Raw genomic sequence first — 72,089 nt, 5'->3', positions numbered from 1 at the left:
TAGGATGGTGGCTCACATCTAGAAGGACAATGTGGTGCGAGACACTTCCGACCTGGATGTTGAGGACAACGGAATGAAGAGGCGCTTGCGTAGACGGTGACGATCTTTAGAAGCAGCAAGAAAAATACTCAAGTATTCAAAGCCCTAACAGGGCAAAGCTGCAGGTCTTCATTGTCATGCGGCCCAAGGATCGTAGACAACGGTGGGATGGTAAAAGTACGATCGGGTTGTGCCGGCAACTGATTCTTCACTACCAAATCCCAACGGAGACCGAGGAAGACTTTGCCATGCTTCTTCCGTTCGAACTGGACTCTGTTAACGTCCAAAGCATGGAGTTCAGAAATCCGAGCAGCTGTAGCCAAGGCCACAAGGAAAAAGGTCTTGAAGAAGATCTTCTCAAAGTCCTTCTGAGCTAAGGGCACATAGTTCGCCAAGGCCACACGACGCAGCACCACAGATAAATCCCATGCAGGGGTCTAACTTCTTAGACTGATCGGTTAACTTGAAAGACCGGAGTAAATACTGAAGCTCAGGAACCGTCGAAACCTTAGAGCCTGTGGTGGTAGCCAGCAAGGTAAGGTATGTGGCCACAGTGGAACCCTTGAGTATGGAATACTGTTAGGGACATTCTCGCGATCTCGCATTCCTGCGATCTCGCATTCTCGCGATCTCGTCCTTTGGAAACAAGCTAAAAATGCCAAAAGTGCGAGAATGCGAGATCGCGAGAACGCGAGATTTGGACAAAATTCGCGATCTCGCATTCTCGAGATCGTCAAGAATGAGACATGAGACATTTGTACATGCTGTCAAATCTCGTATTCACGCTATCTCGATTTGTCAAATATGGCCACAAAAACAGGAAATCGCGAGAATGCGACATTTCATTTTCTCGCGTTCTCGCGATCTCGCGTTTTAGACGCTGTCGTTGCACATGCGTAATATCATAAGGTCAAGGCGCATGCGCATCTTAGTAGTGCTGTGGTCATGCTTTTCATTTCCCAAGTAGCATTTAGCAAAATTATGACATAGCTTGAAAATGCTATGTAATTTACATACACGATGTGTAGGGTAGTGCATATAAGTACGCTCCGTTGTTACAATTTCCTATGTACTTAAAAATATTCAACGTGTTAAATATAATTTAACAAACGAAATTGTGAATATGAATGTCCAATAAAAGTCAAAACATGAAAGTGTCCGGAAGCTGGAAAATAAATTAACGTCAGTGAGTGATAAAAAAGTGCTTAAAGCCGCATCAATTCGCAGCTACACCGTCAGTTATACAAATAATCTGAGCTGAGCTGAGAAATTTATTCAGTAGTATTTGGGCCATAAGGCCTATGATACAGTTGACAAATACAATTTACATTACACGTGATCATAAACATTTGAGTTTCATATTGATCTTATTTTGAATATCTCATTGAGATATATAGCTGTTAGATGATGTACGTTACTATTTTGTGACATGAAAATTGCCTGAATGGTTAGTGGGCCTCTGTAGACTGATTGTAGCTTCTGTAGATATAGAGTTCTGGCTTGATTATACTTGTCACAAACAAAAATACATGGTTCTCATCTTCATTAAGGATATGATTACAAAGTTCACAGATGGGGTTGATTGCCGTTGTATCTTTATTGGTTCTTAGCTTGTTTATCTTGAAGTTTGTTAGCAAAGCTCTAAATTTGAAGTAGACTCTTATTAGTTGTTTGTTCCTGATGTTCGTGGTATATGATTCTCTTTCCAGTGAAAACTTGAATGAAGCGTAGTGGGTAAGGAAACTTGAACTGTTTATCTCATGATGCCAGTTTTGCTGTGATATATCTTTGAGGCGCTGTTTTAAACATGATAAGAAATTATTTACATCTCCGACATCCTGTGTGATCCATACATGTGAAAATCCCATCTTGAACAATGTTTCTCTAATATCAGAAGTCCAGTTTCTTTTTCCTACATCATCGAGTGATTTAAGCATTCGGTAACATTGGTGTGCGAATAATCACAGACAAGTGAGTTTCTCCATGATGCAATATCATATACGGCTAGCATATTCATTAAAACAAAATTCTAACAGGCCAATTTGTAGCAGTCGGCTAAAATGAGCATGTCTGATGTTTTACTCGACACCATATTCGCTACTTTAATAGATTTTCTTCCGCTCCCGCCTCACTACAAAACATCCTGCTTTATAGTTTTCTTTTGTCTTCAAGTTCCAAGAAATAGAAATATGTTTATATCGCTAATAGTTGTGTTCCTGTGGCAGCCATGATATGGTGGAGTTCCAATGTGTTATTAACCACAGACTACGGGTCATGAGTGAGATATCTGTTTAGTTCCATATCGTGGTGGAAGAAGACACCCTGTAATAACAATAATATTTTTTATACACGACATACATAACATAAAATCACATCTGATGAACATGTCTTCATAATAAATATAGTGCATAAATGTGCCTATCAACAATCATATACAGGTATTACGCGATGCAATATAACACAGGTGACTTACGTGATCATGTGTTTACAGTGATATACCAAATGAGTGTTGACATAAAGACTTATAATAATACATGGTATAATGATTAAATATACTGTAGATACTGTAGATATCCTGTGGGTTAAGCATGCACAGTCAAAGCATGCAATAATCCCATATAAGCACCACACACTGATCAAATATAATCTTTGTCAAGTATATACAATATACATGATAAATACGATATACCAATCTTACATGATACAGAAAATAGTTACCAAACAAGAACTACTAGCCAGCACTAGATATTCACTAGACATATAGAAAACAAACCATAGGCACATTCATACACGTTAAATGGCATATTGTGTATTGACTTTTATTTTGTTATCATGGGCATATTTATACCTATTTTGTGTAATGATTAATATTATGGTTTAATTTACTATGTATGTAAAATTATGATGTATAATAACTAACCTTTGATTCTGACCAAACTGTCACACAGAACTGTACATGAAACACAAAGACACCCGTGAAGGTCCGGGTTAGAATATATCTTCAGGAACTCATGTTTGTCGTAAGAGGCGACTAACGGGATCGGGTGGTCAGGCTCGCTGACTTGGTTTACACATATCATCGGTTCCCAATCGCGCAGATCGATGCTCATGAGGTTGATCACTGGATTGTCTGGTCCACACTCGATTATTTACATACCGCTGCCATATAAGCTTAACTCAATCACTCACTCACTGAAACACAAGGACAAGAAGCAGCTGAACTGACAACTAATTGCAACTTAAATGCATAAAGAAGTCGTCGTCTGCGAGACCACTATATCCTGATATAAGATAATGATGATTAGTTATTCATTTACGTACACAATATACAACCACTTAATTCATCCCTGTTACATTCCTACTTTCTTTACTTGATGAAATACTCCACAAACGTATCCCTACTGAACATGCATGATGAATGTGAATCGAATCCTTCTACAGTTAAAAAGTTCGATTAGAAAAAAAACAATAAATGTAAATTAACATACTTCCCGCCTCCCGTGTTTTTAGAAATTAATCAAATTCTGTCTATTAATTTATTGCGGCCTTACCTTCACAAGCTCGGCATGCTAATATTGGAAAGTAACCCCTATTCACAACCCGGGGCACGTGCATTGCTCTAAATAAGTGAGTGAGTTTGGCTTAACACGACTTTCAACAGTATTTATCTTTCAGTTATATCACGGATTATCAGTTCGATGTAGGATGAAACCCACCAGCATAGGTTTCTGGCACGCTCAAGGGACGCAACTCCATTGCCACGACTGAGCTACCCGTGATCCCGGTTCAAGATGATTGTATAGGTAATTGGTAGAAAAACGCGAGATCGCGAGATCGCGAGATTTGTCAAGTGTCGCAATCTCCCGTTCTTGTGTTTTTGAAAATCGTTACATAGAACTGTATGGGCAATTGGCACAAAAGCACGAGAACGCGAGAACGCGAGATCGCGAGATTTGTCAAATGTCGCAATCTCGCGTTCTCGTGTTTTTGAAAATCGTTACATAGAACTGTATGGGCAATTGGCACAAAAGCACGAGAACGCGAGATTTGTCAAATGTCGCAGCGCTCGCGAGATTTGTTAAATGTCGCAATCTCGCGAGATTCTCGTTAAATGTCGCAATCTCGCGCTTTTGTGCCAATTGCCCATGCAGTTCTATTCAACGATTTTTAAAGGGGCACTGATCCAGAGGGATTTAATGTTTCTCGCCAACAGTCTTATTTCAAATCCTAGCTGCAAGCTGGTCAGTACCTGCTCCCTCGACCGTGACGGACTCGGGTACTTGGCTACTGTCCACCTTGGCAGAATTTCTTCAACATAAACAGTGGGACATAAGGAAGGGCGGATGCAAATCAGATGCCGTTATTTGAAAATATCCCCGGTAGTTCCCAGCAGTGTAGGCTTTTCGGATTTTCTAATGCCTGGATTTAATCATGTCATGTAAAAATAGGATGTCTATTACCAGTGTATGAAATAATGCACGTCCGACCGCCCGAGACGGGATAGATTTCTGACGGACGGTCTAGATTTACAGCTAGCCAGCCTTATGATCTGGTAAAACTTTTACATGTTCCATACATATCTTGGTGTCTGGTCTGGTTAAATCCATTTTGGGCTGGTAACATTTTGAAGTTACCAGCCCTGATGTCTGGCTTGGTTTTTGGCTTATTTCATACACTGTCAGTATCACCTATGATATTAAAAACACACTATTTGTACTTGGGTATACTACGCTCGAAACGAAGCACCCGGATACCGAACCCAGTCAGAGCGGGTGGGTGAACACTCAAGTGTAGTGAGTGAGTGAGTGAGTGAGAGTACCACAGTTAAAATGTAAAGTCACTTTGGCAATGATTTCAGCCATATCGTGACTAAATCAATATTTCGTACAATCGTGACTAAACAATAATATAAATGGAAGGTAAATGATAAAAACCTGTCAACGAAGGACAGTAAAACAATTAGATTATCACAGTTAGAAATTTAAAACTAGTAACTAAATCTAAAACATTGTAACTATACAAGACAATACAATATAAAAACAGGCTATAGATTGACAACAACTGAAGGTAGATCACCATACTGGGGACCAATGGGACTTACAATACAGTTGCTTCCTGCATGGACCCCATAGCTGGATGTACATCATCCCTTCAGTTGTTAGCAATTTACACACATCTAGCCATACATTAAAATACACATATTCTACGATTAAAAAAATACAGAGTTTAAATTTACTTTGAATGTTTTGGGAATTACGTACCCTCTCAGGAGGACAATCAGTTTACAGTATTTTAACCGGTGTCGGCCCGGGAAAGCGAAATTTCAATGTTCCCTATTCCCGGTAAAGCGAAAACCAAAGTTGTGCTAGAAGTGCCGCGAAAGCGAATTGCTATGAAAACATCGGATTACCGTACATCAGATTAGCGCGCGACCCCAATACTCGTTCTGTGAGCCGCTTAACTGAGATGCAGTTTTAGTTGTTTCAAGTTTCAGACCCTACTTATCTATAGTTTTATTAATTCATGTAACGAACTAGTATCATTGTTAAACGAACCTTACATGGCCGAATTTGTCAAAGTTTCGTCAACCTTTTTCAAGTAAAATATCTACTCTTAAAATGTATCCAAGTTCATTTAAGATTGTTTGTAAAGACTTTAATTGATGTATCATTTAGTCATCTTGTTGTATATTTTGTATGTACTCCTTTGTTATACTCATGTACCACCGATATGTTTTCCTGCGTGAGCGGGAATATCATTGTGAACTACCTGAGGGAAGTTGGTCTGTATCATAAACTGTAACTATGTGATGTGAATGACGAATTGAGTGCCTTTACATTTTCTGTTTTTAAATAACAATGTCATGAATAAATATGCTTTTAAAGTAAAACTCATTTGGACTTTGTACTTAAAATGTTTATGAATGCAGATTTGATTTCGTCACTAAATGGCCGGAATAATGCCGATGTGACGTAAAGCATTTATTATCCCATCAAAGGCTAGAAATCGCCACATTCCTCTCAATTGTTTGTTTAAATGTTTTGACTGCATGATCCTACCAATCGTGTTATATGGTTGCGAGGTGTGGGAACATTCAAATATAGACATTTTAGAAAATGTTCACAGGTTATTCATGAGATCTGTCCTGAAACTATGCAAGAGTACATCATTCTAAATGCTCTACGAAGAGACTGTACGAATTCCTATCTCTGTATATATTAAAAAGTGAATGATTTCAGTTTGGTTTAAACTTGCTACTAATGTGCATCAAAATAAAATGTCAGTCATAATTCACCATGTTTTATCACACAAGCTTGAACATAATATGTATGCTTCACCATGGTTGCTAATGTTAAACGTATTTATTTATTTATTAAATTTCTACTATGACTACGGTATCAGACGACTACTCACATTTCTTTGTTTTTCTTGTGTATTGAGGGTCTACTCCCATTTGTGAGAACTCCCAGTTGTGAGACTCCCAGTTATGAGACAGTATAGTAGGTAATTAACAAAGAAAACACACCATACTTCCCTGTTTGATAGAATGGATTAACCCTAGAAAATTACTGGTTTGCTATGTAACTGAATCTTGTGGAGTTAACTTAAGGAAACTTTATAAGATAAATAGATTAACATACTCGGGTAAATGTCTTTAAAAATTAAACACTTTGTGTAGGTCTCTTATGCCAAAACCTTTTTACCCGACACAATAAATTTATGGAATGCCCTACCAAAATCCAAAGAGTCATGTAGTCTCAAAGAATTTAAAAACCTAATTACAAAAACCGAAAACAAGATTTATATTGACCTTAATTATGGCTCTTGTTTTTGTCAAATCGTTCACTGCCGCCCAAACGCCGATAAGTATAACAGACACTTAATAGACATTCCATGTTGCTCTTGTGGATATCGGAGTGAAAACACCCTACACTATTTTCTCACTTCATAAGAATTAATATGTGGTTTACACTACCCGTTATAACCTGGATACCATTTTGAACGGAAACAAAGAATTTTCTGCTTGTGTAAACCACGATTATATCATCAAGACACAACGCTTAAAATTTTCTCAGCAAAATACTTAAATTAACTCAGCAACCTTCTCATGATTGATATATATTCCTACAATAGCTTGTTAGACACACACAACTGTAAGTCTCTAATTATCACTACTTAGAGAATAGTTGCATTTGATGTAATCTGTATATATTTATATGTACTTAAAAATATATATTTATGCAATATTCAATATCGATGACGTCAGATCCTCCATTTCATTTCGTATTTTATGTTGCATGGGAGCAGTGTTAACATAAGCAGTAATGCTTGTTAACCAATCCCAACTCATTTTCATAAATAATAATAAAATATGTTTAAACCAAATGACTTGCAAACTTCATAATAGGCAATTAAAATGTGCTATCATAATTACATATTCATCTGAATAAATAAAATATTTAATGAACTATTTCTTCTGTGTAAATATAATCTTTGATAATCTATTTCATTAATCAGGGGCGGTGGGGTAGGCTAGTGGTTAAAGCGTTCGCTCGTCACGCCGAAGACTCGGGTTCGATTCCCTACATGGGTATACAATGCGTGAAGCTCATTTCTGGTGTCCCCCGCCGTGATATTGCTGGAATATTGCTAAAAGCGGCGTAAAACCAAACTCACTCACTCACTCATTAATCAACTCATCAATGGAGTATGCCTCCTGTGGGTACTGGGCTGGGCTGATCCCACTTTCATTGTAGGGATGTGGAAGCACCACCTATGTGCATTGAACCATTAATTAATGTGTCTCACAACTGGGAGTTCTCACAAATGGGAGGATACCGTATTGAGAGTCCCGGGAACGCTAAATTCAGTGTTCACTGTAGCTTGACCGTTCCCGCGAAAGCGACACCTAAATGAGGAGGTTTGGTCCATATTTCGCTTTCCCGGGCCATAACCCTTTAACCCCCCTTGAGGGTGCACTCAAGCCTAACGAAGTCTTTCATTGGCTGGTTCATCTGCCCATACGCTCAGCCGGCTCTTTGTTTATGGCGTATAAGCCTGATAGCTGTTAAATTCAAATTGCTTGTGGTCAATGATTGAAGTTGTGTATTGCATATTGTTATTAGCAGACAGGCAGGCAGACAGGCAGACATAACAGACATTGAGTTTTGTCTGTGAGAATCAACATGGTGTTTTTTGTTTTATGTTGGGTTTTTTTATGTAACTAGTAGATTATTTACCTGTTTGTGTACACAACCAAGATTAGACTACTCCTGCTCACGACCTGATAATCCGGGCATGCGAACCTATCACTGCGCATGCGTTATGAGCGCAGCGCAGCATAGCTGTTGAAACCACTTTTCACCCCAGGGCTGCGGTGAAATTAGTGAATCGTTTGGGTTTTTTTCATCGCGGTATTTTTCAACTTTATAAGTTGAATTTGCATTTTTGATGCATTGCATTTTCTGTAAGTCCATACCGAAAGGTATCAGAATCTGCAAAGTTGTGTTTTGCGTTGCATGTGACCAGCAAATGCTTATATGTATTTCTTATGCAACAATGAAGTTCCGTTCGTATCCTCAAAACAGTGTCGGCCATAAGTTTAATACAGCGACTACTACTCCCTAGCTGTAACTCTTGTTTGGTGATATAAAACATACACACGATCTTTGTTATCATTCATTTCATGGTCAGTTATATTAATGAATTTATAACAGATATCATTAGTGGTAACACCACTTAGATTACCCGACAAATGTTCCCATTTGGCATTTCTCGTGTCTGCAGTAAATACTCAACATTATAAATTAAGGTCTGATGCGACAAATGTATTACAGGTTATGTAATATGCCCATGGAAGTACAGGAAGAGGAATTATCACCGATAATATGCTGATTGATTGATTGCTTTTATCTTGCACAGCGGATTTGTCAAAAGCTAGTGTTAATGTAATGCTGCGTTTACACTAGGCCACGATTAGGCCACGATGGGGTACTAGTATTCCCGGGAAGTAGAATTTGGTTGTTACAGTATAGTTTCCTTGATGTTGTTATAAGGGATTAAGTCACTGGGTGCTGTGAAATTCTGAACAATGTTGTGGAATATGATTTCAATTTGAGTTTACTCACTGAGATTATAATGATAATGATTAATGTGTTCACTCAATCAGTGTCATTCAGTACATACATGTCTTACATATTGTATAAATACCATCAAGTTACAATAGCTAGTATCGTGGACAGTTAAGAGTTCAATTACAAGTTCCTTCCTACTTCACGTGCTGGTAGGTACTTGTGTGCTGAAGGATACATGTACAGAGTAAACAAGAGGATAAAATAAAATTCTTGTTGGAGGAGCAAAACATTAATGAACTGAACATGCTACAATACAGTGCTGGCCAGAGACTTCCCCCAAAGAAAAAGAAAGATCAAGACCTCCAAAGAGAACTGTCCACCCTGAAACACACACTTGAGGCTGGCAACATTAATATGTTGTATTACTTAGATAGGGTCTCTCATGGAATGAAACTTGCTTAAAATAATGTAATATGTGTAAAATGAATTGTGACTTTATAGTGATATTGAAAAAGTAATTACTTAACTATGTCAGAATTGAATTATACATATAATAGAATATGTATTTGTAATTAAATCTTTGAAGGGCATTTCATCAGGTGAAGGAGCAAGCATACGCTCCGAAACGTCGTGTTAGTCGCAATAAAGAAGTTGACATCCATAAATCTTGCCTTTCTTATATTTGTAATTGGTAATGTTTGGTGCAATATTGGATATATTGATATTTCATGTTTTTTGTACCCCGGGTTGTGAATGGGGGTTTATTTCCAATATTAGCATGCCGGGCTTCTGAAGGTAAGGCCGCAATAAATTTAAATACAGAGTTTGATTAATTTCTAGAAAAAACATGGGAGACGGGAAGAATATTAATTTACATTTTTTTTTTACTTTTTAAGGCACCTGTGTACAACTACTGTCGAAGGATTCGATTCACATGCATCATGCATGTTCCGTAGGGCTACGTTTGTGGAGTATTTCATCAAGTAAAGAAAGTAGGAATGTAACAGGGATGCATTATTATATTATTAATATCATAGGATAATTATATTTATATAGCGCACCTATCCACGCATTAACAATATCAACTCCCTTGGGAGTATACAACTCTTGCTGTCTCTAGGCGCACCGAGTTTATTGTGACTTTCTCATCCTAACGAGGTACCCATTTCGAGCTGGGTGGACTGGGACACATAGTTCACAGCACGTTGATGTACCCGCAACTAAGTGTTTGCACGTATTCATGTGGCCACCATCTGGTCATATACCAACGTATTCGTGGGTTCTTGTAAGTGTAGAGGGATGTGTACTGTACACTAGGGGTTGTGACAGCACAGAAGGAGTCTGCACACAAAGTTGACACGGTTTTTACACCCGGTCACAGATGGGCTCGATCCCGACACCTCAACCTCGCTGGATCACTAGCCGCTTTAACCAGCTCTTTGTGTTTCACTCAGTGAGTGAGTGAGTTTAGTTTTACGCCGCACTCAGCAATCTGTAAATAATAGAGTCTGTACAAGACAATCCAGTGATCAACATCATGAGCATCGATTGGGAACAGATGACATGTGTCAACCAAGTCAGCGAGTCTGACCACCCGATCCCGTTAGTGGCCTCTTACGACAAGCATGGGTAACTGAAGATACATTCGAACCCGGACCTTCACGGGTGTCTCTGCGTTTCACGTACAATTCTGTGTCACAGTTTGGTCAGAATTAAAGGTTAGTTATTGTACATTTTAATTGTTACATACATAGTAAATTAAACCCTAACATTAATCATTACACAAAATAGGTATAAATATGCCCATGATAAACAAAATAAAAGTGAATACACAGTATACTTTTTAACTTGTATGAATGTGCTTATGGTTTGTTTTCTATATGTCTAGTGAATATCTAGTGCTGGCTAGTAGTTCTTGTTTGGTAACTATTTTCTGTATCATGTAAGATTGGTATATCTCATCTATCATGTATATTGTATGTACTTGACAAAGATTACATGTGATCAATGTGTGGTACCTGTATGGGATTATTACATGCGTTGACTGTGCGGCTGCTGGATGTGCAGACACACTCTCGTGTAACCCACAGGATATGTTTCTTTGAGCAGTATCTATTGTCTATTTAATCATTATACCATGTATTATTATAAGTCTTTATGTCAACATTCATTTTGTATATCACTGTAAACATGTGATCACGTAAGTCACCTGTGTTATATTGCATCGCGTAATACCTGTATATGATTGTTGATAGGCACATTTATGCACTATATTTATTATGAAGACATGTTCATCAGATGTGATTTTATGTTATGTATGTCGTGTATAAAAAATATTATTGTTATTACAGGGTGTCTTCTTCCACCACGATATGGAACTAAACAGATATCTCACTCATAACCTGTAGTCTGTGGTTAATAACACATTAGAACTCCACTATATCATGGCTGCCAGAGGAACACAAATATTATTGGTACAAATGCATTTTTATTTCTTGGAACTTGGAGACGAAAGAATCATGTAAGACAGGGTGTTTTGTAGTGAGGCGGGAGCGGACGAAAATCTATTAATTAATATTTTATGGCCTAAACTAGCGAATATGGTGTCGAGTAAGAAAACATCATCAGACATGTTCATTTTAGCCGACTGCTACAAATTGGTCTGTTAGAATTTTCATTGTTTGAGTGAATATGCTAGCCGTATATGATATCGCATCATGGAGAAACCCACTGCTCGGTGATTATTTATATAACTGACGGTGTAGCTGCGAAATGATGCGGCTTTAAGCACTTTTTTATCACTCACTGACGTTAATATTTTTTCCAGCTTCCGGACACTTTCATGTTTTGACTTTTATTGGACATTCATATTCACAATTTCGTTTGTTAAATAAAATTTTACATATTGAGGATTTTAAAGTACATAGGAAATTGTAACAACGGGAACGGACTTATATACACTACCCTACACATCGTGTATGTAAATTACATAGTATTTTCAAGCTATGTCATAATTTTGCTAAATGATATTGGGAAGTGAAAAGCATGAAAGAAGCATGACCACAGCCAAATCTCGCGTTCTCGCGATCTCGCATTTTCGCACTTTTGGCATGTTTAGCTTGTTTCCAAAGATGGAGATCGCGAGAATGTCCCTTACAGTATTCCATAAATGTCCCTTACAGTATTCCATACAAAACACTTCCACTTCTCATCATAAATTGAGCGGTGGAAGTCCGATGAGCAGAAGTGATGGCCAAAGCCACTCTCCGAGAATACCCCTTGGCGATTAAGGACATCTGCAGATGCGCCAAACGTGCAGAGACAGGGTGCGAAGGGATATGTGGCGCCGATCCGAGTGAGGGTGTAACAGTAGGTCGTCCCGATCGGGAAGAGGAACTGGGTTTAGGTCTGCGAGCTGTGCGAGATTGACAAACCAACTCCTGGCTGGCCAGTAAGGCGCGACCAAAAGCAGTAGATTCTGTCTGCTCGCCCGGAGTTTCTGGATGACTCTGGGTAGAAGAGCAGAAGGGGGGAAAGCCGTAAGCGTTGAGCCCCTCCCTCGAAATCGCCAGAGCGTTGAGATCCATTGCTAGTTGGTCTGGTATCCGCGAGACAAACTTCGGGAGCTGAAGGTTGAACCACGTGGCAAATAGGTCGACTTGGGGCCTTGATAACGGGAAGACCTGTTTCCGAAAGGTCAGTGGGGTTAATTGCCACTACGTGTGTGACAGCCGATCGGAGCAGGACAGCGCATCTGCGATGACAATCCTGACTCCGGGAATGTGTCTGGCTCGAGCATCGATGGCGAGGGATTCGATTAGAAGGAAGAACCGAAGCGCCAGCTGAAGAAGGTTAGCCGAACCTGTCAACCCGAGATGGTTGATGTACCAGACGATCGTGGAGTTGTCTGTCTGAATCAGCATGGAAAACCCCCGAAGTTCCATCGCCCAATGTCGAATGTCGAGAATAACCGCCAAGAACTTGAGTTTGTTGGTGTGCAAGTCCCGTTCTGCGGACGACCACAGCCCGTCCGTCTGATGATGAAGAAAGTGAGCCCGCCGACCCGTGAGGGATGCGTGAGGGATGCGTCGAGGAACAATGATGAGTCGACACGAAAGACAACATTCTGCTCGTCTAGCACGGCTGAAGCTGAAGCTACCCCCTGGTACCCCCCTTGAGCTGACGTCAGAAAGCCTAGCAGCTGCCACTGAGATACCGCTGGAGGAAGGCATTGCGGGGTCATGATGCACCTGTCTTGAAGGGCGAACATCATCCTCTGACAGGTGTCGAACAATGTATCGATGAAGTGGAGTCTCTAGATCGATGTTAGCTTCAATACAGCAATGTACACTAGCCATCCTAACTGCCAGAGCAGCATGGCAGTGAACTACAGTTAGCGGCGAAGTACTATCAGATCCTGTTGTGCCTGGATGTGCAATCATCAATGTAGCTTCGAAGATGAAGTTGACTTCTTTAAGTGAAGGCTCCTGATAGAGTGCTGAATGTAGTAGATTCGGCGAATGGAGAATTGTCAGTCAATCTACAGGAACATGTACATTGTAAACGGGTGGTGAAGGTCGTACGATCAGCGATCTGAGGAAGAATAGTTCACCAAATGAAGTGTTGGTCCGCTGGATGGAGTGATAAATGTAGTAGACTAGATGCATGGGGATCGTGAATCTATCTACCGGAACGTTTGCAAAGTTGTTGGAATGACGAAGGTAAAAGAAGACCGGAGACCCTAGGAACGTTCGTTGGGAATAAGAAGGCAGTAAACAAGTGCCTGGGGACTGCAGTGACCTCTGAACAGAGGGTTTGGGCTAAAGTAGAAAACCCGAGTAACCCAAGTTGAAGCATTCTGGGACGTTTCTGTCTAACACCCTCGGTAAGCTGTCTCTCCCGGCTGGCTGACAAATCCCGACATAATCACTCTTGCCGTTCATCGTCACTGGCGATTAAAGGCTGGGGTTATTATCGGCTGTGTAGGACCAAGACAATTCTGTCAGTGCACTTCATAGTCACTCTCAGCATCACAATTCTCCAGTAAACAAACAGTAGTCCGCCATTTGCAATTGCAAAACAACAGTGACAAAAATCCGGACAACACGGTCTTCGGTCTTCGTTCACAGCCCAAAAAAAGCGGTAAAGGGTTGCTCGCTACTTGACAAGACATCACTGCTGGTACCATGCGCAGAAACTTGACCATCTGTCCAGAAGCTTGCTGGTGATGTAAAAGGAACGTGACGAAGATGACGAAACAGGCCATGATTACATCCCGAGATACACCATGACGCTGTTACGAGTTGTCTGAAGTAACAGGACTCAGTGAAGCATCAAGCTTGTCTGGAAATGCACAAACGAGTGATCGGAGAGCTGATATCTACGTCAGAGGGTAGATTCCTAAACCAAATCATTCATCAAGGTGAAGATCGGATGGTAGAATAAATCTGGAACGATATGAGCTCTAGTCACGTAGAAGTCTTTGAGATCCGGGATCGTCAGAACGTCAAGTGCCGGCAAAATGTAGATGTGTGCGCTACTGACAGCTACTACCTTCGTTCAACCAGTTGAGAAAGGGTACCAGGTGGGATAAGTCATGTGACTTCTAGCGCCTCACATGCCGTAGGGTAATCCGGAGAACCAAGTCAGATTGTCATGCTAAAAGCATGCCACGTCGTGGTGAGAAATTCAGCGTATCACAAATACCCTGAATAGTAACATCGTATTGAAAGCTGGTAGCGTTTGATTAATAGCTGGGGTAATTGGCCGTATCTAGATGCAAGTAGATCATCTGGTATCTCGCTCAAGATAGCTGTAGATGAGTGAGTGAGTGGGTATGATTTTCGCCGGATAGTTGTAGATGGTTGGTCAACCAAGTGATCATGTGTGTCGAATGAACCAACATTATTGCTGTATCTTAAAGGCGGCTGTTGTCCGAACGTCAGCGTGGTACAGATTCGCCGAACCTCAAGGTGCGTTCTGCAGAAACGTCGTGTTGGAAGTAACATCATGCGACAGAAAATAACGCTGTCAGATCGGCGAATGCTGTTGGATCAGCAATCTGGTACGTTCCTGTGATCTGGATCGGCGAGGTAAGATCTGGAACGGAACTGTGATCTGGTTCTGGTGCGGCGAATCGGTTCGGCCTGACGAACTAGTTCGATGATGAGGTTCAGATCGGTCTGCCAAACTAGTACGGGGATGTTGTGGTTCGGATGAACGAGATGAGCCATTCCTTCTTGAAAAAAACAGTTCAGCGATGTCGCAGCAAACCAGCCTGCCAGAATGGTTCGGTGATGATACATGGATAAGTTCGGCAAATCATGACGGGAAACAGGACGATCTGACGAAGCAGGTCGATGGTGTTGTTAAGTTTGACCAGGTGAATGCGTTGTAAGTGTCTGGGAGACATCCCTGACAAGTAGGGTAATCTCTGAATGAACCAGTAGGCTGGGAATCTTTCGTGTTGAAGGTTGTACGAGACAACACTAGGGATTCGCCGTAAATCGAATCTTATAGATGTGGGCGAAACGAGATTTCGAGCAGGTCGTTTCGGCGAGAAAATCCAAATATTGGTAGGTGGTTGCTCCAAACGGTTTGACCATATTTCCTCGACAAAGAAGAAAAACTAGCAGAGCCAACTGAGTTCGACGAATCACCAAGAAATGTACCATCTGGCGAAAAGCGCTCGTAGAGTGCTGATTTTTGGGATGCCATTTCGGTGAATGTTGATTCGTGGAATGCCGTTTAAGTGAAATCTTCCGTTTGGCGAACGTGGTTTCGACGAAGTTCGATTAGGTGAAATCTGTTTAGCAGACGATCGGTGCGGAGAATGCTGACGAGTAGACTGTCGTTTCGATGAAGACCGGTTCGGTGGAAGCTGTTTCGGAGAGAGCCGGGTCTATGTTTGAGGAAGGTGGACAGTCCGGGCGAAAGTCGAGGTGGAGGGGAGCGGACAGGCGAAGCATGATCCAGCGAACTGTGATACAAAGTTGCAGGCTTCCGGGATCAGAAGACCGAGATAGCTGGACGCAAGAAACAGCGATTCTATTCGCCGAAGGGGAAGGAGACGGCGATGTAACCACTGACAGGTGTTGAGGCGAGGTAGACTGGTTCCTCTCACTACTGGACGAACGACGAGAGCGGGAACAGCTTCTGCGCATGCGCTCTGCGCAGTCAGGTGTAGAGATCAGCTGATTCTTGTCCGAAGCAGATAAGCCAGGTTGCAGAGATAACTGGTCCGGAGAATGAGAGACAGAGAGCGTAGTTCGAAGGTCCCGCTGTGTAGAAGCACCCTGAGGGGTGGTAGCACTCCCGACAACCACTACCCAGGGCGTGGTCGAAGACAAAGGACTCGGGTTGGAATGTTGAGAGCCCAACAAATTCCGATGGTCTTCCGATAAGTAAGAGTCCAACGACGCTCTCATGAAATCCTCTTCATTCGAGGGAGGGGACTGTGACCGCCGAGCAGACAAAGTAGGATGCTTAAACTTTCCCTTCTTGGTGGGACTGGGGCCGTCAAGTGAAGCGGCATAACGAGCTCTGTCAGCAACACGACGAGCGCAAGCCCCAGTGTAGTCACCAACCGCCTCAAAGATAAGATCCTTACATTTATCGCAACGAGAGTCCCATTAACACTGTCCCACACAATCAACACAAAACGCATTATTACATCGGGAACATTCTTCCATTTGGGGGCTGGTCAACTTTCCCCATGTTGTAGACAAAGTTGAAAATGTAGAGCAAAGCAAAACACGTTCACACTCAAGTGCGACAAGAAAGAGAATGATGATTCGGAGATAGTCACAACTAGGAAGCTGTCTTATAATGAGGGTAGCATGGAGTGCTTGGGCAGGATGGACAAGAGAGGCCAAGGGAAAAAAGTTTACATCGTTCCACTCAGTGTCGAATCAAGAGAGAGAAGTGCATACCGTGAGATAGGATAAGTTTAAAAATGATTATTCGACATGTCCCTCAGTTGTTTTATGAGCTATGTTTTTTAATTGGATTGTGCAATGGACAGTACTAGCATACACGCACGAGGCAAAGTTTGGTCAAAATCGGATGGAAGGTTGCAGAGTTACGGGTGTTTAAAGTATATTTGAGGGCTTGAAATCGAAAAAAACTCAACCAAGAACACGTTTTCGCCATGCGATCGCATCTCTGAAATACAGCTACGGTCGCGGGGTCATTGACCTTTAAAATAGTTCCTGAGAAGAAATAGTTCCCTCTTTAACAGGCCGTTGCCGTTGTTCTTAGGTCAACAGTAAAAAGAATTCTACCATGACTTCAGTAAACACTGGATTGTGATTGGTTAATTAAAGTCATTCAGAGGTATATAATCACGTTATACAGGTCTCTGATTTTCCTTGCGCAATCATACATGGTTTACGGTAATGCACTATTTTTGTCTGTCATCTATAATAATAGCTCTAAATTGTTCATTTAAAACCTCACGCTACGCGTTCAGTTTTAAATGAAATTTAGAGCTATTATAATTTCGTTATATACCTCTGATTTTCCAACACAGTAGGTTTGTCTCCTAATTGTGTTCTGGAATCGCCAGTGCCGGAAGTAGCATTCAATATGGTGGCACTATTTGTGCATAATTTGCACAATGGTTACTGGACATCAGTTATGGAAAGTATGGAATGTCTGGAGCTGATGGTTCGACCTCAGCACATTTTGGGAGCAAACTAGACAGAAAACTGTTAAAAACAGTGGCCAAAAGCTTAAAAGGGCCACAGCTGCCAAACGGTGCATTTAAGCAACTTGACCTGTGCAGGCAAAATTGTTGGGAAATTGATTGAGCATATGTTCAAGAAATTTGGAGGTCTTGGAACCATTAGTTCTGGAGATATTTGCTGTCAAACTTTGAATTTTTGGAATTTATTTTGAATTATCTGTCCTTTGCTCTTGGGCCTAAAGCCCAATTAAATAGTGCAGACAATAAAATAGTGCCATCTGATCAGTTGAAAGTGCAATCTGACAACTAAATAGTGCCATCTCATCAGTTGAATGTGCAATCTGATCACATAATAGTGCGATCTAACAACTAAATAATGCAATCGGACCACTTGAATGTGAGATGTGATTATTCAGTTATCAGATCGATTTTGTTGTAAAATGGCTCCATGCTTAGGTATGGGAGCGGTGGGGATTGATCGGCCAGATGATTTTGTTCAACTCTGCTTACAGCATGTTTCCACTCCATCGTCAAAGTAAGAGTGAGTACCACTTTACACCACTTTAAGCAATTGAACACCAGAAATGGGCTTCACACATTGTAACCATGAGGGTCTTCGGCATGACGAGCGAACGCTTTAACCACTAGGCTATCCCACCGCCCAGTCGAAGGAAGAAAGAGAAGTATAAATCAGGAGATAGGATAAGTTTTTTAAAATTTAGTTTCTCTATCTATAACAGTTTCTGAGAAAATATGCCCCATCATATCGGATGGATGAATGGACGGACAGACGGACGGATAGAAGAACAGAGCTCAAACCTATATGCCCCTCCCACTCAGGGGATAATAAAAATATATAAAGTTTTGTGAGAAAAGACGGGTATTGTGCATTTACCCAATACACTAAAACTTAACATATATGTAGGATTCTGATTGGCTGAAATGCATTCTGATATCTTCAATGTACAATGCTAAAATGGTACATTCATCATTTTTCCCGCTGGAATTGCCAAACTACTGGCATTACATGTACCAATTACCAACCGCTACTTAGAATCTCGAAGAAACGATGTAGGACGTCAATATCTGGGTATTTGCAATATATTTCGAATTGGGAATTACTTGAAAAATAACTATATTTTTTGTTGTCTGGTGCCACAACAAATGTGAAAAAGAAAAATGAACAAGGTTGATAAATGTCTAACTGTGGTCTTTTTGCCGATTCAAGCTAATGCGCTAATGCGAGCATGCATCCATATCTGCAATATAAATAGGTGTGCAGTAAAATACAGTGACGACCCGGGTTAAAACTGAACTTGAGAGGTAAGGCATTGGTTAATGTGTATCTGGCATTGGGTGAGGAGCAATGAGATGTCAAACCATGAAGAATGTTAACAAGTACAAGCAACAGAAGTTCATAGTTTATCCTTTATTACAATATGTACAACAAATATATTTACATAATGTACACAGTACTGAATGCACTCACTGCATTCAACAAACAAAACATCACATATGTGGACACGGTAGAGTACTCTACTTGTTCCGATGGAAGTCCTGTAGCTCACTAATCACAAGCTTGTCACACCTGCCAAAGTCACCCGAGAATCGGACTGACTAATAATGGTATTTGAACCCTGTAATCCAACAGGAAGTCTGACACAGTTGGTTTTAGCGCCACTTTATGCAGCTGGGAGAAGGGCCAGTTGAGTCTGATCTCCAGTTATGTCACCTCTTGGATTGGGGACTTCGTCTAACCTTTGCTGACTCCTCATGGGACAGTCAGCTCTGCTGCCATCCTTCAATGTTCTCTGTTTCAAAGGTGATGTAAACAATGTCCTGACAGGAGAAGGGTCAAGATTGCTTCTGCCTCTTCCAGAATCGTTTTACATCGTCGTGCCCTCCCCGTGAGACGATCATAACTCTTTTACTTGGGTTATCCCAAACTAGGACGTTCAGATCCTGAAACAAATATTCATCTCTTACAACACTGACCTAATTTGGAGTGAGGAGTTGAACACTTGTGCCACTTAGCTACCCCTCCGCCCCGTGAGATGAACACTTGAACCACTTAGCTACCCCTCCACCCTGTGAGATGAACACTTGAACCACTTTGCTACCCCTCCACCCCGTGAGATGAACACTTGAACCACTTAGCTTCCCCTCCACCCCGTGAGATGAACACTTGAACCACTTAGCTACCCCTCCACCCCATGAGATGAACACTTGAACCACTCAGCTACCCCTCCACCCCATGAGATGAACACTTGAACCACTCAGCTACCCCTTCGCCCCGTGAGATGAACACTTGAACCACTTAGCTACCCCTCCGCCCCGTCAGATGAACACTTGAACCACTTAGCTACCCCTCCGCCCCGTGAGATGAACACTTGAACCACTTAGCTTCCCCTCCACCCCGTGAGATGAACACTTGAACCACTTAGCTACCCCTCCACCCCGTGAGATGAACACTTGAACCACTTAGCTACCCCTCCACCCCATGAGATGAACACTTGAACCACTTAGCTACCCCTCCACCCCGTGAGATGAACACTTGAACCACTTAGCTACCCCTCCGCCCCGTGAGATGAACACTTGAACCACTTAGCTACCCCTCCACCCCGTGAGATGAACACTTGAACCACTTAGCTACCCCTCCACCCCTTGAGATGAACACTTGAACCACTCAGCTACCCCTCCACCCCGTGAGATGAACACTTGAACCACTCAGCTTCCCCTCCACCCTGTGAGATGAACACTTGAAACACTCAGCTACCCCTCCACCCCATGAGATGAACACTTGAACCACTTAGCTACCCCTCCACCCCGTGAGATGAACACTTGAACCACTTAGCTACCCCTCCGCCCCGTGAGTTGAACATTTGAACCACTTAGCTACCCCTCCACCCCGTGAGATGAACACTTGAACCACTTAGCTACCACTCCACCCCATGAGATGAACACTTGAACCACTTACCTACCACTCCACCCCCCGTGGAGATGAACACTTGAACCACTTAGCTACCCCTCCTCCCGTGAGATGAACACTTGAACCACTTAGCTACCCTCCACCCGTGAGATGAACACTTGAACCACTTAGCATCCCTCCACCCCGTGAGATGAACACTTGAACCACTCAGCTACCCCTCCACCCCGTGAGATGAACACTTGAACCACTTAGCTACCCCTCCATCCCGTGAGATGAACACTTGAACCACTTAGCTACCCCTCCACCCATGGGATGAACACTTGAGATTGGCTACCCCTCCACCCCGTGAGATGAACACTTGAACCACTTAGCTACCCCCGCCTCCACCCTAGAGATGAACACTTGAACCACTTAGCTACCCCTCCACCCGTGGAGATGAACACTTGAACCACTTAGCTACCCCTCCTGCAGTGAGATGAACCTTGAACCACTCAGCTACCCCCTGAGAGATGAACACTTGAACCACTTAGCTACCCCTCCCCCACCCCGCCCAGATGAACAGCTTGAACCACTAGCTACCCCTCCACCCCGTGAGATGAACACTTGACTTGAGCTACCCCTCCCACCCGTGGGATGAACACTTGAACCACTTAGCTACCCCTCCACCCCGTCCACCCGTGAGATGAACACTTGAACCACTGGCTAGTGAGATGAACACTTGAACCACTCCAGCTACCCCTCCTCCGTGAGATGAACTTGAACCACTTAGCTACCTCCTCCCCGTGAGATGAACACTTGAACCACTTAGCTACCCCTCCACCCCGTGAGATGAACAACACTTGAACCACTTTAGCTACCCCTCCACCCCGTGAGATGAACACTTGAACCACTTAGCTCCACCCCTCCACTTGAACCACTGCTACCCCTCCACCCCATGAGATGAACACTTGAACCACTCAGCTACCCTCCACCCCATGAGATGAACACTTGAACCACTTAGCTACCCCTCCCCCCGTGAGATGAACACTTGAACCACTTAGCTACCCCTCCACCCGTGGAGATGAACACTTGAACCACTTAGCTACCCTCCACCCCCATGTGAGATGAACACTTGAACCACTTAGCTACCCCTCCACCCCGTGAGATGAACACTTGAACCACTTAGCTACCCCTCCACCCCTGTGGAGATGAACACTTGAACCACTCAGCTACCCCTCCCCCCGTGAGATGAACACTTGAACCACTAAGCTACCCTCCACCCTGTGAGATGAACACTTGAACCACTCAGCTACCCCTCCGGCCCGTGGAGATGAACACTTGAACCACTTGGCTACCCCTCCGCCCGTGAGATGAACACTTGAACCACTCAGCTACCCCTCCACCCCGTGATGAACACTTGAACCACTCCTAGCTACCCTCTGAACCCGCCCCCCGTGAGATGAACACTTGAACCACTTAGCTACCCTCCGCCCCGTGAGATGAACACTTGAACCACTTAGCTACCCCTCCACCCTGTGAGATGAACACTTGAACCACTTAGCTACCCCTCCACCCCATGAGATGAACACTTGAACCACTTAGCTACCCTCCCACCCGTGAGATGAACCTTGAACCACTCAGCTACCCCTCTCCCCGTGAGATGAACACTTGAACCACTTAGCTACCCCTCCACCCCGTGAGATGAACACTTGAACCACTTAGCTACCCCTCCACCCCGTGAGATGAACACTTGAACCACTTAGCTACCCCTCCACCCCGTGAGATGAACACTTGAACCACTTAGCTACCCCTCCACCCTGTGAGATGAACACTTGAACCACTTAGCTACCCCTCCACCCCGTGAGATGAACACTTGAACCACTTACCTACCCTTATGAGATGAACACTTGAACCCCTACCCCTCCCCTGTGAGATGAACACTTGAACCACTTAGCTACCCCTCCACCCCGTGAGATGAACACTTGAACCACTTAGCTACCCCTCCACCCCGTGAGATGAACACTTGAACCACTTAGCTACCCCTCCACCCCATGTGAGATGAACACTTGAACCACTTAGCTACCCCTCCACCCCATGAGATGAACACTTGAACCACTTAGCTGAACTCCTCCCCCCTCCACCCTGAGATGAACACTTGAACCACTTAGCTACCCCTCCACCCCGTGAGATGAACACTTGAACCACTTAGCTACCCCTCCGCCCCGTGAGATGAACACTTGAACCACTTAGCTACCCCTCCACCCTGTGAGATGAACACTTGAACCACTTAGCTACCACTCCACCCTGTGAGATGAATGAAACAGGCTTTAAAATTATTGTACTTACATAGTGTGTATTATACATCAGCACCAAATTCAAAATGACTTTTCTTGTACGACCACAATTCTGATAAATAACATGTGCTTCAAAACCTAACACTGCTCCCTAATTTGTCTGTTCCCATCAGACAAATTCAGAGAAATTCAAGAACGTTTGATTGAGAGGGTCAGTAAGCCATGATTCATCATCATTGTGTTTTGTGGTTTAGTCCTGTCCAAAATGGATATCTTTCCTGTCTTTTCATCAATGAGTGAGTGAGTGAGTTTAGTTTCACGCCGCACACAGCAATTTTCCAGCTATATGGCGGAGGTCTGTAAATAATCGAGTCTGGACCAGACAATCCAGTGATCAACAGCATGAGCATCGATCTGCGCAATTAGGAACAGTTTCATCAATGACTTCTGGATACTAAACTAAATAAATAAAGAGAAATTGTTCACAGCAAATCTGTTACATTGCAGGCATATGAAGACATTGAACCAAGTAAAACATTACCATTCAAGTTTGTTAAGCAAGGGGCAGATAACTCACTTGTGCATAGTCCCTGAGAAGCTCAAAGTCATTTTGAGACAGGAATTGGTTGTACATGACGCCATCTGAAAACTTGAAGCGGTCTCTCTCCAGCTCCCAGAGTCGCACCTGGTCGCACACAGTTAGGGGGATCACGGGGCTCTGTGGGGGAAAACAATTCTATAATAACACATTGGCACTGCAGGGGAGACAACTGTATAGAAACACTAGATGATCACAGGGGTTGGTGGAGTGTAGTGTTGGGAATTGGTTAAATCTCATAATTGATGATTGGTTCATTACGACCGATCAATCATCGAAAATAATTGGTTAGTGTCATTTATCAGATTTTCTGGTTATGTTTGTTTGCACAAAAACATATAGAAAAAACATGTAGTTCTTTGGGGGTTTTTTGGGTTTTTTTGCAAATTGCTCAACTTTAAAAGATGTTAGGAACATAAATCTTTTGGGGGTCTTTAAGATAAATTCGAACTAACCTGTAGAGGTTTCAGATTCTTTGAATATATTCCTCCTTGGGGTACTTATAAGCATTTAAATGTCCATTTAAATTCCCTACGACAGTTGTAACAATATTTGAATAAAAATATTTACAAAACAAAAACTACGTTTTGACTTGTGAGACCACCCTTACAGGGCCCCCTACAGCCAAGAGCAGGTAACTCTAGACCGTAACCTCGTACCTCACTTTCCATGCTGAACGACGTCAGACAGAATGTGGGGAGGTGGGCGGGCGTACCCCAAGGAGGAATATATTCAAAGAATCTGAAACCTCTACAGGTTAGTTCGATTCTTTTTATATATTCCTCCTTGGGGAGTACTTATAAGCATAAGACAGACTCCTAAAGACGGAGCTAAGGAGCTGGCATTCTGTCTGCAGAAAACACCCCGACAAGAAGTGGAATTTCCCAAGCTAAATATAGCAGAAAAAAGCTCACTTACCCGGTCACGTGTCCACCATAGCCAATTAGGTGGGGGCATGAGCCAGGGTCAGGGTCGAGCATATGTAAATTGCCCAGCTTAAGCCTCCAGCTAATGCAAACCAACGAGACAAACCCTCCCTCCCTCCCGTAATCACTTTCGGAGGCGAAGATAAGGGGGGATAAGCCACCAGAAACGAAATGCCTTAATATATGTATTCAGCAAAGTTTCCAAGGCCAGTTAAGTCTAGAGCAGAATGCAAAAGACATGGGAATAAAAACCATCACCACATAAAACCCGTCACCAAGGGAATATGTAAACAAGATTTTAAAACCCAACACCAGTGTTAAAATTTGGCCTAGAATGGTTCACATAATAAAATCCTCGAAAGCTCAATCGACTAGAGAGGTGGAACCATGCCCACTGGAAGAAACTGACTGACCGAACCGAACACGTTCACTGGAGAGTCTGTCAAGTTGGTAATGATGGATGAGCGCACTTTCGGACGGCTCCAAATAGCCCGTGAGCAGATCTCCTCAATGGGCAGGGCTGCAGCGTAAGCTTTTGATGTAGCAACTGCCCTAACCGAATGAGCTTTCAACCCTACAGGTGGGATACGCCCTGTTTGAGTATAGCTCATATGTATGGCAGAGACAAGCCACCGAGAAATGGTTGGCTTGGTCGCCGGAAGACCAGCCTGAACCCTGCCATAACAACAAAACAATTGGTTACCCTTATACGGGTACCCTTGTTAAGTTTGATATAAGCCTTAAGTGTCTTCACGGACATCTAAGGCGTGAGCACGTCGTAGAAGGTACCCGGACAGGGAAGGCTGAGTGAAAGCTGGGAGCTCAATAGGCGCCATCACATGGAAGGGACTATCCTTCTTAGGACGATAAGTATCAGGCAGCCGTATGCTAACTCTGTCTTTGTGAAAAACAGTAAGCGCGGGATCGGCCGACATTGCGTGAATATCGCCAACCCGCCTGCCTGAAGTCACCGCCACAAGAAACACCGTCTTCCACGTCAACAGCTGGAGTGAAAGAGCCGACAGATTGTGAAACAGTGGACCGGACAGCCAATCAAGAACGATTGACAAGTCCCACGGGGGACTAATCCGCCGGACAACCGGACGGATTCTGTCCACGCCTGCTAAAAAGCGCTGCACAAGAGGGTGCTGCCCCAAGAGAGCACCGTCAACAGAAAATGAAACGCAGAAATAGTCGTAGAATATCCTCAAACAGTTGAAGCCGCTAGACCGGCATCCAACCGAGACTGGAGGAATTCTAAAACAGAGACTAAATCTGTAGAAAAGGGATCAAGAATCCCCCTGTTGACACACCAGCGCGAATAACAGGCCCATCTATCCTCATATTGAGCGTTTGTCGAATCCTCCATGAAGCCAGAATTGTGTCTGCAACTGGTGCAGAATTCGCTCACCGCGGGCGATCCCTGACAGCGGCCAAGCCACCCACTGAATCCTGGGATTCGGGTGGGGCGCTCCGTTCTGGGATAGGAGGTCCGGTCGAAAAGGTAATAGAACAGGAGGCTGAGCCAGAAACCTGAGAATTACCGGAAACCAGCGTTGTGCCGACCAAAGGGGTGCCAGAAGCACAAGTAGCCGAGCTGGTTGTGCGGTCAGCTGTGACAGGACCCTGGAAATCAGTGGTATGGGGAACGCCCACAGTACCCTGTCCGTCCAATCGAGCTGAAAGGCGTCGTTGGCAAACGCTCCCGGATCCGGAATCCGAGAGCAAAACACAGGAATCTGGTTCGTCACCCCAGGCGCAAAACAGATCCACCTGGAAACGACCGAACAACTGGGAGATAATCCCGAATATCTCCCGGTCGAGCATCCACTCGTGTGGGGCTAGTATACGCCGTGAGAGTGCATCTGCACGGACGATGTCTACCCCCGGGAGATAAACAGGCAAAACCCGAATGTTGAACTGATCGCACCGAAGTAGAAACTGCCACGCCTCCTGAAGGAGCGACGGAGACACTGTGCCGCCTTGCTTGAGAATGTAAGACATGGCCGTTTGATTGTTCATTTCTAGATGAACCACACGGCCCTGAACCAACACCCGGAAGCACTGAAACACCCTGCGGACTGCTCTCAGTTCTAACACATTGATGTGGAGGCTGACTTCCCGCTCAGAACAGAGGCCGGAGGCTGAGTGCTCGCCAGGACCCCCAACCTGTGAGGGAGGCGTCCGTCTGAACTGAGAGGGAAGGTGTCGGGGTGTCTAGGGGGATCCCCCTGGACAAATTCCCGACGTCCGTCCACCATCACAAGTGAGGAATTAACCACTCGGGCGTCGTGAGAATAATCTCGTAGCTCTGCGAGTGGGACCACAGCTGAGCTAACACTTGCTGAACTGGTCGCATCCTCAGACACGCACGCCAAACCACGTCCACTGTCGCCGCCATGTTGCCTAGCAACCGAAGCCATGTTCAGGCCGACGCATTGGGCGACTGGAGGAACTGTAACACAGTCCTCTGGACTTTGACGATGCGGTCCGGAGCAAGGGAAACAATCCCTAGAAATTCCTGCGTCGGAACGAGGTCTGATTTCTTGAGGTTGATAATCCAGCCCAGTGACACCAGAGTATCCATCACACACAGTGTGGAGGCTCTGCTTAACTGAGGACCTAAGGCCCTGAGAAGGCAATCGTCCAGGTACGGGTGACAACACCTGCCCTGAGACCTGGCTAACTGAGCTGGGATTAGCATAAGTTTGGTGAACACCCTTGGCGCCGTGGAGATGCCGAAGGGGAGCACACGAAACTGGTAGCACGTCCCGTCGAAGGAGAACCGGAGGTACTTCTTGAACTCGGGGTGCATTGGAACATGGAGGTATAAGTCTTTGAGATCGATTGACGTAAGCCAATCCCCTGTCTCGACGGAGGAGATCACTGACCTGAGTGTCTCCATCCTGAAAGACGGCACCTCCAGTAACTGGTTCAACCCTCTGAGATTCAGAATGGGTCGGAACCCTCCGTCCTTTTTGGTCACTAGGAAGTAGGTGGAATAAAACCCCTCTCCTTGCTGACCCACAGGAACCACCTCGATGGCTGCCTTGTTCGATAAGGACTGAACTTCGGCACGGAGCGCGTCCGCCTTGTCGCGGGAGGCCGGCACAGGCGTGTGCCGAACCCCGGAGAAGGACGGAGGATCTCGCCTCCACTGTGGCAAATGGCCATCCCTGAGCGTGGACAGGACCCAGGGATTTGAGGTGGCTGCCTCCCACTCCCGGAGGAATAGGGACAACCGGCCGCCGACAGGGACGTGTGGCATGAGGCAGTGCGGCCCCACAGTCGGCAAGTCTCCGCTTGGGCTCTGGAGAAGGAATCAGCGGGAAGCCGGGACTGGCTTCCCCCTGCCCCGAAAAGGCTGCTGCGCTTGAGCAGGCCTGCCCTTGCCTCTTGCGCGCCTGCTCCGCTTGGACTGCAAAGGGGCAGTCCACTTTGCAGCTTCCTTCGCCGGGGCAGAAGGATAAGCGGAAGCGAGCGGGGAAGGCCGGTGGCGAGGAGCGGAGGGCTGCTCCAACAAAGGCTTAGAGTCTTTGAAGGTAGAAACAGCCTCCAGGGAACAGGGAGGACCCCATGGTATAAGGCAATGACAGGAGCGCCTGTTGCGTGGCCGGAGAATACCGCGCCACGGACAACCACAGGCGGCGCAAGCCCATCACGGCACCCATCATCTGGCTGGCAGAGCACCGAATGCTATCCCGAGCCAGATGAGAGTGTACACCCGTGAGCTGCCGCGCGAGCACCGACGCCGACAAGTCGGCGTCACAAGCGCTCTGAGCCACCAGCTGTCCCTGCAGAGCAGACAGGTAGGCCGAGTGGACTGCCACTTTTAATTGCTGGGCTGCGCACCGGTAGCACTCCTTGAAGGACCGGTACGCAGACTTCAGCGTAAGTGAATTAGTAGGAAAAGGGGGGAGGCGCCTGCCCTGCCTGGCCGAGGCCAGGGAAGACGAGGACGACCCCCCTAGTGTGACGGACGCAAAGACGCACTCATCCACCACTGGCGGCTCGAACAGCGCCTCCTCTCCCAACAGGTACCGCTTGCCGACGTTGGGCAAATCAAAACGCGTGCGGGCACCAGTCAAGAGAGGATTGACCACCTCACTCACCAGTGATGGCAGAATGCGGAGGCGTGCCTCGGCGACCCGGCAAGGCGCAAAAGCCTCCCCCGGGAGCCGAAACTCCGCGGGGTCGGGCGCCTGTACGGTAACGGCCACCTGAGGCAGGGCTTCGGCGATCTTATCCCGAACCTGCCGCAGAGACGAGCCAAAGGAGTACGGAACTCCCGCCTCCGACTCCTCCCTCCCTTCACCATCCTCCATATCCACCTCGGCACAATCCTCGGCCGCCGTACTCTCATACTCCTGAGAGACCGCCGAGGATACGCCAGAGGCTGAACCAAAAAGACTATAAAGGTCAAGAGGCGCCAGAGGAAACGAGTCGCCCTGCCGGGTGGAATCCACACCAGGTCGCCGAGGCGCCCGAGAGGAACCTGCCACAACAGGCTTCCCGGGCAACCCAGACTGGCTGCCAGGCGCCGAGGTATCCCCGAGCTGGTCGGCACCTAGGCGACCGCCAGTCAGGGCACCAGGCGAAGACAGGGGTAACCCTGCATCGCCGGCGCCAGGCACCTGTGACGGACCTGAGCGTGAAGCTAGGCCGCCACCAGGTGCCGAGGGCGCGCTATCCCCACGGCCGAAGACGGGATCAAGCTGCCCGGGGGGAGGCGCGTTCTCCGAGCCGAAGCTCGGGCCGCAGCCAACCCCCCCAGATGTGTCAGATCCACCCCCGACGACCGGCGCGCTGAGCTCCTTACGGAACCCAGCCAACGCCGTATCGATCAGAGATTTCACTGACGACATCTGTTCCTGAAACAAAGCCGTTAAAGAGTCAACAGGTACAACGGGTGCCGACACAACAGGGGGGGTGGCAGAGACAGGAGCAGGTTGAGATATAGATGTATTAGTTTTCTCCAACGAAGCCTCCTTGGAAACCTTAGCTCTTTTGGGAGCCGGCTCCGTATGGGAAGCGGCTCCCGTAGACCCCTTTTTTTTGTGTGAACGCTTGGACGGGGGATCCTGAGCCCAGATATCACCCCCACCCGAAGCAGGTTGCTGTAAAACAGCCGGTCCACCCGTCGTGCCGTAATGGTTTGAGGCGTGAAAATGGCACACGCCGGACACCCCTCTTCCTCATGATCAGTTTGTATAAGGCAACGTAAACACACCTCGTGCGTGTCCCTGACGGGAATGGCAGCGAGGCACGAAGTACAGGACTTAAACTGCAACAAGTTAAAAACCTGTGCAGCACTCAACCCCATACACACATACATATATGAAAAAACACGCATGGGCGACACAACTAATGCGACAACGTAGCATACAGTTGACAATAACCATAATACGCACTGCAACATAACTAACAATTACGACTTTTAGCGTAAGATAGAAAATGCTAGCAGCGGAAACGCCCTACATGTAACAACATATAAATAAAAATTACTATAACCACCTGTAACATTGAAAAACCACACGGGAAACCAATGAACAGGGAGGCTAGCGAAGGGACCTGTCCGCCATCTTGACACGCACCGGGCGAGCCGAATCGCGACAGGTACCAAGTTACAACTAGAAATTATGAATGAAAAGTTCAGAACAAGCCTCCAAATCGCCCATGCAGGGAAAAAAGAGAACCATACATACAGTTGCTGTTTCTGAAACACTCATAATTTTGCGCAGGGAAAAGAAACCTTCTTGAAATGGACCCACGTCTTGTCGGGAAACGACAGCATGGAAAGTGAGGTACGAGGTTACGGTCTAGAGTTACCTGCTCTTGGCTGTAGGGGGCCGGAGGGCCCTGTAAGGGTGGTCTCACAAGACAAAACGTAGTTTTTGTTTTGTAAATATTTTTATTCAAATATTGTTACAACTGTCGTAGGGAATTTAAATGGACATTTAAATGCTTATAAGTACCCCAAGGAGGAATATATAAAAAAGAATCAATCATGACTTGGACGAGCTTGTAGTGCTCATGAAATGTAACAGACAAAACCAACCGTGTGAAAGCCAACAAGTGTTCCAGAATTGTTTGTGTTCGATTATGAGAAAACATGATCGATTGCTTGGTCGTTTAGTCACTGCGACCAATCTTCGATTATTTCAATTAATCGGACCACCACTAGTGGAGTGAAATACTTGCGACATGGTCCACTGAAAAGGTGCTGAGTTTTAATCATTACGATGCAAACTACAATGGTATTCAGTAGAATGGGAGCTTTCTGATCATTTCCTTGGACGACTCAGGCTGTAATATTACTTACTGTTTTCATCATCTCAGGATGAGCATGGCTGCGTAGAAAGTTGATTATCTGAAAACAAATACAACAGTTGAGTTACTACCTGACTGTGACAGAGAATGACTGTAGTTTTACACCACAGAAAGCCACACAGCATCTCAGTGAGTGAGTAAATTTAGTTTTACGCACCACTCAGCAATATTCCAGCTATATGGTGGCAGTCTGTAAATAATCAAGTCTGGACCAGACAATCCAGGGATCAAAAGCATGAACATAGATCTACGCAATTGGGAAACAATGACTTGTGTCAACCCAGATCCCGTTAGTCGCCTCTTACAACAAGCATGGGTTACTGAAGATCAATTGTAACCCGGATCTTCACGGGTCCACACAGCATCTGTATCACAGTGGCTTGTCACATTGAACTCACAGAATGTCCAACTGGGTGAGAGGGCTGGAGGAAGAGCGAGTGAGTGAGTTTGGTTTTATGCCGATTTTAGCAATATTCCAGCAATATCACAGCAGGAGACACCAGAAATGATTTCACACATTTTACCCATGTGGGGAATCGAACCTGGGGCTTCTTTTTAATCCTGTTTTGGTTGGTAATCACACTATACAAAAAGGAGGACGTCGGTTGAAAATCTGAAATATATAGTGTGACTGATATCCCAAACAAGACTATGTGACTATGACATAACAGAGTAAGGTGTTCCAGAAAGTGAAGGCTTCACATGTGAAGTGTTTACCTGCTCGGCTGTTATTCCCCTCATCAGAGCTGCTCTGACACTGTCTCGGGACAAGTTGGCTACGGCCATATTGGGGAATCTGATAACAGAAAGTGTGACATCTAGTGAGCTTAAACATCCGCAGAATAACGCCTTGAAAAACACTTTTTTGACGAAACTTACCTGTATGACATTAGAATGTACCTGACTGTATGACATTTGGTGGAACTTACCTGTATGACATTAGAGTGTACCTGACTGTATGACACTTGATGGAACTTACCTGTATGACAATAGAATGTACCTGTATGTATGACACTTGATGGAACTTACCTGTATGACATTAGAGTGTACCTGACTGTAAGACACTTGATGGAACTTACCTGTATGACAATAGAATGTACCTGACTGTATGACACTTGATGGAACTTACCTGTATGACAATAGAATGTACCTGACTGTATGACACTTGATGGAACTTACCTGTATGACAATAGAATGTACCTGTATGTATGACATTTGATGGAACTTACCTGTATGACAATAGAATGTACCTGACTGTATGACACTTGATGGAACTTACCTGTATGACAATAGAATGTACCTGACTGTATGACATTTGATGGAACTTACCTGTATGACAATAGATTGTGCCTGACTGTATGACACTTGATGGAACTTACCTGTATGACAATAGAATGTACCTGTATGTATGACATTTGATGGAACTTACCTGTATGACAATAGATTGTGCCTGACTGTATGACTGACTGACTGACTGAGTTTGGTTTTACGCCGCTTTTAGCAATATTCCAGCAACATCACGGCGGGGGACACCAGAAATGGGCTTCACACATTGTACCCATGTGGGGATTCGAACCCGGGTCTTCGGCGTGACGAGCGGACGCTTTAACCACTAGGCTACCCCACCGCCCCCTGACTGTATGACACTTGATGGAACTTACCTGTATGACAATAGAATGTACCTGTATGTATGACATTTGATGGAACTTACCTGTATGACATTAGAGTGTACCTGTATGTATGACACTTGATGGAACTTACCTGTATGACAATAGAATGTACCTGTATGTATGACATTTGATGGAACTTACCTGTATGACATTAGAGTGTACCTGTATGTATGACATTTGATGGAACTTACCTGTATGACATTAGAGTGTACCTGTCTGTATGACACTTGATGGAACTTACCTGTATGTTACAGGTTGTCATTAGAGTGTACCTGTTTGTATGACACTTGAAACAACTAACCTGTATAACATTTGACAGAATAACGCCAACAGTGCTGTCTGTAGAGGAGAATCTGGAATTATAGAAGGATGAAGACTAGAATGTGGTGCGTGAGTGAGTGAGTGAGTGAGTGGGTTGGTTGTTGGGTGAGTGGGTGAATTGATGGGAGGGTCAAAAATTAGTTTGGTTTTCAGTGTGACAGTCATAACAGCTTGATGTAGGAGAAAAGCATAAAATAAGTTATTGAAAGTTAGCCACCTTGGGCCACCTTACAAGAATGGGTACAATGATAACACACCCAGAAACTCAATCAAAGCTGACAAGACTGATCCTGCAGCATGTGCGTACCTGTATAAGCATACACTCTGTAGTTTGTCTCGACCACCAGGTACCCAGATGAATGGCTGTCAGTGTTGAAAGTCGTTAGTCCCGATGCTATATTGATGGCTAGGCGAGTGGGGTAATATCTTTGAGATTTTCTCTGTGAAACAACAACTGAAAGGTCAGTCAGCAGTATTCCAGCACTATCAGGGAAGAATGAACCTTATCAAGATCTAGTTATGAAAACAGGTGGCTGATCGCATGAGCAAACCCAATGTAATCTGGGAATAACAATACATAACCAGTCAGGCCACTAACTGTGACAACCTAATCCCTTTGTCAATTGTCTCTTTACAACAACAAACTCTCCAAAGAAATAAAACCACAGGACTCCCACTGTGACAAAACAACAGAAATAAAACCACAGGACTCCCACTGTGATGAAACAACATAAGTAAAACCACAGGACTCCCACTGTGACAAAAAAACAGAAGTAAAACCACACGACTCCCACTGTGATGAAACAACAGAAGTAAAACCACAGGAATCCCACTGTGACAAAACAACAGAAATAAAACCACAGGACTCCCACTGTGACAAAAACAACAGAAATAAAACCACAGGACTCCCACTGTGACAAAACAACAGAAATAAAACCACAGGAATCCCACTGTGACAAAAAACAACAGAAATAAAACCACAGGACTCCCACTGTGACAAAACAACAGAAATAAAACCACAGGACTCCCACTGTGACAAAACAACAGAAATAAAAACCACAGGACTCCCACTCCCACTGTGACAAAACAACAGAAATAAAACCACAGGACTCCCACTGTGAAAACAACAGAAATAAAACCACAGGACTCCCACTGTGAGAAATAAAACCACAGGACTCCCAACTGTGAAAACCACAGGACTCCCACTGTGAAAACAACAGAAATAAAACCACAGGACTCCCACTGTGACAAAACAACAGAAATAAAACCACAGGACTCCCACTGTGATAAAACAACAGAAATAAAACCACAGGACTCCCACTGTGACAAAACAACAGAAATAAAACCACAGGACTCCCACTGTGATGAAACAACAGAAATAAAACCACAGGACTCCCACTGTGACAAAACAACAGAAATAAAACCACAGGACTCCCAAACAACAAAGTAAAACCACAGGACACTGTGACAAAACAACAGAAACCACAGGACTCCCACTGTGATGAAACAACAGAAATAAAACCACAGGACTCCCACTGTGATAAAACAACAGAAATAAAACCACAGGACTCCCACTGTGACAAAACAACAGAAATAAAACCACAGGACTCCCACTGTGATGAAATAAAACCACAGGACTCCCACTGTGACAACAGAAGTAAAACCACAGGACTCCCACTGTGACAAAACAACAGAAATAAAACCACAGGACTCACAACAGGACTCCACAGGACTGTGACAAAACAACAGAAATAAAACCACAGGACTCCCACTGTGATGAAACAACAGAAATAAAACCACAGGACTCCCACTGTGACAAAACAACAGGAATAAACCACAGGACTCCCACTGTGAAAATACAGGACTCAGGACTCCCACTGTGATGTGACAAAACAACAGAAATAAAACCACAGGAATCCCACTGTGACAAAACAACAGGAATAAAACCACAGGACTCCCACTGTGACAAAATAACAGAAATAAAACCACAGGACACCCACTGTGACAAAACAACAGAAATAAAACCACAGGACTCCCACTGTGATAAAATAACAGAAATAAAACCACAGGACTCCCACTGTGATAAAACAACAGAAATAAAACCACTGGACTCCCACTGTGACAAAATAACAGAAATAAAACCACATGACTCCCTCTGCGATAGAACAACAGGGTTTCCACAGGACACCACTGTGATAAAACCATAGGCTATGTTTGAGTTAGATATATACTGGCATATCAAGGTAAGGCAACTCTGCTCCAGTGCTAAGTAATGATGTAAAGATAGAAAAGATGTGTTGTGATTTGATTAAGAGTACATATAGTCCTGCTCACCTTACGTTGGTAAACCAGTCCAAACTCTCGAAGGTGCTGCAGGAATTTCAGCTGAGATTCACTCATGCCCTCAGTACAGTAGTCCTGTAACATGGCACAACATATCATCTATTTCACAACCACTATTGACGTCAATCCTATCTGAGTGCTGACAAGAAAAGTTGCAAATGCAAAGATGGTTTACATAAAATGGCCAGCTCCTCTACACCATACTGTCAATCAAGGCTTTAAGTGGGCCCTCAGCAAACTGAGAGGCAGACATTCATTACTGTGTATTGTAAATGATCTTCATACGTAAACAGGTGTATTACCATAGATTTATATTTAACTGTAGTGAAATAAATGAAAATGTTGCTGGTAAAGCTAATCTGAGACATGGTATTGACAATACAGAAACACACGTGGTTAATCATATTGCTAGGTGAGAATAATCAGGAAAAGAGTATTTACACTTATCTTACCTTTCCTAGAGTGGAGAAACTTAACTGGAACAAAAATGATAAGCACTCTACAAGATCCATCCCTCGAGACTGAAACAGATAACAGATCAATACAATACTATCAAAACAATAAACATGTTTCAAAAGGCAAAAATAAACTGAACACAACAATGCTGAATGCTGAATCAGGACGTCAGATTCTACTGTTAGTTGTACAAAGAGTAGGTTTAACCAGACTTACTGATGTAGGAAAAACAGTAACCATGACAACACATACCTCCACTAACTTAATGTACTGGTACAGTAACCATAGCAACACATACCTCCACTATCACAAAGTACTGCAGCATGAAGTATCACACCTGGTACAGTAACCACGGCAACACGTACCTCCACGGAATTGAGGTACTACAGCATGAAGTACCACACCTGGGACAGTAACCACGGCAACACATACCTCCATGGACTCGAGGTACTGCAGCATGAAGTACTAGGACAGTAACCATGGCAACACATACCTCCACAGACTACGAAGTACTGCAGCATGAAGTACCACACCTGGTACAGTAACCACTGCAACACATAAATCCACGGACTTGAGATACTGCAGCATGAAGTACCACACCTGGTACAGTAACCACGGCAGCACGTACCTCCACAGACTCAAGGTACTGCAGCATGACTGACTGACTGAATTTGGTTTTTACGACGCTTTTAGCAATATTCCAGCAACATCACGGAGGGGGACACCAGAAATGGGCTTCACACATTGTGCCCATGTGGGGATTCGGAACCCGGGTCTTCGGCGTGACGAGCCAACGCTATAACCACTAGGCTTCCCCACCGCCCCACTGCAGCATGAAGTACCACACCTGGTACAGTAACCACGGCAACACATAAAGCGACAGACTCAAGGTACTGCAGCATGAAGTACCACACCTGGGACGGTAACCACGGCAACACATAAATCCACGGACTCGAGGTAATGCAGCATGAAGTACCACACCTAAATCAGTAACCATGGCAACACGTACCTCCACAGACTCGAGGTACTGCAGCATGAAGTACCACACCTGGGAGCCCGTATCAAGCAGCAAGAACTGGAAGCCAGCCGGGGAAATGGATGGCAGTGGCTCGGACGACTCCCCTGCAACAGGAAGAAGGGGTGGAATGAAGACTGGGACAACAAAACAGCTGAAGGCCATACAGCATACAACAACTTGCATTCCCTGAATGTCCAAATGATATGACAAACACCTTTTATACCTGACACATAGTCATTACTAACAGAACAGCCTGTGACTTACTGCTGGGAATATTCCAGCAATATCATGGTGGGCACACTACATATGGCTTCACAAAATGTACCCATGTGGGGAATCGAACACGGGTCTTCAGCATGACGAGCGAACGCTTTAACCACTAGGCTACCCCACTGCCCCTCAGGAAAGGATTGTTAAGTATTCTCTCTGACATTTTTCTGGAATAATCCTACGCAGATGTACCCCGGTTTATACATGCAGTTGTCCACCCTGCGGTCTATAGTTATCCACTCACTCTTTCATGAGTCCACTGTGGAGCAGCACATCGATGATATCTTTGCTGACCCCGTCTGTCCCCTCCGACGACCCCACCATAAAGTGCAGCACACACTGGAATCAAACAAACCAAAATCTGAACTTCAGTCTTGACAACCTACCGAAAACTTAACCAGCACAACCTGAAGACTTATTTAATATCCAGAGTTAATACATTACACACCTAAAAATGATTAACTTGTTTCTGTGAATATATTCATATCTCCCATCTCTAGAAAACCTACCTCCCATCTCTCCAAGGCGTATTTATCCAGAAATGAGACATCCTTGGCATGCTTGTCCTGCGGCAGTGGCCCTCCGCCAGTCCAGGCTTCACCACTGGACATTCAGGGACATAGTTTAATCTCACATATACCAACACTTTGAAAATACAAAAGTTTTTCAGAGGTGAGGTGAGGTGAAATTGGGTTTAACGTCGTGCTTGAGAATATTTCGCTCATATGACGACGTACATGCGTGTGTATGTGTATGTGCGGCTGCTTGTACTAGCCCAGACTGAAGCTGGTTTTATAGTGCTAGCTCACTGAGATACCATGCCGCAGTGAAGCATGAATACCACACTCAGACACAGTATACTGACTCCGAGCCAACCAGTCCTCGTTGTACCAATTAATACCGAGCGCCAGGCAGGGACCAACAAGTACCATAATTTAACGTCTTTTGGTATGACGCGGTCGGGGATCAAACCGGGCGGACGCTCTAACCACTACACCACAGAGGCGGTCAAAGGTTTTCAGAACATGTAACAAATATTAATGAAGTCGTGAAGAAGGTTATGTGTTGGGCCCATTATCTGAGTTTAAATCCCCTTTTTTGGTATCTGGAAGTGGACAAGATCCTGAAAATACATCCTCCCTCATTTAAATTGCCAGAGCAAAATGCCAACACATGTGCAATAGATGGAGTCGGATGCATATAAAGCATGGGCACCAAGAGGACAGCATCAATCTGGAGTGATGCCACGATTGTGTTTACATGACAGGAACATTTCCAATAAAGGAAACCTGTGAACATCCAGGTTAGAATTGGTCTTCAGTAACCCATCCTTGTCGTAAGAGGCGACTAATGGCATCGGGTGGTCAGGCTCGCTGACTTTCTTGACATAATATCCCTATTGCATAGATTGATGCTCATGCTTTTGATCACTGGATTGCTGTGTCCAGACTTGATTATTTACAGGCCGCCGCCATATTGCTGAATGATGCCATGACAGACTTTAGAAGTTGGTGGGTTGTTGTTTAACTCTGCACTCAACAATGTTTCAGCAATATCGTGGCCTGACTTTAGAAGACGAGAACAAAAGAAGCAATCACGATGATGCTAATCATTGTGGAGGAAAACACCGACCCTCCCAGCAAGGCAATCTTCATGTTTTTCCGGAATGTGTGATTGAGTAACCAGCCTGGCATCCCCCAAGGGAGGGGCTGGTCATGCCACACCCTCAGATCCGACAGAGACTTCACTGCATAACGATGTTCTCTGAAAATAACAAAAGCAGCATATGAAAGGATCTAAGGCCATAAAAACCTATTACTTAATCATTTGGGAATATATTTAATCAACCTTCGGCCTTTCAAAGTACATTGATTATTGCACAGAAAATCCATTTTAACACCAGAGGCCCATAACACAAGCAGATCTGAGCACTAGTGTTGGGAATTGGTTGAGATCTCACAATTGATGATTGGTTCAATACCAACGACCAATCATCGAAAAAAATTGGTTAGCGTTATGTTTCAGATTTTCCTATTCAGGTTGTAGTTGCAGGTAAGTATAAAGAAAAAACAGTTGGTTCTCTGTTGTTGTTTTTTGTTATATTTAGAAACTGCACAAATTACATTTGCAAATTTCACATCCAGTGTAAAATGATTCAGTTGCATTGTAACATAAACTTCCCAGATTTTTCAAGAAATATTCAGTCATGACTTTTCAGAAAGTGAAGTGAGTTTTCTAAGAATTAAACACGGACAACGTCCTAAATATGTTCCATCATCAAGTATTTCAAACTCTATTACAGCGGTTCCCAAATCGTTTGTGTTCAATTATGAGAAAATGTGATCGATTGCTTGGTCGTTTGGCCACTGGGACCAATCTTCGATTATTTCAATTAATCGGAACACCACTACTGAGCACTACAACTGTTGTAAGTCCATGTTTATGTATGAGAGTTACAATCATCTTAGCACTAAGATCTTTTAGTGGAACTCTGCCACAACCAATATATTTTCTTGTTTTACAGATAAACACCTTCAACGTGAAAATGAAACTGCAATATCAAAATACCTCTTCATCATCTCAGATATCAGACTCACAAAGAAAACCTGTCAAACAGAAATGAATGCCAGACAACTACTCACTCCTGGTGCTTGTTTGAGATCCACTGACCAACCACAGACTGGGAAACTGGCTGCTCCACAAACAAAATTCTCATCACATAGTGGCGTCCCAGCTCTGGCAACTCTCTGAGATAAACAAAGAACACTCAGTGAAGATGCTGTAGATAGCAATAATCATGATAATGTGTTTACCAGTAGGGGCAGATACAGCGTTTTGAGAAAGGAGGGGTGCACAGTTAATTTTCACTCGTTTTCACAAGAGTTTCAAAGGTCATTTTAATAAACGTTCAGGACAAAGGGGATGTGAGGGGAGCGCACCACTGCACACATACACAAAGACACACAGCTCCTGGATCTGCCTATGACCAGGAGCATAAAGTATTTGAAATTAGTGAGTGAGTGAGTTGGGTTTTACTCTGCTTTTAGCGTTATTCCAGCAATATCACAGCAGGGGAACACCAGAAATGGGCTTCACATTTTGTATATTTACAATTAACTCAAGTGGGCAGGACATTTACTTATCCAGGTGAACATTATGAAGTCAAACAATATTAGATATGAGTATCTAATCTTGCATGCAAGAAGTAGTCATTATATATGCAGTAGTTTGTGACCTGATTAGTACTTAATTATGTCAGTCATAACCCTCGAGGGAAGCATAAAAAATTAAACATGGTATAGTATCAAAAATGATATAATGTTGATACACTGATTAATGTCATGAACTGAAAAGTGTGATACTGTAAAACGCATTCATTTCTGGGAGTCAAATATGATTGACTATCTATAATTCTTAGTTAAGCTGTACACTCATTCACAAAAACATCCTTCCATTTTGTTTTCTAAAATTTACATAAAAGTTATTGTTGTCTTGAAGTTGAAATTTAAGAATAATTACAGGATCATACAGTGCATCAGATTTACTTCCTTAGTTCCTAACTAAAACATTACAAATAAGTTGATATAATATTCAGATTTTTTACGCTTTTTTTTGTTGTTGCATTATGTTCTACATGATTTACTTGAATAATATCTGCTGGACAAGACAAACCTAATATTTTGCATTTATGGAGGTTAAAACAGTAAAATCGAGCACACAGTAAATATAAATTGGTGTATACCTTCATGAATAAACACAAAAGCATATTGAGATTGATACTTATTAATAAATTTAAAAAACAGGAAACCTTCTGACATTAAACAGAGTGTTAATGGGAGCCCCTATAGAATATATTCTCCCACAGACCTACACAGTGGAGCCCGTGTGGAATATTTAATAAATCTATCATTAACCATGGACAAAAACAAATGGTGTACACAGGTGTAGTTACACCTGTTAATGTACTGTGACCAAGTAACCAACTCCTGTTAATGTACGAATTATGGTCACTCTATACTTTATTTAAAATGTCCTGTCGTTATAGTATTTTTGTCGGCAATTAATAATATATTTATGGTGTCTGTTAGAGTTAAAACACGTTCAATGAAAACGATGTCACTTTAACTTACAGGCAATTGTGACAGCGTTAACTAGAATAAGGTATACTAGAACGCACCGGAGATTTATTTACAACTTATATCAAACATAAACATTGTAAATAAACACTGACAAAATATACGCCGTATATTTTGTCAGTGTTTATTTACAATGTTTATGTTTAATACGGTGAATTTCAAGACTGCGCTTTCATATCTATGTCCATTTGACTGCTGAAATTTAGTCTGGAACGAAAAGTCGATTCCTAGCAGATACCTGAAGACCGCCAAACAAGTTGCGGGGTTGCTGTACAGTCTGTCGAGGATGGACGTGTGTAAGGTTTTCAAATAAGCGTGTAAGTCTTTACAGTCTAACTTTCTCGTGGCCGCCATGCTTGCTCTCTGAAAGCTCCTCACAGGGATATTCCAGGCTCATTTTAATCTTTCATAGTAACGAAGGCGGTGCGCGGAGTTTCAAACATCTTTTTCCTTTATTGGGTAATGATTATCTGAAAATTACAGTAAGATCGATATTAACAGATGACACACAGTAATATGTATGAGAACATATTTTCTATTATAAATAATATTTGATAGCCTTATATCGTATTATTTTTGTAGCAATATATCCGTACATTTAAGAATATTACTCTACAAACATACATTAAACGAAGGGTCCAGTCAAACCGGATTCAAATCCTTATGCCCAAGTCAATGGAAACTGGATCCAGATTGAAGAATGAAAAACAAGTACAACAAACGAGAACTCGTGATTGCAGACGAAGCATTACTGGCTATAGATACTGTTACTGTTTCTTGCCAAAATGTTAGCTGTTGTTGTTTTCTTGTGTTCTGTTTCCAGTGCATACAGTGTACAATGCATGTCTTCAACTGGAAAGCCAGTGGATTGGTAAGTCCAGAGTTGATTTTCCATCAATATCACAAAAGAGCCGTGGATCTCATCTCATCGCCGAGCGCCCGTGTTTACAAAAATTACAGGAAGTAACTTGAATTATTCTAGGCACCTAGGTTCTGGCGATTTAGCACCCGGGTACTTGCCTATGTGATGAAAATTGCTATTTGTATCCTGTGATCTAACTAGAAGTTCATGATAAGAGTTTGTCATGTTAAATTAAAGGGGTTTTTTTCAATTGTTATGTCATTTCATGACAGGGATCTCGTAATGTCCGACCTTTTGGTCACGCCTACCTCAATGATCATTATCAGTGTATATGAGACTGAGTTTCGTGTTAAATATGCTGTCAAAGTATGCTCGAGACATCGTCAGAAAGGTATGTATTTTTTTTCAAATTTCAGACTGGTATATAAACTTGACCACCTTTTGATATTATTGAATTGTTACACTTAAGAACACAACATGCAACCCACATTTCAAGGAGAACCCAGTTTGGAATTGTCTCCCCTGATGTGGATGATGTGTTGACAGATGAACGTTAAACAGTGTTATTGGGAACACAGGGCTCCAGATAACTTTTGGGGGTGCGAGTGTACTTACACATCATATTGCAAGCTCCGAGGTCATCAAGTGAAGTGGTTACCATGTGAAATAGAAGCACTTTCCATCGCTTTAGCTGTCAAACACTTCAGCCCTTACATGATCCAGTCAAAGCATAAGACTTGTGTTCTCACTGACAGTAAGCCTTGTGTGCAAGCCTTTGAGAAATTGTGCAGGGGAGAATTTTCTGCCAGTCCACGAGTGTACACATTCCTCTCCATTGTGAGCCACCATCAAGCATCTATTCGTCACCTTGCAGGTGCCGCAAACCTGCCTTCGGATTTTGCAAGCAGAAATGCACCAGATTGCAATGAACCTACTTGTCAAATTTGCTCTTTCGTGGCTCGTACGGAAGATTCGGTTGTCCGTATCACTTCCATTCAGGACTTTATCACTGGAGAGTCAAGATTACCATTCACAAGCAGAGCTGCCTGGAAATCCATCCAGTCAGAGTGCAGTGATCTTCGACACACATGCCCATCTCACTCAAGGTACACGTCCGTCCAAGAGTTGACTAACATCAGGGCCGTTAAACGTTACCTACAGGTCGCTTCCATTGCGCGGGACGGCTTACTTGTTGTTGTCAAGGAGGAGCCTTTCACGCCTAACAGAGAACGGATCATTGTACCGCGTGAAATTGTCAGCGGATTACTGACTGCCCTGCACATTCAACTCAATCATCCGACCAATCACCAGATGAAACAGGTCATACAGCGCTACTTCTATGCCTTGGATCTTGACAAGACTATTGAAGACACCACTGCCAGTTGCCATAGATGTCAATCACTTCGCAGTTTACCACATACAGTGATCCAACAGTCCACTGGAGACCCGCCTGATACTATTGGAATCAGTTTCAAGAGCGACGTTGTTCGCCGCGAACCGCAATTCATACTTGTAGTCCGAATGTGTCACATCTCTTACACTGTCCTGTCTACTGATGACGAAGCGCCACGACACACTCCGCAGCTCAATTATTGCTTTGTGCAGTGAAGTTCACCCAATGGATGGACCGCCTGCTGTCATTCGAACTGATCCAGCTCCCGGTTTTGTAGCCCTTGTTAATGACAGGTTTATGAAACAAAATGGTGTAGTAATTGAAATCGGGTCGAAGTCAAGAACAAGAATAAGAACCCAGTTGCAGAAAGAGCTGTTCAAGAACTCATAACTGAGTTACTGCGTCAAGACCTCAGTGCAGTTACGTCTCGCCCCTCAACCTTTCTCTTGCCACTGCACGCCTGAACTCACGGATCAGAACCAGAGGTTTCTCCGCCAGGGAAATGTGGACACAACGCGACCAGCACACAAACTCTCAGTTGCCTATACATGACATGGATCTAATTCTTAGTCAACATGGCCAACGCGTGTGTCCAATCATTTATCAAGTGAGAAGTCTAAGACTCCCACCTCAAGCAGGGTCTGACACCTGACATTGATGTAGGAAGCATAGTCTACATTCACAGCGATGGCTCCAAGTCCCGTGCCCGTGATCGCTACATTGTCACAGCAGTTGACAATGACTGGTGCAACGCTCAGAATTCACCGGATCACAACTTCAAACACTTCCTATAGAGTGAAAAGTCGGAGGTTACTCTGTTACAAAACCTTCACTGCAACAAGCATCCACTTTGTCGGCTGATCTTCAATATCTGCCAGTGGGAGATGAACATGACAGATTCCCAAAGTCTCTACCTCCTCCTCCTCAACCTCCTCCTATACCAGATGTCATCATGGAGCCCCCTACACCTGCAGAGAGAGCTGACCCTATTATGCTGACATGAATTCATACCCGTGTCGCACTACTGGTAACACTGACTATCCAGAAGATACTTCAACAGACTCCCCTATCGATCAATCAGAACCTTCTATGTCTCCAAAGTTGCGTCCGGTCCAGTCGCAATCGCCAGATGCCATGCCACCTCTCAGACTATATCCTTTACTAGAGTAATGTGTGTGAGCATCCTCTGGTGATACTGTGTTGCATATATCGGTTGCTTTATGTGATGGGGCAGAATAATCCCCGAGACTGGAGGGCAGTCTACTCAGTGATGGTCTCTCATTTCCTTTTCAGTTTGTCAGTGTTATAATCCACCTCTACAGGACATATTTGTTCCAAAGAGTCTAAACGACAATTTACCATTTGTTTACTGTTATTTGGTTGCCAGTTGGCAGTTAGTTATTAGCGAGTTAACACAATGACTCTAAGAGTTATCTCCCTTAAACTTAAACTCGCTTTCCCAGTTTTATGTTCGGTTCTTCGGTCTGTCTGTGTGTCGCCTTGGCTTCGACAATAAAGTGTTTGGATTTGATTGCACGTGTCCTGGCTGTTTATCGTGGAGGCGGAACCTTCTCCATTGGCGTACTGAGAATTTTGAAGGAGTACTGATCGTCAACATGTTTTTGTGTGAGTGAGTTGGTGATGTGGTTTGTCTGGACGATTCATCGATCACTATTTCCAACCATGTATTTGTATTTGAAGACGAGTGAGAAATAACTGAGCGACCGTGTGATGCGCGAAATGTTAGGTCCAACTGGATATAAATAGGAACAGTGTAGTTTTTAGCCAATCGAAAAATAGTGACGCATATCGTTGCATGGCAACGCAAGGGATTCCTACTGTTGGGGTTTCCTCATGTGTAAAATCGTGTTTCGCAAAAGAAACTTGACAAGTATTTATCCGAAATAGATTTCCATTTGCACGATACGCACGGAAATTAAATGTTAGACGTACAAAGGTATTTATGTGCGTACACGATACGCTTGAAATCTTATATTATGTCGTACTTGATTGATTTTGAGGCGTACATTACGCCTGTACGCCCCTTATCTGTAGCCCTGGAACATCTCAACACATTCCAACACATGCAAAGTGGATGACTTTGACAAACTTGCTCTTAAAGACGTTATACGTCAGTTGCACATATCAAATGAACCAGCCTATTTCATTTGGGAAATTGAATAAAAGGTGTTTGTGTGGGTGAGATTTAGTTTTAGCTGATCTATGTGTTCAGTTTCTGTTATAGTCTTAATATTTTGTGTGTTACAATATGTGATTTATGTGTCTGGGCATTACAGTCTGGCCTAGTGATTGAAAACTTTTCTTGATTGAAGCAGGATATTTGATTTTCCTTCCATGATATTTCCGCGAAGATCTGGGTTAGAATTGATCTTCAGCAACCCATGCTTTTCATAAGAAGCTGGGGCGGTGGGGTAGCCTAGTGGTTAAAGCGTTGGCTCATCACCCCGAAGACCCGGTTCGATTCCCCACATGGGCACAATGTATTATGCCCATTTCTGGTGTCCCCCGCCATGATATTGCTGGAATATTGCTAAAAGCGGCGTAAAACTAAACTCAGTCAGTCAGCATAAGAAGCTACTAACGGGATTGGGTGGTCAGGCTCGCTGACTTGGTTGACACTTGTCATCGTATCCTAATTGCGTTGATTGATGCTCAAGCTGCTGATCACTAGACTATCTGGTCCAGACTCGATTATTTACAGACTGCTGCCATAGCTGGAATACTGCTGAGTGCAGCGTTAAACAACAAACCAAACCCATCACTGATATTTTCAAAGCAATACATGACACTTATGCTACTCAGAAAACCTATGTTGATTGTGACTGTATATGTTCCAGCGATTTTATCCACAAATGTCAGTGATTGTCACCATATATTTTTGTCATTATCACTATATTTCAGTCCATAATGCATCATAATATGAACATTGTATTGCAGGTTCATCGTTTACAAGTTGCCGGAGCTGAGGTCCAACAAGTCGAACCCCATGCTGCGAGATGGGTATGGCCACTTCTACATGGATGTGCTAAATCCATCATGGCAGCTGTCCAAAGTCTCGATGAATGACACCAACCATGCTGTCTACAACACGCTACAGGCCATCTATGAGTCCAAGCCAGTGAGACCTTCCTTCCTTTCTTTCTCTGTCACCAAGCAGTGTTTCCCATTGTCTGACTATAGACTGGATATAAGACAGGGTGCCATTTCGTTGTTTTTTCAGTACCTGCACCAAGTACAACCTGGCTTATAGGTTTGGCTGCACCATCAAAATTTTGGTTGCACCAAAATATAAGGTCACTGGTTCTAAAAAGTAACATAAATTTTTATTTAGCAATTTTCCTAGCAGGTCCTCAGTATCCGATACATTCAACAGACCCTGACCCCATGATGATAAATGATTGCTGATTCTGTGTCAATTTTGCCTAACCTTAATCTATAAATCTCGATTATGTGATTACTTCTACAGTATTCACGAATGGTGTTTCAAAGTAACAGGACATTGGGTCCTGTAAGTTTCAGATGTCTGTCTGACCCACTGAAATTTCACAGGACCCATAGAATAAAATTAAACACACATTTCAGATTTAACATTTCTTATAATTGGCATTGAAATTATTAACCCACATAAGATTATAAACAGCAAACAAGTGTCACATGTCACATATAAAAACTTAAGTCAAAGACATTGTGAAATATACCGTCACACAGTGGGGCCGGTGGGTTGTAGACTTCTATCGGACCGTTGGCGAATCTGCCAGATTTGTCAGAGGGTCAGAAGCTATTCGTGAACATTGCTTCTACGTAACTGATTTATGAGTACACAAATATTTATGCTTGTAACAAGTCATGCAGAGAGAAAAGTATAACTTACAGTCACTTACTTCCCAATTAAAACACATGATGACAGTTATAGGATGCTGAAAGATTTATTGTCAACTGCACTGAGTGCAACCTGTTACTGAAGGTAACCTTCACCAGTCATTTTTAACATGTACCAGTGCAGGTTGTAAAGAGCGAAATCGTACCCTGTAATATATAATACTCCTGAGCACGGCTGGCCTAATTTTGCATCTAAGTTTCAACATAGGGTCTCCACATAATGACAACAATAAACAGATTGTCAACAAGTACTGACAAAATGAACAGATATGCCTACAAACAATTACAAAATAAACCCCTGTACGTGTTCACACACTAGGCTAGAGATCTGAAGGCTGCAAGTTAAATCCACTGAAATATAAAGAAGATTTTCAGAATCTGATTTTAAAGCGCATCCTGAAATTAGCATTGTAATGTGTGTAGTTCAAGAGGGTCTTTCGGTTGGATATCCCTGTGACAAAGGGATCATTCTATAGTATATCACTTGTCCCAGGGAGACAGTTTATAGGATATCCCTGGGATAAGGGGCGCATTCTGTAGGGAGACCCTCTCAGAGACTATTTTAGAAGGTCCAATAAAAGAAATGGAATTAGGTCACTGAGACAGGTTTACTGTTCTGTTGTAGACGGATGACTTTATGTACTTGATGTACAATGACGACGACCCTCACGACCAGGAGTCCCTCAACCATGGACACACGAAGGGTAGGTAGCACTCAGGGATTGTCCAGTCTCCCAAGTCATCTTGACTCTATCTCAGTCTCTCATGGGAGTCAAGAGCATATCATAAGGTGTCATTTTAAAAATAGAATATATGTTTATTAACTGATTAAGAAGCAATTAATGACCAATCATACCCATGTCAGTATGTGATATTGCATGATGATGAAATTGAACATTGATCATGTCAGTTTGCATTAAAATATTCAAGTATTACCTCAGTTTAATTCTAGTCAATCTGTTGACTGGATGTTGTGTCAAATGAACCTAACAGCAAAATTCACTTAAATATTTTTAACACAAATTGCATCAAATATGCAAGATTTCTGTGTCAATCCACTCCCTGCATATGTTAGGTCTCTCATTCAGTCTTTTTGCAGTAAGAGGTAGGGATGGTCAAGTGGACTAAGGTGCCCCAGAGTTATATCCCTCAGCCATTCCTGGATTCATATGTCATGTCTTTGAATCCCAGATACACAGAAATTATTATCTTTTTTCTCAGGATTGTACATTTGCATGCAGATTTCACCAAAGTGTTAAACATCTAGGCCCAGTGTTTCCCTGTCTTTGCACCCACATAGAGCTGACGAACTGTTTACAACTAAAATACTGTTCAATACAAACAGAAGAAGCAGGGAAGATTGTCTCCTCTTTGAGTTTCTGGAGATAATTGCTCTGCCAAAGTGGTTAAACTGCATGATATAGTCAGAACTGGACAACGAGCTTTCATTCATGTAGGGTTGCCTAGTTGTTAAAGCGTTCACTCATCACACCAAAGAACCGAGTTGATTCCCCACATGGGTACAATGTGTGAAGCCTATTTCTGGTGTCCTCTGCCAGGAATATTGCTAAAAGTGGCGTAAAACTCACTCACTCTCCTACTCATTCTTCACCAAGATGTCTGGGTTTGATTCCTCATATGAACTCAGTTTAGTAACTCATTTATGTTTGACTATCGATGTGCTTTTCCTTCCAGGCGTAGTGGCGTTTGACTGTTGATGTGCTTTTCCTTCCAGGCGTAGTGGTGTTTGACTGTTGATGTGCTTTTCCTTCCAGGCGTAGTGGTGTTTGACTGTAGATGTGCTTTTCCTTCCAGGCGTAGTGGTGTTTGACTGTAGATGTGCTTTTCCTTCCAGGCGTTGTGGCGTTTGACTGTAGATGTGCTTTTCCTTCCAGGCGTAGTGGTGTTTGACTATTGATGTGCTTTTCCTTCCAGGCGTAGTGGTGTTTGACTATTGATGTGCTTTTCCTTCCAGGCGTAGTGGCGTTTGACTATTGATGTGCTTTTCCTTCCAGGCATAGTGGTGTTTGACTATTGATGTGCTTTTCCTTCCAGGCGTAGTGGTGTTTGACTATTGATGTGCTTTTCCTTCCAGGCGTAGTGGTGTTTGACTGTAGATGTGCTTTTCCTTCCAGGCGTAGTGGTGTTTGACTGTAGATGTGCTTTTCCTTCCAGGAATAGTGGTGTTTGACTATTGATGTGCTTTTCCTTCCAGGCGTAGTGGTGTTTGACTGTAGATGTGCTTTTCCTTCCAGGCGTAGTGGTGTTTGACTATTGATGTGCTTTTCCTTCCAGGCGTAGTGGTGTTTGACTATTGATGTGCTTTTCCTTCCAGGCATAGTGGTGTTTGACTATTGATGTGCTTTTCCTTCCAGGCGTTGTGGTGTTTGACTATTGATGTGCTTTTCCTTCCAGGCGTTGTGGTGTTTGACTATTGATGTGCTTTTCCTTCCAGGCGTAGTGGCGTTTGACTATTGATGTGCTTTTCCTTCCAGGTGTAGTGGCGTTTGACTGTAGATGTGCTTTTCCTTCCAGGCGTAGTGGTGTTTGACTATTGATGTGCTTTTCCTTCCAGGAATAGTGCCGTTTGACTATTGATATGCTTTTCCTGCCAGGCGTAGTGGCGTTTGACTATTGATGTGCTTTTCCTACCAGGCGTTGTGGTGTTTGACTATTGATGTGCTTTTCCTGCCAGGCGTAGTGGTGTTTGACTATTGATGTGCTTTTCCTGCCAGGCGTAGTGGTGTTTGACTATTGATGTGCTTTTCCTGCCAGGCATAGTGGTGTTTGACTATTGATGTGCTTTTTTTGACTATTGATGTGCCAGGCGCTGTTTGACTATTGATGTGCTTTTCCTGCCAGGCGTAGTGGTGTTTGACTATTGATGTGCTTTTCCTGCCAGGCGTAGTGGTGTTTGACTATTGATGTGCTTTTCCTGCCAGGCGTAGTGGTGTTTGACTATTGATGTGCTTTTCCTACCAGATGTAGTGGCGTTTGACTATTGATGTGCTTTTCCTGCCAGGCGTAGTGGTGTTTGACTATTGATGTGCTTTTCCTGCCAGGCGTAGTGGTGTTTGACTATTGATGTGCTTTTCCTTCCAGGCGTGGCTGTTTGACTATTGTAGTGGTGTTTGACTATTGATGTGCTTTTCCTTCCAGGAATAGTGCCGCTTGACTATTGATATGCTTTTCCTTCCAGCCAGGCGTTGAGTGGCTTGACTATTGATGTTGATGTGCTTTTCCTACCAGGCGTAGTGGTGTTTGACTATTGATGTGCTTTTCCTGCCAGGCGTAGTGGTGTTTGACTATTGATGTGCTTTTCCTTCCAGGCGTAGTGGCGTTTGACTATTGATGTGCTTTTCCTGCCAGGCGTTAGTGGCGTTTGACTATTGATGTGCTTTTCCTACCAGGCGTGCCGGAGCGCGTTGACTATTGATGTGCTTTTCCTGCCAGGCGTGGTGGTGTTTGACTATTGATGTGCTTTTCCTGCCAGGCGTAGTGGTGTTTGACTATTGATGTGCTTTTCCTTCCAGGCGTAGTGGTGTTTGACTATTGATGTGCTTTTCCTTCCAGGCGTAGTGGCGTTTGACAAGAAGACTGGCTACTGGTTGGTCCACAGCACCCCTCAGTTCCCACGCTACAAGAACGAGAGCTACACGTGGCCCCCAAGTGCCCTGATCTATGGACAGAGTTTCCTCTGTGTGTCCTACAGCTACTCACAGCTTAACTCAATTGGTGAGGACTGTTGTGGAGGAACCATCATCTGAAGTGGGGCGGTGGGGTAGCTTAGTGGTTGAAGTGTTTGCTCTTCACGCCGAAGATCCGGTTAGATGCCCAACATGGGTACAATGTGTGAAACCCATTTCTGGTGTCCCCCGCTGTGATAGTGCTGGAATATTGCTAAAAGTGGCGTAAAGCTAAACTCACTCATTCACTCATGATTAAAATACAATGTACATGTTTAAGTACATGCATGAATAGGTAAAGTGATTTTCAGTGTTTTTCAGTATTTTTATTTGATTACATCCTTTGAAACTATGTCACCATTTCATGAATGTCGCTGTAGAATGATTAAGTCACACATACATGTTTTGCATGGTGGTTTAGCTAGTGGTTAAAGTGTTCCCTCGTCACCCCCAAGACCAGTTCAGATTCACACACATGCATAAAACATGAAGCCCATAGGTAATGTTGGTGGTTATTGCTGAATAATATCGTGCTTTGAAGTTTACACAGATTCCCGAACTTTGGTTGGTTGAGAGAGCGGCCATGTGATCTAAACTTCAAGGTTCATTACCCTTGAACCCTTCAAATCGTTCATACGTGTGTGAACGTTTTCGAGCCGATCTGGGTCATGTGAACTTTTGCCGGAACTACTTTCCGGGTTTTCCCCAGGATACTCGCTGTCCAGCTTGACGTAAACAACATAAATCATTTGCATTCACACTCCTTTTAATTTATACATATCACTTACTTGTTTTTGTACATAACAAAAAGCGTAACTGAGCACAGTGTTGCCAAAAATCTGACCGACAACGCGTCCGACAACAAGTCCCAGCCAGTGCGACCCTAATTTTCAAATTTCTGCTACGGTTTCAAGGACCCCAATGATCTTGCTGCATTTGGTGATACCAATTTAGCGAAATGATCCTGTTTCAAGTCACCCAATTTTGGCAATGTCACTTCTTCACTTACCAAAGCGGATTTCCAATTGCCGAGCATTGTTCCTTATCACAAGAGTTTAATCTCGCGGTTTTGGAGTTCTGCCCGTGATCTGTTTAAAACTGCTCATTAAATTTCACAATAAACAATCACAAATAAATAGAATACACCAACGAAATCTGCTTCCTATTCTCCACGCCGCACAACTTCGAAGTCGGTCAGTGTATTATTACGCAGTCAAACGAATCTGTCATAGTTTTATCCGTACAATGACAGTTTGTTAAAATGATATTGTTATTGATATTTCTTTCTGTTTGATAATTTCATTGATGTTATGCTTATGAAAGCAGTTTCAAACCTATTGACGTGAATTTGTTGTAATATTTTAAGGAATACTTTGAGAACTATTTCTTCAAGGGTTGGGATACATGTGTAAAAAAATCGCCAAATATACAAACATCGCTACAATACGGTCTTGAACAGAATGACATTACAACATTTTACAGGTATTAAAACACATCACTGTAAACAATGACCATGTAGAAGTGGGTAAAATACGTATGTGTAAACATCAAAGTGCGAAATTATAAGAATTGAATGTCACTTTGTGTGTTTGCACTGAAAATGAAAGCGATGTCAAAGCGTTGTTCAAACTCTCGTGTGAACTGGCTCGTAAACTCGCTTGTTCACACGAGTTTGAACAACGCTTTGACATCGTTCACTTTTCAGTGCAAACACACAAAGTGACATTCAATTTTAAAAGAAGCCTAGAAACACTCTCCCTGTCCTGTTAATGTGAGCTTTCCTTTAATTTGGTCAAGTAGTTTGACTGACACTGTTATTTAATCCCCCAGCCAAGCAGCTGTTTTTCAACTACATCCGTCTGTACGACCACTACACCCCCGACTCCTTCCTGCAAAACAACCCTGATCTGGCGTCGGTCATCAAGAACACACGGTTGGAGAAGCCGCCGTGGTCAAACAAGGTTGTCCTGTCATCGCTGTCAGGAACAAAGTTCACCAGCTTCGCCAAGTTCGAGAACTTCCATGCAGGTCAGTGTAAAGTTTGACTGTGATTTTGTTGAAATGTTTTCAGGATTAAGTCAACATTTGACTGGACATTCTTCTGTATCATTGCTACATCTTAAAACAATCTCCAATGACTTTGTGGATGGCATGTCCTAAGAACCCTACCGGATTTAAAGTCTGTTGTCTGTAGTCTGTAGTCTGTTGTCTGTAGTCTGTAGTCTGTTGTCTGTTGTCTGTAGTCTGTTGTCTGTTGTCTGTAGTCTGTAGTCTGTAGTCTGTTGTCTGTAGTCTGTTGTCTGTTGTCTGTAGTCTGTAGTCTGTTGTCTGTAGTCTGTTGTCTGTAGTCTGTTGTCTGTTGTCTGTAGTCTGTAGTCTGTTGTCTGTAGTCTGTTGTCTGTTGTCTGTAGTCTGTTGTCTGTTGTCTGTAGTCTGTTGTCTGTTGTCTGTTGTCTGTAGTCTGTCTGTCTGTAGTCTGTTGTCTGTTGTCTGTAGTCTGTTGTCTGTCTGTTGTCTGTAGTCTGTTGTCTGTAGTCTGTTGTCTGTTGTCTGTTGTCTGTTGTCTGTAGTCTGTTGTCTGTTGTGTCTGTAGTTGTCTGTCTGTAGTCTGTTGTCTGTAGTCTGTTGTCTGTAGTCTGTTGTCTGTTGTCTGTAGTCTGTAGTCTGTTGTCTGTAGTCTTGTCTGTAGTCTGTTGTCTGTTGTCCGCCTTGTTGTCTGTAGTCTGTAGTCTGTTGTCTGTAGTCTGTTGTCTGTTGTCTGTTGTCTGTAGTCTGTTGTCTGTAGTCTGTAGTCTGTTGTCTGTAGTCTGTTGTCTGTAGTCTGTTGTCTGTAGTCTGTAGTCTGTTGTCTGTAGTCTGTTGTCTGTAGTCTGTTGTCTGTAGTCTGTTGTCTGTAGTCTGTTGTCTGTTGTCTGTTGTCTGTTGTCTGTAGTCTGTTGTCTGTTGTCTGTAGTCTGTTGTCTGTAGTGTGTTGTCTGTAGTCTGTTGTCTGTAGTCTGTGTTCTGTCTGTAGTCTGTAGTCTGTTCTGTCTAGTCTGTTGTCTGTTGTCTGTAGTCTGTAGTCTGTTCCTGTCTGTAGTCTGTTGTCTGTTGTCTGTAGTCTGTTGTTGTCTGTGATCTGTTGTCTGTTGTCTGTAGTCTGTGATCTGTTGTCTGTAGTCTGTTGTCTGTAGTTGTTCTGTTGTCTGTAGTCTGTTGTCTGTAGTCTGTTGTCTGTAGTCTGTTGTCTGTAGTCTGTTGTCTGTAGTCTGTTGTCTGTAGTCTGTTGTCTGTTGTCTGTTGTCTGTAGTCTGTAGTCTGTTGTCTGTTGTCTGTAGTCTGTAGTCTGTAGTCTGTTGTCTGTAGTCTGTTGTCTGTTGTTCTGTAGTCTGTTGTCTGTAGTCTGTTGTCGTAGTCTGTTGTCTGTAGTCTGTTGTCTGTAGTTGTCTGTTGTCTGTTGTCTGTTGTCTGTAGTCTGTTGTCTGTAGTCTGTTGTCTGTAGTCTGTTGTCTGTAGTCTGTTGTCTGTAGTCTGTTGTCTGTTGTCTGTTGTCTGTTGTCTGTTGTCTGTAGTCTGTAGTCTGTTGTCTGTAGTCTGTAGTCTGTTGTCTGTAGTCTGTTGTCTGTAGTCTGTTGTCTGTTGTCTGTAGTCTGTAGTTGTCTGTCTGTCAGTCTGTTGTCTGTTGTCTGTAGTCTGTTGTCTGTTGTCTGTTGTCTGTTCTGTCTGTAGTCTGTTGTCTGTAGTCTGTTGTCTGTTGTCTGTAGTCTGTAGTCTGTTGTCTGTAGTCTGTTGTCTGTTGTCTGTTGTCTGTAGTCTGTTGTCTGTAGTCTGTTGTTCTGTAGTCTGTGGTCTGTTGTCTGTAGATCTGTTGTCTGTTGTCTGTAGTCTGTCTGTTCGTTGTCTGTTGTCTGTAGTCTGTTGTCTGTAGTCTGTTGTCTGTAGTCTGTTGTCTGTAGTCTGTTGTCTGTGAGTCTGTTGTCTGTTGTCTGTTGTCTCAGTCTGTTGTCTGTTGTCTGTAGTCTGTTGTCATGGTCTGTAGTCTGTCTGTTGTCTGTTGTCTGTAGTCTGTTGTCTGTAGTCTGTTGTCTGTAGTCTGTTGTCTGTTGCTGTGTAGTCTGTTGTCTGCTGTCTGTTGTCTGTAGTCTGTTGTCTGTTTTCTGTAGTCTGTTGTCTGTTGTCTGTAGTCTGTTGTCTGTTGTCTGTTGTCTGTAGTCTGTTGTCTGTAGTCTGTTGTCTGTAGTCTGTAGTCTGTTGTCTGTAGTCTGTTGTCTGTAGTCTGTTGTCTGTTGTCTGTAGTCTGTTGTCTGTTGTCTGTAGTCTGTTGTCTGTAGTCTGTTGTCTGTTGTCTGTAGTCTGTTGTCTGTAGTCTGTTGTCTGTTGTCTGTAGTCTGTAGTCTGTTGTCTGTTGTCTGTCTGTAGTCTGTTGTTCTGTAGTCTGTTGATCTGTTGTCCCTGTTGTCTGTAGTCTGTTGTCTGTAGTCTGTTGTCTGTTGTCTGTAGTCTGTTGTCTGTAGTCTGTTGTCTGTAGTCTGTAGTCTGTTGTCTGTTGTCTGTAGTCTGTTGTCTGTTGTCTGTTGTCTGTTGTCTGTTGTCTGTTGTCTGTAGTCTGTTGTCTGTAGTCTGTTGTCTGTTGTCTGTAGTCTGTTGTCTGTTGTCTGTCTGTCTGTTGTCTGTTGTCTGTAGTCTGTTGTCTGTTGTCTGTTGTCTGTGTCTGCTGTTCTGTTGTCTGTAGTCTGTTGTCTGTTGTCTGTAGTCTGTTGTCTGTAGTCTGTTGTCCTGTAGTCTGTTGTCTGTAGTCTGTTGTCTGTTGTCTGTTGTCTGTAGTCTGTTGTCTGTTGTCTGTAGTCTGTTGTCTGTAGTCTGTTGTCTGTAGTCTGTTGTCTGTAGTCTGTTGTCTGTTGTCTGTAGTCTGTTGTCTGTAGTCTGTTGTCTGTAGTCTGTTGTCTGTTGTCTGTTGTCTGTAGTCTGTAGTCTGTTGTCTGTTGTCTGTAGTCTGTTCTGTTGTCTGTAGTCTGTAGTCTGTTGTTGTCTGTAGTCTGTTGTCTGTTGTCTGTAGTCTGTTGTCTGTAGTCTGTCTGTAGTCTGTGGTCTGTAGTCTGTAGTCTGTTGTCTGTAGTCTGTTGTCTGTAGTCTGTTGTCTGTAGTCTGTAGTCTGTTGTCTGTTGTCTGTAGTCTGTTGTCTGTTGTCTGTAGTCTGTTGTCTGTTGTCTGTAGTCTGTTTTCTGTTGTCTGTAGTCTGTTGTCTGTTGTCTGTAGTCTGTAGTCTGTTGTCTGTAGTCTGTAGTCTGTTGTCTGTAGTCTGTTGTCTGTAGTCTGTAGTCTGTAGTCTGTTGTCTGTAGTCTGTTGTCTGTAGTCTGTTGTCTGTAGTTGTCTGTAGTCTGTTGTCTGTAGTCTGTTGTCTGTAGTCTGTTGTCTGTTGTCTGTAGTCTGTTGTCTGTAGTCTGTTGTCTGTAGTCTGTTAGTCTGTAGTCTGTTGTCTGTAGTCTGTTGTCTGTTGTCTGTTAGTCTGTTGTCTGTTGTCTGTAGTCTGTTGTCTGTAGTCTGTAGTCTGTTGTCTGCTGTCTGTAGTCTGTTGTCTGCTGTCTCGTAGTCTGTAGTCTGTTGTCTGTGAGTCTGTAGTCTGTAGTCTGTTGTCTGTAGTCTGTAGTCTGTAGTCTGTTGTCTGTAGTCTGTAGTCTGTTGTCTGTAGTCTGTTGTCTGTTGTCTGTAGTCTGTTGTCTGTTGTCTGTTGTCTGTAGTCTGTTGTCTGTAGTCTGTTGTCTGTTGTCTGTAGTCTGTTGTCTGTAGTCTGTTGTCTGTAGTCTGTTGTCTGTTGTCTGTAGTCTGTTGTCTGTTAGTCTGTTGTCTGTAGAATCTGTTGTCTGTTGTCTGTTGTCTGTTGTTGTAGTCTGTTGTCTGTTGTCTGTAGTCTGTTGTTGTCTGTTGTCTGTTGTCTGTAGTCTGTTGTCTGTAGTCTGTTGTCTGTTGTCTGTTGTCTGTTGTCTGTTGTCTGTAGTCTGTAGTCTGTTGTCTGTAGTCTGTTGTCTGTTGTCTGTAGTCTGTTGTCTGTAGTCTGTTGTCTGTTGTCTGTTGTCTGTAGTCTGTAGTCTGTTGTCTGTTGTCTGTTGTCTGTAGTCTGTTGTCTGTAGTCTGTTGTCTGTTGTCTGTAGTCTGTAGTCTGTTGTCTGTTGTCTGTTGTCTGTTGTCTGTTGTCTGTTGTCTGTAGTCTGTTGTCTGTTGTCTGTAGTCTGTTGTCTGTTGTCTGTAGTCTGTTGTCTGTTGTCTGTTGTCTGTAGTCTGTAGTCTGTTGTCTGTAGTCTGTTGTCTGTAGTCTGTTGTCTGTAGTCTGTTGTCTGTTGTCTGTTGTCTGTTGTCTGTAGTCTGTTGTCTGTAGTCTGTTGTCTGTTCTGTTGTCTGTAGTCTGTTGTCTGTTGTCTGTAGTCTGTTGTCTGTAGTCTGTTGTCTGTTGTCTGTTGTCTGTTAGTCTGTCTGTAGTCTGTTTTCTGTTGTCTGTTGTCTGTAGTCTGTAGTCTGTTGTCTGTTGTCTGTAGTCTGTCTGTTGTCTGTAGTCTGTTGTCTGTAGTCTGTAGTCTGTTGTCTGTTGTCTGTTCTGTTGTCTGTAGTCTGTTTTCTCTGTTGTCTGTAGTCTGTAGTTAGTCTGTTGTTCTGTAGTCTGTTGTCTGTTGTCTGTAGTCTGTTGTCTGTAGTCTGTTGTCTGTAGTCTGTTGTCTGTAGTCTGTTGTCTGTAGTCTGTAGTCTGTAGTCTGTAGTCTGTTGTCTGTTGTCTGTAGTCTGTTGTCTGTTGTCTGTTGTCTGTAGTCTGTTGTCTGTAGTCTGTTGTCTGTAGTCTGTTGTCTGTTCTGTTGTCTAGTCTGTTGTCTGTTGTCTGTTGTCTGTTGTCTGTTGTCTGTAGTCTGTTGTCTGTAGTCTGTTGTTCTGTTGTCTGTTAGTTCTGTTGTCTGTAGTCTGTAGTCTGTAGTCTGTTGTCTGTAGTCTGTAGTCTGTTGTCTGTAGTCTGTTGTCTGTAGTCTGTTGTCTGTAGTCTGTAGTCTGTAGTCTGTTGTCTGTTGTCTGTAGTCTGTTGTCTGTTGTCTGTAGTCTGTTGTCTGTTTTCTGTAGTCTGTTGTCTGTAGTCTGTAGTCTGTAGTCTGTTTTCTGTAGTCTGTTGTCTGTTGTCTGTTGTCTGTAGTCTGTTGTCTGTAGTCTGTAGTCTGTAGTCTGTAGTCTGTTGTCTGTAGTCTGTTGTCTGTTGATATTTGACTATACATAACCATAATTAGTTTATACCTAAAATATTTGCCACACGTCTACTTGAGCAATGTGAATAAATAGAGGATTCATTATGAGTGCTTTTGAAGATGGTTAATATCAACTGAGTCTTATTTAATTGGGCTTTGCCAAGCATTGTTTCCCTTTTCAGAAATAAATGCATCAAAATTGACATCAGTAATTTGTCAGAATCAAATGTATGAATTGGATTTCACTGTGTGAGACTCTGGACCTCAGATTTGTACAAGGACTTTGTGGCGCCCAGCCTGCAGAGTGACTTGATGACGGAGACTTGGCAGAACAGTGGCAGTAGGATGCCCTCCAACTGTACCGGCAAGTTTAAGGTAGGTCAATCTGTAGACTCCACTGGGAACAGTGATAGTAGGATGCCCTCCAACTGTACAGGCAAGTTTAAGGTAGGTCAGTCTCTAGACTCCATTGGGAACAGTGGCAGTAGGATGCCCTCCAACTGTACTGGCAAGTTTGGGGTAGGTCAGTCTCTAGACCCACTGGGAACAGTGACAGTAGGATGCCCTCCAACTGTACCGGCAAGTTTAAGGTAGGTCAGTCTCTAGACTCCACTGGGAACAGTGATAGTAGGATGCCCTCCAACTGTACCGACAAGTTTAAGGTAGGTCAGTCTCTAGACTCCACTGGGAACAGTGATAGTAGGATGCCCTCCAACTGTGCCGGCAAGTTTAAGGTAGGTCAGTCTCTAGACTCCACTGGGAACAGTAGCAGTAGGATGCCCTCCAACTGTACCGGCAAGTTTAAGGTAGGTCAGTCTCTAGACTCCACTGGGAACAGTGATAGTAGGATGCCCTCCAACTGTGCAGGCAAGTTTAAGGTAGGTCAGTCTCTAGACTCCACTGGGAACAGTGATAGTAGGATGCCCTCCAACTGTACCGGCAAGTTTAAGGTAGGTCAGTCTCTAGACTCCGCTGGGAACAGTGATAGTAGGATGCCCTCCAACTGTACCGGCAAGTTTAAGGTAGGTCAGTCTCTAGACTCCACTGGGAACAGTGATAGTAGGATGCCCTCCAACTGTACCGGCAAGTTTGGGGTAGGTCAGTCTCTAGACCCACTGGGAACAGTGATAGTAGGATGCCCTCCAACTGTACCGCAAGTTTAAGGTAGGTCAGTCTCTAGACTCCACTGGGAACAGTGATAGTAGGATGCCCTCCAACTGTACCGCAAGTTTAAGGTAGGTCAGTCTCTAGACTCCGGCTGGGAACAGTGATAGTAGGATGCCCTCCAACTGTACCGGCAAGTTTAAGGTAGGTCAGTCTCTAGACTCCACTGGGAACAGTGATAGTAGGATGCCCTCCAACTGTACCGGCAAGTTTGGGGTAGGTCAGTCTCTAGACCCACTGGGAACAGTGATAGTAGGATGCCCTCCAACTGTACCGGCAAGTTTAAGGTAGGTCAGTCTCTAGACTCCACTGGGAACAGTGATAGTAGGATGCCCTCCAACTGTACCGGCAAGTTTAAGGTAGGTCAGTCTCTAGACTCCACTGGGAACAGTGATAGTAGGATGCCCTCCAACTGTACCGGCAAGTTTAAGGTAGGTCAGTCTCTAGACTCCACTGGGAACAGTGATAGTAGGATGCCCTCCAACTGTACAGGCAAGTTTAAGGTAGGTCAGTCTCTAGACTCCACTGGGAACAGTGATAGTAGGATGCCCTCCAACTGTACCTGCGGCAAGTTTAAGGTAGGTCAGTCTCTAGACTCCACTGGGAACAGTGATAGTAGGATGCCCTCCAACTGTACCGGCAAGTTTAAGGTAGGTCAGTCTCTAGACTCCACTGGGAACAGTGATAGTAGGATGCCCTCCAACTGTACCGGCAAGTTTGGGGTAGGTCAGTCTCTAGACCCCACTGGGAACAGTGATAGTAGGATGCCCTCCAACTGTACCCGGCAAGTTTAAGGTAGGTCAGTCTCTAGACTCCACTGGGAACAGTGATAGTAGGATGCCCTCCAACTGTACCGGCAAGTTTAAGGTAGGTCAGTCTCTAGACTCCACTGGGAACAGTGATAGTAGGATGCCCTCCAACTGTACCGGCAAGTTTAAGGTAGGTCAGTCTCTAGACTCCACTGGGAACAGTGATAGTAGGATGCCCTCCAACTGTACCGGCAAGTTTGGGGTAGGTCAGTCTCTAGACCCACTGGGAACAGTGATAGTAGGATGCCCTCCAACTGTACCGGCAAGTTTAAGGTAGGTCAGTCTCTAGACTCCACTGGGAACAGTGATAGTAGGATGCCCTCCAACTGTACCGGCAAGTTTAAGGTAGGTCAGTCTCTAGACTCCACTGGGAACAGTGATAGTAGGATGCCCTCCAACTGTACCGGCAAGTTTAAGGTAGGTCAGTCTCTAGACTCCGCTGGGAACAGTGATAGTAGGATGCCCTCCAACTGTACCGGCAAGTTTAAGGTAGGTCAGTCTCTAGACCCCACTGGGAACAGTGATAGTAGGATGCCCTCCAACTGTACCGGCAAGTTTAAGGTAGGTCAATCTCTAGACTCCACTGGGAACAGTGGAGGTAGCCTAGCGGTTAAAGCATTCACTCGTCACGCCGAAGATCTGGGTTTGATTCCCCACATGGATACAAAGTGTGGAACATTTCTGGTGTTCCCTGTCATGATATTGCTGGAATATTGCTGAAGTGGCATAGAATTATACTCACTTACTCTAGCCTCAGCTCTCTAATCAGACCAAACAGGTTATGCAGATAAATGGAAAATCCCCTAGTTTTCCACCATTATTGACAACTTGCTATTCACAATAATGGGAAAATCAGCATTATGTACTCCATGGCAGTTTTTGGTGTTAATTTAAAAAATCCAAGTTTGGTACAGAAACGAAGCAGAATCGATTTAATGGCTGACATCTGATTGGTTCAAACGTTCGAACATCCTTCATTTTCATTGTGAGGTCACGGTTTATCTGAACAACCTGATACACAGATGCTATCAGATCTTCACACACAGACACATCACATTTAAGTAAATGATCTGATTTTAATGAGATCTTGTTATGATATAGCAAACATACTATGTTTAATCCACCCAAATAAGTAATACAATGTTCCTAGGTTGACTACTGTGTCATTCCTGTTCTGGGGGCGTTGGGTTAGCCTTATGGTTACAGCATCAGCTGGGTTCGATTCCTACATGGGTACAATGTGTGAAGCCCACTCTCTCATGCTGTTGATCACTGGATTGTCTGGTTCAGACTCTATTATTTACAGATCATCGCTATATATATGCATCATAAAACTAATCACTCGCTTACACTCACTCACTCACTCACTCACTCACTCACTCACTCACTCACTCACTCACTCACTCACTCACTCACTCACTCACTCACTCACTCACTCACTCACTCACTCACTCACTCACTCACTCACTTAATTCACTAGTTTGAATCTGTGAAACACACCATGTGAACCTTATCCAAATGTCTGTCCATCCCGATTCCGGAAAATTGCTAGAGTATTATTGCAATACTGTTCAAAATTGGGTAATAACCAGATTGGTTTAAATCTAGATATTGAAATCATATGGTTCTGTATCTATCCAAGTATGGTGATGATATGTTCTTTCACCTGTGTTTAACTTGCCGCCTTATGTTCTGTTACAGGTGTATAACGTGAAGTCCATCGTCTTGCCAGAGGGGATAGTTTTCAAGGAAACAAAGGACCACTCAAAGTGGGCCATCTCTCGCAACGGCACCAACTGGATCTGCATTGGGGACATCAACAGAGATGTGAGTAACCATGGCAACATGCTGATAAGCTGGTTCTAAATGTGTTTCAGACACCTTGCCACTGTCATTGTACCATTGGTGAACATTCCACACTGAAGTTTATTTCATTGAAACATCCACTCCAGATATCGAAACAACCTGTTCTATATGTCCTAAGTTATAAAAGGGAGTATTTATATGTTGATAAAAGCCTGGCCCATCCCTTTCAGGTGACGTATTTTAAGTCACACACTAGGGCTTCTACGGGTTCTTGAGGACGAGTCGGGTTTATCTGGACTCGAGTCCATTTTCAAGGACTCGAAAGGGGGAGATAACTCGAATTATTGGGTTACGTTGACGGACTGTCTGTCTGCCATGTGCAAGCAAGAGAGACTGTTAACGTCTAATATTAAGATAAGATATAACTCGAGTGCACAAGTCACAAAAATATACACATTAATTACATGCACAAAACGAAAGATATTTACACAATAAAACTGACATGATATAATTCAATTAACCACGTAGGTAAAGAGGCTGAGTAATTCTAGTTGTAATCACATGATGATGATTCAAATATTTGTTGCATTCACAAATACTGGATGGTATGAAAGACTGTCAAGCTGTTTGTTTTGGTAATCGACAGCAGCATTCAGAAAGAAGTAGTTCAAAATGGTGAGATAAAATATGTTGACTATCAAATCTAATTTTAGTTGCCATTTTGACAATCTGGCGCGCTTAGATAACGGGAATATACTCGAAAGACACTCCAGCAATTTTTCTGGCTGTATTAAAATTTTTGAAAAGTTTGTTCTTGTTGCGAGCAGACAGACCCCCATACCAACACAGAAATTTGTAGGTCAACACACTTTGAATAAAGGTTTGATAAAAAACTGTCATTGCAGTTTTCTCAATGCCTTGACAATAATAATGTTCAGAATCAGAAATTAGGCCAGTAACAGTGGCGTCATCTGCGAATTTCACAGTAAACAAATCATATATTGACAAGTAACAGTCATTGGTATATAAAACAAAGAGTACGGATGAAAGAACACAGCCCTGTGGAGCTCCAGTAGACGTTGAGAGAAAAGAAAATTGATAGCCATTGACATACTGAGTTCTATGTACCCTGAATTCTTTAACCCATCTGATAATGTTTTTATTAACACCTAGATTAAATAGTTTACTCCTCATAAAGTGTGGCTGTATGATATTAGTTGTTACAAGTCTGCAGATAAGAGTAAATATTATATGTCGTTTAAGATTTCATTTCTTAAAATGATTAGGTAACTATCTTAATAGACATTGAGAACGATAAAAAATCAAATATGTGGGCGTATCTTGATCTGGATAGTGAAAAGAGAAAAATAACCAAATGCCGCCTGTGCGGTATATCACTGCATTATGCAGGCAATACAACCAGGACGATGAGAAAAAACAAAATCTGTGACAAGTAAACATCCCAATACTGATTCTGACCAATAGAAAAAGGTTAGTCACATGACGATATGAAGTCGGAATGAAGTATATATGTGTTCACCTGTGTGATCGGAACACGTCATGCCGGTTACACTATCGTTTGCTTGAAAGGTATGAATTTCGAGTACTCGGGTCTGAGTCGAGTCTCACCACTCGAGTACTCGAGTCCAAGAAAATGGACTCGTTGAAGCCTATCACACATCCCAATATATACTCGCATCATTGAACAATGTATTGTGATGCACTGAAGCTTGGTGAACTCACAATGACTATTGTACTATTTTCTGCACCATACATTATGTTCACAGGTTTGAGAAAAGTGATAAATATCTCTTAATACCCACATGAATTGAGTTTTCCTCCTATATGAAGCCGATATGTAGTGATATGACCTCCCTGGTTGTGTGCCTGTGTGATTGTGTGCTTTTCGCATACCGCCAGAGTCAGCAATATTCTAACTGTAAACCTGTAAGTCTGGTCCAAACCCCATTTCTGGTGTCCCCCGCCGTGATATTGCTGGAATATTGCTGAAAGCGGCGTAAAACTGAACTCACTCACTCACTCTGGTCCAAACAATCCAGTGATTGATGTTGTGGACCACAGAGCTAACCAAGGTACAATCAGCCATCAGCCTGGACTAGAAGCCTCACAGGGGTGAACAGCCTGTGATTTTGTTTTCAGCTCAGCCAGGAGAAGCGGGCAGGTGGGACGGTCTGCTTCCAGAACTCCAAAGTGTGGACAAGCTTCAACCTGGCTGTCAACAGCATCGAATCCTGCCAAGTCAATGTCAGTAGATTCCATGGGCAGAGGGTTACACGTTTTGAGGAATACCGAGGACTTTGATAGGCCAGGAAGAGCAGTGGTTGCAAGTAGTATGAAGACTAATCACATCGATAGACTTGGTGATGAGTGTCAAATAAGACCTCCTACTTTGATAGTCACTAGCAGGTCTGTTTTGATTTCAACTTCTTTGTTCTTCCAATACAATATTTCAGTATAGATACAGGTACTCGCTTGATAAAGTTACCAGCTTCTGTACCAAAGTGAAGCTGAAGTCTACAAGGCGACCTATCTTCATTGATAGTTCTCCTTCTTGTGGATATGGAAAGGTAGCAATACGCTAGTCACAATATGTCACTCAATATGGAACAGACTTACAATCAGCATTACAAAATCAAGGGATGGGTGTTTTGTGATCTTGGTGTCGGAAGGTACGTCAGTTTGTGGTGTCTCAAAACTGCAGAATGGCTTTGCAATATAAAGTGTTCAATGGCTATTTTTATAGAAGAAATCATCTCAAATTTTAACTTTTATTTAGAAGACACTGTTTTATAGAATTGTCCGGTGACAGACCAAGGTGTCAGTGGTGATGGTTTTGGTACCTGCAGTTGAGACAGGTGTACTAGACTAAGTCGTCTCAGGATGAAGTGGCAGGGTCTGATGGTTATGTGGCTACTATATATGTTGCAATGTCTGGTGGCAATACAGCCACATAATGGCAGGGACCAGCTGCTATTTGACAAAACTGGGATTTACAGGTTAAAATATTTACCTCAGAAGCTTAGGCCTTAAACTGATTGCTAGATTTTTATTCCTTCTCATTTTATAACTAGTTTCTAGTCCCCATGTATTGTTACGGGTATCGACTTGTGAAACAATTCTCTGTTAAAGTCTTTCTCTCACTGATTTAATACACCATATACAATGTCCAAATAAAACAGTCATGCTTTATGTGATTAATATCTATTGACAGTTAATGTCCACAGATATTCTGACCAGTTTCTTTAATCACATCAAAACAGGAAGAACATAATATCCCTGACTAAAACGTCTCACAAACTGGATGAAAATCTAATATCAGTGTTGTTGTGGCCTTCGTGGAGTATATACTTACTCCAAGATCTGACTATCCGTTAGCAGGGGCGGATCCAGGGGTTGGGGTGTGCACACCGCCTCTCCCCCGAAAAATATTTCCCTGGGGGGCATTTCCCCCTAACCTTTAGACTTCATGATTAATGTGCATCCCCCTTCTCTAAGTTCCTGGATCAGCCCCTGCTGTAGACTTCAGTTTTGTAAATAATGGATTCTAGACAATTATATACCCCTACTATGTTACTGTTTTCTGTAAAACAACCTGTAACGTGGAAAGGTGCTATATAAATGGCCTATTATTATTATTATTATTGACATATACTCAAGAAAATACGCAATTTCATGCTCAGTATGGCGGATATGGTATTCAGTGTGTAACATGTAGATTGTCAATTCTAGATTTCGTACATGGCAGGATTTTATCTCATTCCTATGCAATAACAACTTTTTGTTATTTCTTTGAAACAATATGTACCCTATATATTTTCAGGATTCATTACTGGTGTATATCTAGTTTCTGAATTTGTCATATATCTTATATATAGTCAAGAATTCATGTTTACGTTTTATTTCTTGTAAATTATCTCACTATGGCATTGTGGCATTCTTGTTTACATGGAAGGTGATGGTGATCTATTGCAGACATGGGGGGGGGTGATGGTTTGGGGGGTTGTAGTTTTGACAGCACCCAACTTTTATTCAAAACCATGGCTCTGGGAGAGGTTTTGTTGACTAGATCTTTACTTTGGTGAATGTCTGTTTCAAGTTTGAAGCCTTCATGGAAAATGTTTGAGAATTATAGTTTTCCCCTACTTGATCTGCTCAGTTATGTTGCAATTCTTTGTGCAGAGTTCCATCCCTTGTTGTGCCAGGATGATGCTATATATTTACGTGATCTGTATATACATGTACCTCATTGGAGAGAAAGTAGAACTATGGCACTGGGAAGATCATATTTTTGTCATTTTTTGTTTTGTAGTAATGACATGAAACTTCAGGAATGTCAAAGATGCTTATTGTAATCAGTGAATTCTTCTATTTTTGTATAATTTGTATGTTCTTTCATGCTGTATTTTTACTCTGTATATGAGTTTTCTAAATGAAAAAAGTGAGCAGAACTGGTGTGATAGGACCTGCATGAGTGAGGATTTCCCACATGTCATGATGACATGCAGACTGGAATATATCAGTGTGCTATTAGGAAAACTGAGCAAAAATTCTGCTTCCCATAAACATAAAGATGACTTTTTTGTATTATATGAATTTTTGACAAATTCAACATATTCCCTTTATTGGGTACTGTAAGTTCAGTGACAGTTTTATATTTGACATACATGAATTGGCATGCATGAACAGGCAGCTGTGAACACCCACATTCACAGATCTTATCAGAATGCTTAAGGCGAGACTTTGAAAACTGGAGAGCAACAAATGACAGATGTTCTGGCTAGCATGAACACATACTGTATATCTCTTGACTCCAAGGTGTAGGTACTCTGTGACAGAGGGAGTGAGTCTGGGTCCATGACTGGGTATTATATCCTTTGTAGGGAATCAAGTGCAGGCCATCTGCCTGACCAATGGTAGACTAACGCTTAGTCCCTGAATATATATAATTTTGATAGCTACAAATAAACCCATTTAATTGAAAAGAAGCCCCAGTGAGTTAGGAAATTCAGGCTGAACCTGGGGAAATCTAGACTTGCTTCATTTTGGGCTTTAGCATTGCAGGGAGGGTTAGGCATTGGGGAACATAATGTGGTTCAGGGACTGTGAGACACACTAGACCAATGTCTGCTTTAGCCTCAAGGCTGCCCCACAACCCATGCTCCCCAACAAAACCAAACTGAAATATACAGTGTGCTTCAATCTCCTAAGGGACGGTGGCGTAGCCTGGTGGTTAAAGCATTCGCTCATCACGCCAAAGACCTGGGTTCAATTCCCCACATGGAGACAATGTGTGAAGCCCATTTCTGTGTCCCCTGCCATCATATTGCTGGAATACTGCTAAAAGCTTCGTAAAACTAAACTCACTCACTCACTTTAAATCTCCTAAAGTCTTTCATCTTGTGTATGTTTGAATATTTGGGTGTTTTTGGTGTCCTAGATTATAAATATGTTTGTAGCACCTCCATCCTATGAATCATATGTATTGCTTATGTTTCCATGACAGACCGATAAGTAAATCAACATTTTGAATGATGTCTCTTTTGAAAATAGTGCTTCACAGACATTTTTTTACACACATGACCAGTAAGTTTGATTACATTGTGCCGAGTGTGGTGTCAAAAGAGGAGGTAAATGTCAACATGTTCTATGTCTTGGCTTAAAACACCTCAGTCTGAATATGCATCAGTATTCCTGAGAGAATATCACTGTACAGAGTTGCGTCCCTTGGGCACACCAGGATATTATGATTGTGAGTTCGAATCCCACATTACCCCAATTATGTTTCACGGTTTGGGTTTCTCTGAAGTGGCAAGCATCAGAGACCGACATGACTTAGGGCTTTAGGCAAGGTTGTGTCCCTTACATGACTGGGGATCTGCTGTTCCTACATGTATGTGTGCACAAGGTAAACTGCAGGGGATAGGTGCCTGGGTGCTTCACAGACATGTGGAATGGTTTAATACAAGTTGCATGTGGAGAATCCTCAATTCCTTTTAAAACATGTACAAGGTAACTGAATGAATCTTACCATACTGTCTTACTGATCGTCAGTGTCAAGGTCAAGTATATTTGCTGATCTCTGTGTAGAACTAATGGAGAAATGTTCATTATCTCAAGTTAATATTTTGCAATAGTTTTGTAAACATTTTTACATTACCATCAAGCACATTGCTGTATACGTTTGTGGTTCTTAAGATCTGTGTATAGTTGATGTCTGTGTACCAGGTGTACAAGGAGAAAGTTTATATTTTAATAAAATATCTTCAAACCTTTACCTTTTTTGTCTGAATATAGTTTCTTGAAACAAGAAAGCATGAACCTCCTAAATGAGAACATTAAATATGTGAAAAAAAATTTCTTCTTTCCTCCCGTAATTATTCCTTCTGGAAACCCATTTCAGTCATTTCATGAAAAGACCCCAGGATATAGAGGGGTCATGAAATGATTAATGCTCCGAGCCAATTTTCGAAATCTAGCTATAACATATATCCATCTCATTGTCAATTATTTAAGGCAGATAGGCGGATCTCCCCTAGGAAGAACCACAAGTTTTTAAAAAAAAATTGTAATGAAATATATATATATTGGCGTAGGTTTCCCTCCACCTATGGTTGATCAAAGCCCACAGTGCAGTTGTGGCAATTAGAATTCCTTATTGAACAGTATGACTTGAGTTTGGTTTTTGTGTTCAATCGACAGATGGTTCCATAGGTTTAGGAACATAGTGTAAAACAGATCTTTGTCAAACGGAACCTGTTTCACACCATACTCCTTTCCAGCGGAACCATCTTCCAATTGAACGCAACCGCCTCCATGGTGTAGTTGTTAGAGCGTCACGGGTTCGATCCCAGGCCGCGGCATACCAAAAGACGTTAAAATATGGTACTTGTTGTTCCCTGCCTGGCGCTCGGCTTTAATGGGTACAACAAGGACTGGTCGGCTCGGAGTCAGTATAATGTGTCTGAGTGGGGTATTCATGCTTCACTGCGGCATGGTATCTCAGTGGGCTAGCACTATAAAACCAGCTTAAGTCTGTGCTAGTACAAGCAGCCACACACGCATGCATGCATATGAGCGGAATATTCTTATGTACGACGTTAAACCCCATTTCACCTCACTTTCACCTCCAATCGAATGCAAAAGCCAAACTCATACTGTTGAATAAGTTTACTAGTTTAGGGACGTCCTCACCAACCTTTGCTTGTAAGAGGGAACGACTGCATCGGGTTGTCAGGCTTGACTTGATGGACAGCTAGGTTGCATCCCAATTGTTCATGATATCGATCACTGGGTTTTTGGGTCCAGAGTCGATTATATACCGCCGTGCGTCATACAGGTATAATATTTTTCCAAGCACGGCATTAAACATCAAACAAACACTCTGAGGAAAGCCCAGATCAGAACAAACAAGTAAACAATCGTTATGAAAGTCACCATGACAAAATACTGTTCTTTTGTTGCAAGGTTTGAACTTGTAATAACATCAAATGTTATGCAAAATGTCAAAAATGATCATTTTATTCTTTTCAGAAAGTTTTCTCATGTTTGGCCAAGCTCAGTTTCTGACCTTAATTTGGACAGCATTGTAAAAAGTACACCTGTATCCACAAAATTATACATGGGTAAATTCTATTATAAAATTGCCCAGTCTTTCATGTTCTACAAACACATATTTGTGACCGGACAGGTGTAGGAAGGCAAAAAGCGAAGACGTCAGTTATTGGATCAGGGATACTCTACAACCTTATATAGTCTCCCTGATTGGATCAAGTATGATGCTCTAATATACCTGAATTTCCACACGTTTGCCCGAAACTCAGTCCAAATCAAAATAATGTATTACGTCAAGATATTACGAGCGCTTCCTTGCAATACTTGCATATCAACAGTGAGTATGGGTTTACTCTAGGAATATCACTGCCAGGGACACCAAGGGTATAACGCATTATACCAATTTGGGAACGAAACCGGGACGAGCAAACCCGTTCATCATTTGGCTACTTCACCCTCTGTGTTTTGGGACAGTTAAGGTCGGATTGCAATGTAATGTTAGTTTTAAGAAGTCAGTGACAGTGTTAAAAACCGTGTCGTGGTGATCTTTGTATTGAAATACTTTCAGAGTTACCGTCCCTGATTTGCAGGAAAATCCGAAATATGTATTTAGCATCATGTGTTCTTTGAAGACATGAATGCGTTATGTTTACCACGCCGAGTAAACCGTGATCATGGATACATGTACTATGCTATCACTGAGACTCGAACCCACAGCCATTGAATTAACACGCCTAAGGGAGACGACTCTTCAAAGCACACTTGAATTCCTGCGCTTAATAGTGTCCTGGGACTCCTTTCACGAAGCAACCTTTACCAAGATTAACCTTAACTCCCATTCTTTAACATGGTACTAAGATTACCTTAGTGACTTACGATCACCTTAGTGCTTGGTGAAAGGAGGCCCTGGTCTCCTAAGCAACAGCGAAAGGAATCCAAAGCGCAGATGTAAACTTGCTGATATTGGTTTATGTATTACTAAGAAATAGTATTATTACAGAAATCTATATAGTTGTTAATGTGTGTGTTGGTTACGGGGCGGTGGGGTAACCTAGTGGTTAAAGCGTTGGCTCGTCACGCCGAAGACCCGGGTTCCAATCCCACATGGGTACAATGTGTGAAGCCCATTTCTGGTGTCCCCACCGTGATGTTGCTGGAATATTGCTAAAAGTGGCGTAAAACCAAAACTCAGTCAGTCGGTCAGTGTTGGTAACGATGAACCCCGAATCAGATTTTTATTGTGAAATTAATCTGGCGCTCGTAAAATGATATACAAAAGTGACATCGACATCCAAGATATAGGAAGCGGCGTAAAATCTGAGAAATGTTTACTGACAAGCTTCGAGGAGTTCCCAAATAATCTTTTTATTTAGAAATAGATCAGTTAATGGTTTTACACATAATATTACGATGCAATTGTTTGGTTGGCACTTTCTTCTGCTAAACATTCTCTGAAGGACGTGTGTGTGTGGGGGTGGTTGGTGTGGTGGGGTGTTGTGTTTGCAGGGTGCGCACCCTCCCTATTGTCCAGAAAGTTTATTTAAAGACCATTGAAACTCTTATCTCGTGAAAATGAAGTGTGCAACCACCTCCCACCCCCCCCCCCCTCCCCTTTCTCAAAAGCTGTATCCACCCTGAGCATTGATCCATCGCCTGATGTCAGAACTGAAAACGACGAGGACCCGGGTTCTATTCCTTATATGTATATATTGTATGGAGTCCATCCTGGACACTGTGGTTTGAAAATTACTGCGTAATAGAAAACTCCCTCACTTATAACATCCCAATCTCGTGGATCGCTGCTCATGCCTTCAGTCACTGGTTTGCCTGGAACAGACTGTCACCATGCTGCGGTGTAAAATAACACTCATTCAACCATCTCCTTGTCTTTCAATACCTATTCTAGACTCAAGGCTTAAATGAAGTTGTTGTTTTTTATCCTTTCTGATGTTTTGTCAAAGTGTGCTTTTTATGGAGTTCCGTCGATAAAGCAGAAAAGAATTCATTCAAGCTACAGAACAACCTTGGAAATATATTACTTCGGGTATATCTATTATTCTTTCTTTGCTTTGTCTTGGCAAGGTGCCAACATTCCACGACTTTTCGACGTCAGTTGTGTTTTAACAGGGTCAATTCCTAGCGCTATAACATGTTGATGAGAACACCCGAAGGGGAGTTTTCCCCCATGCAACCCATAATTCAATGAAAGTCTACATTTTGAAATCTTGCAAGGTTGCAGTTTGTGGTTTCCGACAAGCAGTTAAACTCCCAGACGACTTGGGAACTATTTTATGTAGTGCTGTTTGCAGCCTCGGAGTTGATTGAATGAGTTTCCCATAGACGCTCGTATTGATCGATTCTCTACGGGAAACATGCTGAAGTCTTGTAACTAGGTGAGAGAGGCAGGTACAGTCCGTTTGGCTCAAAAGCGGACCGATGAATTGCAGTCTAACTCGAAAACTAATAAACATAACTTACTCAATGAAACGCTGATCATAATCAAAACATCATACCCACTCTGTGAGGTTTTTGCAGAATTTTTGTCCTAAAATTAAAAAAGTTGTTTAACAAGCTATCATTAAAATATTGACACAGTTCACTGTTTGTTACGAGGGAGGAGTGCAGAGAAAG

The 72,089-nt window shown here is 43.1% G+C and overlaps 2 protein-coding genes and 1 long non-coding RNA gene across 3 annotated transcripts; 2 read left to right on the top strand and 1 right to left on the bottom strand.

Moving 5' to 3' along the window:
• Nucleotides 1-19,213: 19,213 nt before the first annotated feature.
• Nucleotides 19,214-41,429, bottom strand: LOC124267871 (general transcription factor IIH subunit 4-like). The gene is made up of 14 exons (XM_046702859.1): nucleotides 41,308-41,429; nucleotides 39,576-39,680; nucleotides 38,566-38,697; nucleotides 37,443-37,536; nucleotides 37,178-37,272; nucleotides 36,655-36,766; nucleotides 35,642-35,710; nucleotides 35,181-35,264; nucleotides 33,154-33,286; nucleotides 32,827-32,878; nucleotides 31,573-31,651; nucleotides 30,848-30,895; nucleotides 23,579-23,719; nucleotides 19,214-19,761 (listed from the first exon to the last, which is right to left on the bottom strand). The coding sequence occupies exons 1-14, from the start codon at nucleotides 41,421-41,423 to the stop codon at nucleotides 19,654-19,656; spliced, it is 1,368 nt and encodes a 455-aa protein (XP_046558815.1). The 5' UTR covers nucleotides 41,424-41,429; the 3' UTR covers nucleotides 19,214-19,653.
• A 360-nt stretch (nucleotides 41,430-41,789) lies between these two features.
• LOC124267869 (plancitoxin-1-like) lies at nucleotides 41,790-68,181 on the top strand. The gene is made up of 8 exons (XM_046702858.1): nucleotides 41,790-41,940; nucleotides 46,283-46,463; nucleotides 47,850-47,928; nucleotides 50,798-50,959; nucleotides 52,741-52,938; nucleotides 58,376-58,482; nucleotides 61,782-61,907; nucleotides 64,047-68,181. Exons 1-8 carry the CDS (start codon nucleotides 41,855-41,857, stop codon nucleotides 64,206-64,208), a joined length of 1,101 nt encoding a protein of 366 aa, XP_046558814.1. The 5' UTR covers nucleotides 41,790-41,854; the 3' UTR covers nucleotides 64,209-68,181.
• On the top strand, nucleotides 62,736-62,971 carry LOC124267870. Its single transcript, XR_006896145.1, has 2 exons — nucleotides 62,736-62,766; nucleotides 62,873-62,971. It is a non-coding gene; the product is annotated as an uncharacterized LOC124267870 (long non-coding RNA).
• Nucleotides 68,182-72,089: the final 3,908 nt, after the last annotated feature.

This window comes from Haliotis rubra, unplaced genomic scaffold, assembly GCF_003918875.1.
Source record: "Haliotis rubra isolate DU_JTF1 unplaced genomic scaffold, ASM391887v1 Scf1342, whole genome shotgun sequence".
NCBI lineage: Eukaryota > Metazoa > Mollusca > Gastropoda > Lepetellida > Haliotidae > Haliotis > Haliotis rubra.
Note: the sequence above shows the minus strand (reverse complement) of the source record. Positions and strands in the feature narration are given on the sequence as shown.

What these genes read in the sequence shown, in the direction of transcription:
- LOC124267871 (XM_046702859.1), bottom strand. Translation starts at nt 41,423, where the DNA reads ATGGCGGCCACGAGAAAGTTAGACTGTAAAGACTTACACGCTTATTTG. An exon ending in AAGATTGCCTTGCTGGGAGG is followed by an intron (nt 37,537 to 38,565) that starts GTCGGTGTTTTC and finishes CTGAATGTCCAG; the next exon opens with TGGTGAAGCCTGGACTGGCG. An exon ending in CACAGTGGACTCATGAAAGA is followed by an intron (nt 36,767 to 37,177) that starts GTGAGTGGATAA and finishes TCCTGTTGCAGG; the next exon opens with GGAGTCGTCCGAGCCACTGC.
- LOC124267869 (XM_046702858.1), top strand. Translation starts at nt 41,855, where the DNA reads ATGTTAGCTGTTGTTGTTTTCTTGTGTTCTGTTTCCAGTGCATACAGT. An exon ending in GTTCGAGAACTTCCATGCAG is followed by an intron (nt 52,939 to 58,375) that starts GTCAGTGTAAAG and finishes TCTGGACCTCAG; the next exon opens with ATTTGTACAAGGACTTTGTG. An exon ending in ACTGTACCGGCAAGTTTAAG is followed by an intron (nt 58,483 to 61,781) that starts GTAGGTCAATCT and finishes GTTCTGTTACAG; the next exon opens with GTGTATAACGTGAAGTCCAT.